This window comes from Oxyura jamaicensis, chromosome 6, assembly GCF_011077185.1.
Source record: "Oxyura jamaicensis isolate SHBP4307 breed ruddy duck chromosome 6, BPBGC_Ojam_1.0, whole genome shotgun sequence".
Lineage (NCBI taxonomy): Eukaryota > Metazoa > Chordata > Aves > Anseriformes > Anatidae > Oxyura > Oxyura jamaicensis.
In genome coordinates, this window is record NC_048898.1 from 25,182,642 (window position 1) to 25,254,730 (window position 72,089).

The 72,089-nt window shown below is 40.6% G+C and overlaps 1 long non-coding RNA gene across 1 annotated transcript; it reads right to left on the minus strand.

The window, feature by feature from the left end:
* Window positions 1-6,916: 6,916 nt before the first annotated feature.
* On the minus strand, window positions 6,917-41,030 carry LOC118169235. The gene is made up of 4 exons (XR_004751969.1): window positions 40,894-41,030; window positions 8,524-8,613; window positions 7,373-7,449; window positions 6,917-7,024 (listed from the first exon to the last, which is right to left on the minus strand). It is a non-coding gene; the product is annotated as an uncharacterized LOC118169235 (long non-coding RNA).
* Window positions 41,031-72,089: the final 31,059 nt, after the last annotated feature.

The window sequence follows — 72,089 nt, forward strand, 5'->3', positions numbered from 1 at the left end:
CACCCACAGCTATTTAAATCCTGAAAGCGTCAGCCTCTACCAGTGCGACTATCTCTGAGAACAACCTCCTGCTGGAACCACACAGCATTCACAGCACTTCGTGCAAAAGCATAACTCTTTCAAAAACATGATTACAGCTGGCTACACAATCTTGGTTCACCACCCACCTCCACACATGGGTGTCTGCTTTTTTACCAGGGTGGAAGGGGTTTTTTTGGGGGGAGCAGGGCACTGGGAAGGATGCTGTGCTTTGTTCAGAAGCTTTTCCAGGACCAATGTGTTCTGATGGTTACTGACTTGGTTCTGAATCTTGCCCCACATTTATTCACACCCATTTGTTCTGAAAATGCAACATTTTCCTTGAGCTAAAATAACACATTTCCTTTGACAGTGAATAAGCAGAAGTTCTGCAGAGATCCTTCAGGATGGAAGGCAGCATTGGGCATTGATTTATTATTCATTGCTTAGTTGGTGTTAAGTGGTTAAAAAAAAATCCTCTCCCCTTGCAAGGATATAATTCAACTCTCTTGAAATAATTAGTCAATAGCTATCTCCAAAAAGGTATAATTCCGACTAGGTTAAGCTATTTTTCTCTTTTTCACTGCCTTCCACTCACAAGCACATACAACAGCCATGGATACCTCAACTGTGCTGTAGCATCAGATCCCAAATAGTGCAATCAGGAAAAACATTCGCAAGTTCATCTGAATTTTTGCCTGCACAGCTGCCTGCTTAGTGGAAACTGTCAAGTCCTTCTTCTCCTCCCACCCAGAGACAAAAAGCTTACAAATTAAAAGCCAGTCCAGGCATCACAGTTTTCTATTACAAGCTATTTTACTAAATTAGAGAATCTAGCTTTGGAAACACTTTTTTCTTTAATAAATTATAAAAGAGTTTTCTTTTTTGCTTGGATTATCAAATTAAAATGGAGATGTATTTTTCTCAGAGATAAAGTACAAGCTGTCCCAAGCCTACCAGATAGGAATTGGAGTCTCAGGATATGGGGGGGAAAGGGTAGGGAGGGTAGTTCTTTCTATAAAGCCCTATGATATTGTGTTTCAAATTTGAATCTGAAGGGATTCAAGGCTAGATTTTTATTCAGGATACTGGTTTTTATTCTTTGTGTTCACAAGATCCTCAAAAAGGTGGAGCTCTGTTATCAGATGCAGCATTGCTGTAAGCCAAAACTGAGATGATCAGAGCCAAAGAGGTGTTTAAGAGTTCTCTCTCAGCCTCTTCTCTCTCCTGCTCTTTGTGCCATGAGATGGCATCAGGTATCTGGGTAATTCCAGTAGCTGGGTAATTCAGCTACCTGGATTTTCCTAAATATCTAACATAAAAAGTGTGTTAACAACTCACTGAAATGAGCTCTCTTAAACTGTGTGAGCTCATAACCATTGTACAGCATCTTTTGTGTAATCAGGGCCATACTTTTTTCTCTGAAAGAGGAAGCAAAGTTTTAACACTACCAGAGGTAGTTCCTGAAGATGATAAAAGGCAGCTTTCATACTACTGAATTCATGCTCCACACCTGTGTTAGTATATTAGATTAATGGGGTTTCTGCTGAATGTCAGTGCTGTACTTGACTGGAGGTTCATAACATCTTATGCTCAGTTTCAGGGTCTGTTCTTCAACTCACTGTAATTATAATTGGCAGGGAAAAATGTTTTACAGATGACCCTCCTCCCCAAGTGACATTCCCACAAATAGACCTGAGCTCAGTGTAGTTTGCCGCACTTAGGCAGAGCTCTGGGCTGTATCACAAAGTCTCCTTTAATAGGTTCTCCTCAGCAGATGTAAAGTCCTATTGAATCTTAAAGGAAAGATCATTTGAACAGCCTATAGACGTTTCACTGATTGCCTGTCACTGAAAGGCAGCAAGTGAAAGATTCAAGTAAAAGGGTCCCCAGGAGTCTGAAATCTGTAAATCTGTCAGGCTACACAGCTCCTGTATATTTAAAATTAGGGTAGTTTAAAGAACTCTCTCTCTTAGAAGGACGTTGTGTATATTATGCATAACATCCTCTGCTCTGCTGCTGGTATCCTGTACTTTTTTCATGACAGTATCTATTCATTTAATCTGCTCCCCTCTGATTTAGAGCTTGATAACATATGGCAAGTCATCAAACAGAAATTATCGCTAATAGATAACTGCCAATCAATTTCCATTATGCCCAACAAGATGTGACTGAGCCTTTTTTTTACAAGACATATTGATTCGTAGAGCTGATTTCCCTGTCATTTCAAACATCTCCATGGGATATTTCTATTGAGCTTGTTGTATGCATTTGCCACAAAGAACCAGATGCTTATTTTCTCTGTAGCCTAAAGATTATTTATTTTGCTTTTTTGAATTAATCTGAAGGCCATATATCAAAGGCCCTTATCTGTTATATAGCAGAAAAGTCAAATCCCAAAGGATAAACAGAAGAGGACAACATAGATTTCGTGCTGAAGTGGTTCAAGATGACATTATTTTATAGCTTTCCATCTAAACTTCAAGCCGTTTCTCTGGGATGTGAGATTATGTGCTTTCTGCAGTATGGTCAGGGCAGAATGTGGCCACAGCTAAGTGAGCACAGGGAGGCTCCAAAGGGGTCAGGGAGTTGCTTCCAACTGCTCATCCCCCATTAGGGAACCAAATCCACACAAAATGTCCCTTGGAGCTGGAAGCTGACATGACGGTGATCATGTGCTGCATATCAAAATGGCTTTTTGACTGGGAATGTTTCTTACCTTGTTTCTTGGGAGCACAGCTGGTGCTATGCTCATGCCAAAATGAAGGTAGGAGAGTCATCATGTCCCTAAGTAGGCACAGGAAGAATATCCTATCCATAGGGATTATTTGGCGCAGAAAGGGGGTGGAATGTCTACCTTCCTTCCTGGGATTCAGAGAGCACTTCAGTATATTGAGGACTATGAAATGAGAAGAAAGAGCTGCCATTATTTCCTGTGCTACCAGGACCCAAATGCATTTTTTACTGCAGAGTGATCTAGGAAAGTAGCCCAGCCCTTATCAAGTGTTGTTTAAACAACCCAGGGGAGTGTTGCTGTGGCACAAAATCTCTGCTCTCCTTGAGGTGGCTGGGTCAGGACATGAGCGAGAATTAGGTTAGCGAGTCTCTGGACTACACAGAGTCAACTGTGCAAGATTTTGCCCACCAAATGCAACATCTTTCCTTCATCAGCATCCAGCATGAGATGATTTTGAACATAAGAAGGAAGGGGAGAAAGAATCCATCAAAGTTGTCAGCAGTGGAGAATTTCACATTTGAAAAGCAAAATGAATTTGATTTTTCCCTACAAGTAAACATTATTTCTATGTTTTTAACATGGCTAACCCTATCTCCAGCTCTTCTGAAATCTACTAACAACATTTGACTCAGTGACTCTCCTAGTGAAGAGAATTTCACAGCCTGACTACTTTTTAATTCTTTGAAACCTTCAAGTCATTAATTTAATCAAATGAACCATTATTCTTCTGTTCTGAGACTTAAAAGAGAGGAGTGATCAGTTTTTCACCCTGTCCATCAATCTTGCTAAGGAAATTACTGTAGAATTTCAATTAGAGGCAGCCACATGTTTGGGACTAGAGTGAAACTAAGGAAAACCATGGTGAATATGTAACATGGGGATATACTGGCTGAGCTGGGGTGGGGATCTTCCAGCACTGAAACCAGTGGAAGCAAAATCATGTCCACAGACGGTGCTGTTTTTTCTTTGATTTCTATCACAGTATTTATTTCTCTCTGCCCATGATTCTTCAGGGAAATCCCCCACACCAATAAATTACTTCAAAAATATAGACATTAATCCAAAGACAGGAAATGCCTCAACAGTCAGACCCAAGAATACAGTGGGAGACAATAAAAGCCAGTTAAAAAGGGAACTCAGGCAGTGGGGAGTAAATGAAAGTACATTGGATGAGCATAATGCAATCTGGCAGAGTGCAGCAGATCTCTGCTCTGAGGGGCATGTGCCAGGAGAAAAGTGTCAGCAAGGATGCACTGAGGATCGAGTACCAGAGCCAAAGAAACTAGTTACAGGAGAGGAACTGCAATAGATAAACTGCATACTGCCCTCTAGTTTATTCTGTTCCTTACCAGCCTAGTCATTACTGGAACAAGGCTTGATTTCTCGAAAAGGAACAGGCATTATCTGGGCACCTCTCATGGAGGTCTTGAATCATGTTCCTGGTGCTCTGAGTACCCACAGAAAATGTAACTGTTTCTGAAGAAAAACCTTCACATTGCGGAGTCCAGCAGAGAGATATATTAGTTTGAGTGGGTGCTCCCAAGGACCCCGATGAGAATGCCAGGTAACAAGTCTGTGGATACACCCATGTAATCCTGTAACCTAAAACCCTCTCCTTTTGTATAACCATATATTCCTGCTGTTCAGTAGCTCTTTACTAAACATCCAGAAGATATGTTCAGCAGGTAATTTACCATGTAGTTTATTTCTTAAGTCAATTTGAAAAACATCTTTTTCTTTTTCTTTCTTTCTTTTCTTTCTTTCTTTCTTTCTTTCTTTCTTTCTTTCTTTCTTTCTTTTTAATAAGTTAATCATAACACGAATGTGCCCTATGGAGAATTAAACAGTTTTCAGGACTTAATGGTGCCAGATGCAAAAGGCATCTCTGATGAAAGTTCAAGACCCCAAAATGTTAAGAACTCACCTGCAGTGCAAGTTCTGAGGGAAATGGAACTGCAAATGTGCAATTATTTGAAAAACTGAAAGGCAATATTCTGTTTCAATTCAGTTAGTGACCTGTTTTATTTATATGGGTATGTATGTATGTATACCTATAGTTCAGCATTGCAAAACCTGGAGGTGCTGCAGGAAGAAAGATTGTGGTGGTAGAAAATTGTAAATAAAGTTACTAGGGAGGACAGTAAAGGATTTAAGTATTAAATGGAAACTTCATAAATGTCCTTGCACAGAGACGCACTGAAAATATTGCATCTAAAATAATGCTAGCTAGGTCTCTGCTAATGTAAATAAATCTAGGATGAGTAAGGCAGGTGCTTAGTTTAGAAAGTAATGCCAAACAGAAAAGTCACTAGGAAGAGAATGGGAATTACTTTAAAGTAATGAATATGTTGCTAGGAAAAAAAGTCCTTGCACTCTAGAGTACTCATCCATAAGGAATGACGGGAAAGCAAACTAAGAGGACAGGTTTATCATAGCACAGGCTGAGACTCCAGGTTTGATATATCTTTCTCTTGGTCCTGGTTTCCCACACATGATATGAAGTGATTTAATTATGTGAAAAACAAATCCAATACTTTCCTCCTTTCCAGGGCCCCAGCTTCATACAAGACAAACTTAAAATCAATTTGTGCAGGAGGTGTAAAAGCCTTTGAGCAAGAATGGGGTGGACATGGGAGATGTTCTTGGAGTGGAAGGCACTTCAGCTGGTTTTTAAGGATTTTTTTTTTCATATGCTTTGAACTGTTAACAACAACAACAACTCTGGATGCTGCATAAATCCACAGCTGAGGGAGCTTGAGTGTACTAAGATGATTTATTCCTAGGGGTACATAAAGACACCTTAATATTTCTATGGCAATTTGCAAGGTTTGGGTAGAGGATTGGGTCTTTCTTTATGTAGGAAAAGATTCTGAATGCCATAAAAATTGACTTTGTTTCTCCATTCAAAAAATAATCAAAAATGCAGCTCCGAGTCTGGAATTGGAGAGCTGCAAGAAGTTTCATCTGATTTAAGCTAATTTTTTTTTTTAAATTATGTCTTCTTACTTCTTCCAAATAAATTGCATTAAAAACAATACTGTCATAATTTCTGTTTTTATATGTACATGTATAGAAAGCTGCTGCTTATGGTGTTCTTTGGCCTGAAGTGATAAATTTTGGTTGGGGAACAATATGTTCTTTGCTTTGTACTGCTTTGGGAACCACTGTGAGGCAAAAGTGCAGGACATATATATATATATAAAAAGGCAGCCCTCTGAGATGACAGAATCTGTCCTCACTCTCCAATCCACCTCCTCAGCTGACAGAATTTGCTGGCGTATCATTGGTGGCTGTTGAAAAGCTGGAAATCTCACTGCCTCACAAACAGGCCCAAGAACAAGCAAGGAATTAGATTTGATTTTGAGATATGATTTGCTAGTTCTGACTTTAAATTGGATGTGGTTTCCAAGAGATAGCATGGTGGCATCAGCTATGACTCCAGAACTGTGGCTAAGCTGTGATTTGTGCATTAAAATAGGACTAGACACACTTAGCTTTATAACATTTAACCAGAGATTGAATGCAGCCCTTAGAGGACAAGGACGTATTGATTCTGGTAAGCTTTTACTGTCTTGTTTTGAAAATTTTCCAAGAATCAGACTTTGGGGAGAAGAGACAAATCCAAAACTCCCAGAAAGCTATTCTCCCACAGATCTCAAACCACACACACAGCTACTTTCTCCTGTCATAATTTACATTAAAAAAAAAAAAAATCATTTTTTTTCACGGCTAACTATGGGGCACTGACTACGTCTTAATCTAACACACACACAGGTAATTCTTCACTTGATTCTGGGCAGCAACAGCTGCTTATATGATTATTCTCTTCACTGCAGTCATTTTATGTTATAGAAAATGACTTGGAGTGCCCATGTAAATGGTATTTTTTGAAGTCATGACTGCAGTGAATCACTTCTCACATCTTTCGCTTTCCAAGGATGAAAACACCAGAATCGTCTTTTTCCTTTAATAAAACAGACTTCATGTTCCTATGGTCACCTGTGCCACCATTATCAGTTTAAATTCCTCACTTCTTAGGATCAGGGATGTTCCAGATTAGGGTCCTAAAATAAATAATTTTGTTTTTAATCCTCTCAAGAAAAAAAAAAAAAAAAAAAAAAAAAAGACTGTGGAAATACCTTGCCTGATAGGATTGCATTTGATTGCATTTGTATTATTCTAGGCACACCTTATTGTTGGCTTATAGTGATCCTGCAATTAAGACAGACAAGCCTTTCCTTTCCCTCTCATTTCCAGCTGATGACCTCCCTGCCAGGTCCATGGAAAGAAGAAATACCTTTTATTATTCCCCACAAATATGACCTTGCAGTCTGAGCAATTATGTTTCATCGCATTGCATTATTCTCTGCCTGGTTGTTCCAAAATAATGGTTCAGGCTTTCACCACACTGGCAAAGCCTCTCATCTATGTTTCACCAGCATGGATCCACTTTTTATGCCAAGGCCATTACAAAAAATATCAGATATGATCAGTCCCCAGAATGATCCTTGAAAGACTTCACTCCAACCCAATTAGCTCTCTTCCAGCACAATTTGTCTTATCAGTTACTTTATCCACCTGCAATTCGTCTCTTAATCCTCCTTTTCTCTGGCTTACCTGCTCTTGTCCTGCACAGCTCTGAGCCCAGCATATTGCTGCAGTCCAGGCAGATTAGTTCTACTGCATTTCCCTGGCTTAAAAAAAAAATAAAATTCAAGTTGCACAGAAATATCCCACTAATCTGCAATACCCAAATGACCTTTCTGTATTATTTTTCCATTTAACTCCATATCTTTTAATTACCCTGCCCTCAGAGTTGCCCTGCTGCTGCCCATACCACTGAGGTCAGGGTAGCACCCCACTGCCCAACACCTTCCTCCACCCTGCCCACACTCTTTTCGTCACACTCTTTAGGTGTGTTTTTAGCTGCCTCTTTGTCACTCTTCCTTTAAATGCTCTCTTCCTTTAAAGGTCCTTGAGTACATTTTCTATGCCAAAAGCTGTCTTTTCTCTGAGAAAGTGGCTGCCAGATGTCCCAGAGCTCAGTTGTACTGAGTTCTGAATTCTCACTTCCACCTCTGAGGCAATGACTTCAATTTCCTATACTCTCACTCTCTGCAGGAACACTAACCTTGCCTCCATATTTTGCATCTCACAAAGAATTAATTCAAAATTACCACTTTACATGAGCCCAAATCCCAGTTACCTCTAATCTTAACAGTGTCCCCTTCGTATCAAAACTTATATCCTCACTCCTTGCCATTTTTATTTACAAGAATCTATTTTACTACAATGTGAGAAAAAGAAGTCATATTCTGAAGAAAATAATTTATATTTTACTGTTTTTAAACAATCTGTAAATATAAAATAATCCCATTCAAATTCATCTGAATTACTAACATTTAATCAAATTGGACTTATGAATTTTGATGCTTAAGAATATTTTGAGATATTAAATATCTTTCTTCTAATTTATTTAAAGATACAAAATTTCTCTTCCAGGGAGGTAGAAGATCTTATTAGTCAGTATTTATCAAAATACTGGATGGGGAAGTAACCCCTCAGAACTGTACTCATCTTGAGATTTAGGGGCTGCAGCATCTTTCAGATGCATCCTGCATGTATCAGTCAGGCTCCACTCTGCAGACTCAGCCTGGCCTATTAATTACCTCAGTCTCAATAGCCAGAACCTCTTATGAGATAATAATGTGTTGCTCCCACAAGCTGATGTACTTTAACCATGTGTCTGCCAGCCCATGCTGCATTACCTTTTCTCAACAGAGCTGTAACAGGTGCACCTTCTCCAGCGCTGATCAGTAATTCTTTCCTCTTAAATCCAGTTATGATTCATTTTGCACCTGACATAAAAAATAAATAAATAAATAAGAGGCTTCTGAGTTTGGAAGGCCCTCATCATGCTTTATTCATAACCAGCACACAGAAAAAGGCCAATTCTGCAAACCCAATTTCAGTTGAATTTGATTTATAAATAAAGAGTAGCCACATGGGAGAACCGAGCTGAGGAGAGGGCTTGGAGGGAGGTGAGGGAGCAACACCTCTCCTGAGGGCTGGGATTCATCTGCTTGTTTTGGCAGATATCTGATGGCTTATAGGAAAATAGAGCTGACAAGAAGAAAGGGTGAACGCAGCTTGTTAAGCAGAAGCCCAAACGACACTGCTGCAATTTGCCAGCACCTATTTAAAGCAGGAGTTACAAGAGGTTTGCGCAGTCATTGACAGGGGACGCTGGCAGACCGCCATCCCCAGGCTTCCCTTCTTTCTAGGAAAGCCATTTCCAAATGCTGAAGGGCAAAGGGGGGTGAAGGGAGGCAAAGCTTAGCGTTGTGAATTAAAGCTAGAAGTACAGGAGAGTTTCTTGAGCTGTGCTGCTGGAGAAAGAGCACTAGGGAGAAGCATGAGAGCCGCTGTTCAGTTTCTGCTGAAGGAGTCAGTGGTACCAAGCGGGACCATGCTGCTCTCCAAGCTGCTCCCACAAAATCTCACACCCCCTTTTACCTACCCTCTCTTTTTTCCAGAGCATCATAATATCCTCAAGGCCTCTGTCCACCATCCCAGAAACTCTTCCTGTCTGATTTGGGGGATTGTCTCCAACCCACTGCATTGCAACCTTCTGTAGATAAAAGGGGTTCCTTCATGCCCCACTTTTCCCAAAAATTAAACTTTTGTGCCCTTTTTTTTCCCGTGAAACCTGGGTCTTGCACCCATAGCAGTAGCCACTTGTATCTACTTTATTCTCAGGATGAATGGACTCAACCCTCATCTATTGGGCCTACTTTCCATTAACTCATGGAATAGCAGAACTTAGTGCATCTCAGCCTACACAAGTTAATATTTTTATTTATGCGGGCTGGTGCCTGGGAACAAGGATCCCAGTTGCTGGGCATTGACATTCAGATCCTGTGAGCACAGCCCGCAATACTTCCTGCTCCACTAACACATCTGTGTTAGCTCGATTTGGTCTTAAAACCAAAGAGAACACCGGAGAGAAGAGGAAGAACAGACAGTGAATTACGTAGGTCCACACATCCCTGCAAATACAGTCCTAAATGGTTGGATTATGTCATGTATTGGTCACATCATAATTTATGCTAATCCTGAAGATATACTAAAAGTACTACATCATACACCCTATATTCAAAAGAGATGGTTTTAATCTTCTATATTAACAAGTCATTTTTCTTCTTCCTTCACTTAGGCTCTGCAGGTGTTTGTTTTACAGCCAAAGAGCTTATAAGAGATAAGAACCAATTTCTTTTCCTTTTCTTTTACTCCCCTACCACTGAGCTACCCCAAGCACAGAATTAACTTGCATCAAATCCAGCCCTCAGCTTTTGGAAATTTTTTTCTTCCCTTTCACTTGCACTTATGACAGCAAGGGTATTTTGATGATGTTCTGCTGCCTCTTCAGCTGCCTCTTTTATATATATAAAAGAGTGAGACATGTATATATGTATATGTATTTACATATATAGAAAAATATTTTTATGCATATAAATGTGTATGTGTATGTATATTATATATATAAAGCACCCATCGCCACATCGATAACCATTCTCTAGAACCACTCTGGCAGCAGGAGTAAGAACAGGAGCTGACCTGTTAATACCTCAGCATTTCTGCTTCTCACCAATTAAGAAAAAAAAAAAAAAAAAAAAAGCCACAAGATTTTTCTGAATGAAGGCCAAGGCAAAGCACCCCAAAACTGCTGGGAATGGACTGTGGGTGTGGAACTGACCCTGGCAGCCTGGGCCACGAGAGCATGGACCTGACAATCCAGACATGTAACTTGAGACAAGAAGTTACCACACCCCAGCTAAACATTCATAATATTTCCTTATGAACTTCACATTGCGTGTAAGGATTTGAAGACTTTCTACCATCAGCCCCTGAAGAAAACAGTTTTTATTTATTTATTTATTTATTTATTTATTTATTTATTATAACAGCAAAAGCTAGGATTTTACTATATAAGTACTGGGAAGCTAAACCCAAAGTTTTTTTACAGAACTTGCTTAAAAGCAGAGACAGTTACAGTTGAAATAAATTTATTTAAAATGAATCAAATGCAGTCCCTCTAAAGGATGTTTAAAGTGCTAGTTATTAATTTTTGCTGTGCCCTCTGAACAAGATAAGCATTGCCTCCCATTTTACAGATTAAAATACTGAGACAGAGATGTGCAATTAGTTTCTCCAAGCCACAGAAGGGGACCTTGCTAAAATGCAATGTGAATGCAACAGTTAGTGGGTTTCTGTGAATAACAGACCAGGAACACATTTTCAAAGTCACTATGGTAAGTGTAATGACTAACTTCATTTTTGCAAGTGCATTCCTTCTCTCTGATTCATTCCTACAGCTGATGAGCTCATGTACTTCACAGTACCCATGGTGGGCTGCTTTCAGACCTTGATCACATCCAGTCCTGATCTGTAAAATGTGACACTTGTCTTCAGAGCCCAGCCTTGGGATAAAACTAGGATAAAACAGTTTGCATTTATTATCTGCAGGTAGCAAATGACAATTTCTAGCTATGTGATATGCAGGGTGAAGGAAGGGCCATTGATTTTTCTACTCAAGTGTCTTACTTTATTCCCAGATGTCTTAATTTTGCCAGATGTCCTTCTCCAAGCAATCCGCCTATATCATGTCCTGTGTCTAGGGCTCGCTGATAAGTCAGCATGGCTCTCCATGGCTAATGATTTGTCTATACCATTTGTTTTCTGTTGTTTTCCACCTTTTAACTTGTTTTATTTTGCAGATAGTGGCTTGTTCATTGTTTCAAGGTAATTAATAGAGCATTGATCAAATAAAAAGACCCTGGGCATAAACATGAAAAGACCAAGAATAATAAAAAAATGTAGTACAGAAAGTTTCTAATATCCAGTGGTCCTGTACAATTTTTGACCTTAAGCAAAGGAAAGTTGATGACTTTAATAGTTTTCCCATAAAAATTTGTCTTTCTTTTCCTCCTGAAAAAAAAAAAAAAAAAGGAAAGAAAAGAAAAGAAAAAATAATAATTCTGCTAATATCTTTTTTAAAACAAGACACTTTCCTGCTCTATCAGAGCAATCAAACCTGTGATTCACAGCTCTGGCTTCAAGCTACTAGCCTGGGCACTAGGCAGCACTTAAAGGAAATTAATCTGAATTTTGCTTCACGGAAAGGGCATATTTTCACTTTATTTTTAAATTAAAGGAGGAAAAGTAGAATGAAGGGGGAGCAGAAGGGAAAGAAGAAGGTGGGGCTCATTATGAAGCCGCGGGGCAAAACTGGTTCACATTAGAAATGCTTCAGAGCTCAGCATTAACTTTGTTCTTTAACAGTAAATAATCTAGTGAGCAATAAGAAATGTATAAGTACTGCCAGGGGGGTTGTAGATTGGGAGACACAGGGGTTTGTTTAATGTCTCCCTCTACGTGCATATTGTAGTTGGTATTAAAAATTGGATATTAGAGTTTGCCTTGGACTATTCTATTTATTATTTGTGCTGTGATGGAGAATGAAATTCTGCATCCTGTGTTTTATGGGTGGTTAAGCTAGATAATCTAATCATCCCTCCTGGCCTTTCACTCGACACAGCTGGAGGTTGCAATAAGGATTCGAAGGCTCCATCTTATTAAATACCAGAGCAAATTCACCATTATTATTTCTTTCTTTGTAAGAATACATCAAGAGGAGGGCCCTGTGGCAGCTAGATGCTCCACAAACAGAGCCAAGGTATGGACTCTGCTGAGAGGTGTTTATATCCTGAGGTAAAAGAAACAGGCCAAAGGGGTGGGAAAGGACAGATTAATAGATACTCTGATGTCAGTCAATATGATAAACCAAATCCTGGCTTCCTTTCCCTGAAGCTCTAACCATTCGCCACACACTTACCTCTTCAACAGACCAAGGAAGGCCACAGTGTCCCCCAAGAACTGCCCATAGATTTGGGGAGAAAGGGACCACACCACTAGCAAGATTGGATGGACATGGGCTGGAGTCTGCAGAGCCACCCAGGAGTCCCTGCCACTCCTCCTTTTCCTTGGCTGTCCAAGGGTGGAAGATACAGCCATCCCACTGACTTGTCCTGCCTCTGTAGAGCCTGCTGGAGAAGGACCATATCAAACAGGGGCTGATCCTTGGTCAGGAGCAATAAAATAGATGACACACACCTAAAAGGTTGGTTCCTGAACTATGATTGAATTGTCTGCAGAATGTCTTTCAGCTCAGGTTGTCCAAACCCAGAGAAAATGGACAAGCTTAAACTTGGACGTAGCAGCAGTTAGAATGAGGGAAAATATTGTGGGAAGAAAAAAATCTCTTTGGAGACAGGCAAAGTTTCCCCAGAACCTGAGTGAATGCTTCACAGAGAGAACAGTAACTTTTACTAGGGTTTTGATGGGTGCTATCTAGTTCTTCATAAGAAATTTGTGGGGCTGCCAGGTGGAGTGTTTTTTCCATGGCTCTATGTATGTCTGTTTAGGACTGTGAAGGACTCAAATACAAGATCCAAACACTGCCAGACTCTTAATTTGGAGATTTCAGACACTCGTTCACAGTTTGTGTACCTTACTACATTCGGGTTCTGTGATGGGCAACCCTGTGGGCACAACTGTGGTGGCCAAGAGAGAGCAAGATAGCTCCCTCTTGTCCTGTAGCCACCCCTGCAGCTTTTCCCCACCTCTGTTTCAGTTCTACTACCAGAGAAAAGCACATTATCTGCTGTGCTCAGTGCTATTCACATCTAAGTGATGACCTTTTAGAGGATGTAACAATTTCACTAAAAGAGGGAGAAAAATAAAAGGAATAATGTTTTTTTTTGTTTTGTTTTTAATCTGAATCTATCATTTTACAAGTTTCATAAATGGAGATCGTATGTGCCATATTATTAACAGTTGGGAAGGTGGGGAAGGGCTGAAAACTGAACAGGTTTTGCTCTTTTCTCTACAATGGCAATGAACTGAAATTCTTGATTCCCATGCTTCTAAAGGTCAGCCCGCTTTAGTACAAAACACAGGAGTGGCCATATTGTCTGACACTAGCTAGCACACAAGCCTTTAGGGAAAAGTAAAAGTGGGCAGTTATATATGATGTTTCCTGTAAACCTCCCATGGTTTGCCTATTTAATAAGTCCAAAAAGAGCTCTCTTCCATGTATTTGTCTAGTCTTCCTCTGAGTCCATGTAAGTCTGCATCCAGAATATCCCCATGAAATGAATTACACAAGTCTACTACAAATCTTGTGAAGAAATCTCTGCTCTTGTTCATTTTAAATCTGGTTCCCACTACTCTGGGGAGCCTGGGTTCCTGCTCTTTGGCCCCTTGCTCTTATTTTAAAGCAGATGGAGAACACTAGATCCATCTCCACTTTTCCTGGATATTTAAACCCATTATATTTGTCTTAATATGCCTCTTAACATTTCAGATTTGGAAACTTCTGCTTTGGCCTCTCCTCCCTAAATGTCTGCTAAGCTGTGTCTTAAAGGCTTTCAGACACTGAGATTCTGTAGCTTCTCTCAGATATTGGATCCCTCCCTCAAGGGTTGATAGTATGTTAATAAACTATTTTCTTCCTTTTTTTCTTATTGTAATTATACATCCCATAGGAGAGCCATTGTGTTTTATATACACAAAAACATCCTGAAAATTTAATGTCAGCATAGCAATAGGGAATTCAAAACCTAAATACAGCCATGCATTCATTTTCCCTCCACTGATAATAAATTCATACAACAAAAGTTGACTACCTTTAAGTCACCTCCTCTCAACTCTTCTTTTATTTTGTTATGAGTCAGGAATCATGTCCTGTTTTGGGGGGTAAGAAATGTCTTTTCTAGAGTGGGAAGGAAGGGGGTTGCTGGCTTGTCTTTCTCTTTCATTTTGTTTTAAATGTCCTTTGTATTTGTAGAACAGATAGCAGTCCTGCTTTATACAGCAGGTCAGGACAAGATGTAGTGCTATTATGCTATGTAGTGCTATTCCTTTCCCTTTTCTCATTTGTGCAAAACCAGGAGGGTGCTACATTATCCAAAAAGCAGAACAGACTTATCTGTCACTCGCAGAGCTTGGCTAATGTATGTTGCAGTTGTCCCAGGAACACTGTCTCAGCGACATAAATGTAATAAACGCAGCACAAATGCATGGCATTAAATCAAATATTAACTCTGACCCTTAGAGGTCAAAGAGTCAAAAGCAGGAAGCTGTAGATGGTCTTTCTGAAGCTCCTGAAGACCCCCTATACAGTCAGAGAAAAGCTGGTGATACATCAAGCACCTGTATGCAGACTGTGGGGTGCTGAGAGCTTATTCTTGCTGGCTCTTGAGGGAGGTTCAGGATCCCCCGCAACCCAGGGCATTGGCACTCCTGCCCCAGAAGACCCTCCCCTTGCTGCCCCTGGAGTAGTGAGAAGTTTGTTCTTGCTGCAGAGAGGGAGGAAGAATGCTCACATTGCTATGCTTCATCTGTGAAGGCATGCAGCTTCTTTTGCTAGACAAGGTGTGTTTATTCAGAAAGCCTTGCAGTATTTTGCAATAAGAAATAGTGCTGCCTTGAAGGAACTGTGCAAGCTGGTGTTTTTCAGATTCTCTGGAAAAATGGACTAACCTGGACATGGCGGGGGGGGTGATTTGCTCAAGTGAATTCCTGGCAGAGGCAAGGGTTGAAAGCCTCATGCTTGCTTTAAACGCCATACCAATCTGTCTCCTGAAACAGCACATACTCTGTGGACAGCAGCAAATCTCAAAGTACATGGATAGAATCATTAAGGTTCGAAAAGATCTTCAAGATCACCTAGTCCAACCATCACCCTACAACCAATGTCACCCACTAAACCATGTCCCTAAGTATCACATCCAGACTCTCCTTGAAGACTTCCAGGGACAGTGACACCACCACCTCCCTGGACAACCCATTTCAATGTCTGACTGCTCTTTCTGAGAAGAAATTTCTCCTAATTTCCAACCAAAGCCTCCCCTGGCACAACTTGAGGCCATTCCCTCTAGTCCTGTCACTAGTTACCTGTGAGAAGAGGCTGATCCCCAACTCCCCATGGCTTCCTTTCAGGCAGTTGCAGAGAGCAATAAGGTCTGCCCTGAGCCTCCTCTTCTCCAAACTAAACAACCCCAGTGCCCTCAGCCGCTCCTCACAGGTCTTGCGTTCCAGGTCCTTTACCAGCTTCATAGCCCTTCTCTGGGCATGCTCCAGGGCCTCGATGTCCTTCCTGTAGTGAGGGGCCCAAAGCTGAATGCAGTACTTGAGGTGTGGCGTCACCAGAGCTGAGTACAGGGAAACAATCACCTCCGTGGCACTGCTGGCTGCACAATTCCTGATACAGGCCAGGATGCCATAGGCCTTCTCGGCCACCTGGGCACACTGCCAGCTCATGGTCAGGCAAGTGTCGACCAACACCCCCAGATTCTTTTCCTCTACACAGCCTTCCAGCCACTCTGCCCCAAGCCTCTAGCATTGCATGGGGTTGTTATGACCAAAGTTGGACCTGGCACTTAGCCATGTTGAACCTCATCCCTTTGGCCTCTGCCCATTGATCCAACGTGTCCAGGTCCCTCTGCAGGGCCTTACTACCCTCCAGCATATTGACTCTACCCCCCAACCCAACCTGGTGTTGTCTGCAAACTTACCAAGGGTGCATTCAATTCAGCAGACTGAAACAATGGAGAGAAATAGAACAAGGTCTTCCAAGAAAGACTCTGCAAACCAGGGGATGTCTTGGGACAGAGTTAAGTCTTGACTGAGCAAATATCAGTCAGCCCACAAGCATAGTTACACACATCCCTACTCTATCTTACAGTGCTGCTGAACATCAAGCTCAGATCCAAATAACAGACATCATCTCCTTCCTGGAGGGTGGTCCAGAGATCAATGGAAGTGGACCCTGTGGCTGACATTGCAGGGGAGAGGGGAGCAGCCCCTGCAGTGCAAATTCACGCCCTCGATGGCCCACCCAGCCTGAGGTGTTGTATTTACTAATTTGTTCCTCTGCTGCTAGGTTTCCATCAGGTCAGTAAGCTGAACTGGTGACACGTGGGACTGCTACAAGGAAAGAGTTGGAAGGTGGCATTAGAGCTTGCCGGTCCTTGCTGGCATTGACCCATGTCATTTTAGCCAGTCAAGAAGTAGGCACCACACAAGTATCAAAATAAACTGAAATGCTGGATTTCCCATGAAGTTTTCTCATCCAAGTGCAATATTAATTAAGCATGACCCTGCTTAACTTGCTGAAATATGAGATTTTGTGCCTGGAATTGTCAGGTCTTTAGGCTAAACAGATTAACAGACAGGTCAGATATAAAATACAACACAGCCCAGAAGGGCTAATACGCAGTTATACGCAGTTTGATATTGACAGTGCCTTTCCAAAGCAGGTTAATTAAAGTAATAGCTTAGCTTTTTTTTTTTTTTTCTTTTTTTATACAGCTTTTTCAAAGAAAATTACTTTGAATATTTCCCTGTTTTTTCTATAATTATGCAACCTGTTACAACAAGAAGCTAATTAGGAAATATATCTGGGTTTGGAAACAAACTGCATCAATGCATTTTCACAAAGGGTTTTCATCTTCTTGAGACAAAGATCACTTTTAGCTATAATTAAGGCTGATAAACCTGGTAAAGAGGAAATTAACAAAAATTGCAGCATGCTGAGCAGCTCAACGGGCTTATGAAAACACACTTTTGAAAGGTAAAAAAAAAAAGAAAAAATCAACACACAAGTGAACAGTCTTCATGACACTCTTAATTATACCCCAAAAAAAAAAAAAAAAAAAAAAAAGTCATGGATTTTTGATCAAATTGAGCATTCCCGCTAACTTTCTACAGTTTGATGTTTCAAGCCACTTAATTGCTGCAGAGTAAGAGTGGAAGTCTTTTCCATATGCATTAAGGGCAGTAGCAATCAGCAATAAATTCCTGGAAAACAGTTTGTACAAATTGTTTCCTTAATCAAGAGAACTCGGAAGCACTGCCTGATTTACTGCTCCCTTTTTAATGCAGGCTTGTCTTTTAGGAATAGGTGTCAGCACCCCAGCATCTTGTCACAAATTCTGCCCTTGATTTATTCTCAAGCTGTGGACAAATCACTCTGAAACTCACTGTATCTTCCTATAAAACGGATGTATGAATTCCTTCAACTAAATGCTGTGTTGACTCTACTTATAGCAAAAGCTGAGAACCTAGCCCAAAAGGTGGGATACGATACAAATGACAAGTATTGAAATATGAGGAAATTTCAGATGCCAGACAGATTCTCATGGGAACCTCTCTATTTAGTGCCCTTATGCCCTTAAATAGTGAAGGATCTTGTGTCACATTCAGCATCATGTATGAACTGTCCATGAAAAGTAATTTCCTAAGTTCCACCTGTAACCCTATGAAGTAGGTTCAGTTGGAAAAGTCTCTTAAACCAGAAAAAAACTTAACCAGAAAGTAACATTAGATCAGATGTAATAAGTCTCAGACTATGCCTTCAGCACACTAGCAAGATGTGTTTTGTTCCAGCTGACAACAAGAGGAGATCCCATCTGCCATTTTCTTCTCTCAGGTGAGCACTTCCCAGAATATATATATATCTTCCCATATATATTCTATATAGCATTGTCAGCCTCCACTCTTCAAAAACATATGGATTGAATTTTAAATGTTGCGGTTGTCATCTTGTCAGTCCTGCCAGAGTACTGGATGTGACACATTGGGGTAAGAAAAGAGGTCTTGGAAAGAAGCAGGACTCTTATTAATGGGATGTTAAAAAGGGCCATAGGCTTAACACGCACCACACCTACCCAGGTGATACTGAGGGTAACAAATGGCACCACTAGAGCGCCTTCTCCCCTAGCTTCAAAAGCCTGGCAAAATGTACAGGCCAAGCTCAAATTTGATTAAAAAAAAAAAAAAAAAAAAAAAAAAAGTAAATGTAAGGATCACCTTACTCTTGATTGAGTTTGAAATCGGTCTTAGCCTGCCCTAGGTCTGGCTGTTGTCTGTTCAGAAAGATAGGAGCAGATGGCTTCTTCTCTGATGCTGTCAAGAAGGTGAATCCTGTGCTGTTTTCCTAAATAGTAACTGTAGCTGTTGAGGGGAAGATGAAGTCACACTGCATTGGAAGCAGTATGTTGAAGTTCAAAATAACATTGGTGTCCCAGATCTACAGATTGCTCTGTGGAAGCTGTAGCTTTAGACAGACAGGCCAACCCAAGGGGACAAGAAACAACCTTAAAATCTCAGGGGGAAGATCTGGTTATGCAAAGCACACTCTCCAGTTCTTCTAGAGCCTGCTTCTCCTACTCCATACTATGGCAGGGGTTAGCATAGCATAGGTCAAGCCCTGAGCCTAGAGAACTCTGTGGTCTGACTATGAATTTGTGAAAAGAGGGGACCAGTACCGTACCTGCGTTTTTTTGTTATAACTTTCCAAAACCACAATAAATCTTGCCTGGAAATATCAACCAATTTAGGAAACAAAGAAATGACAGTGATTTCCATCTTGAAAAGAATTGGCCAAAAAATAGTATGCTTCTTGCTCTTCTAATAATGTGTATCACTCAACAAGAAGGTTATTAATGACCTCACTACAACTCTTTTTCTCTGCCTATGTGTAAAAGCTGCATTTTTTGATCAAAGGATGACATAATTAAATGTTCTTCAAATGCTCAAGCCACATTAGCTAAAAGCCTAATTTTGTTCTTGTTGTTTCTGCCTTGTTTTTCAAACAAATCAGGAGTTGATCAATTATTTAGCAAGTACTAACCTCCCAACCATCACCTGCACACACAGTGAATCTGATTCAAGCAAATGTCTTTTTTGACAAATGGTTTCATCCTGCCTGATTTATCAACATAATGTAAATGGGGTATTTTGACAATGTGGCATTGGTTACAGACTTTTCATAGTGTCAGTAGTCTTATACTGCTGGCTGTTTGCAAGGACATGGTGAGAAAGGGTTTTCTCTGAAAAGAAAAAACGTGATCTATATCAGTTTGGAAATATGTGTCTTGACAGCCCCTATACCCAAAAAAGCAATAAGAAGACATACAATTTTGGCTGTGCTCTCAGCAGTGAAAGTCATCTGCTGACTCTAAGGCAGGAAAATCAAGAATGCTATTGCGGTTAAGTGAGACTATTAAATTACCACTTCTCAAATCATAAATCTTTTCCAGAGAGGCTCACATGAAGCAAGATTTTATATAGACAATTATAACATGAAAGTAGGTTATATTCCACAAGCAAACCCCTTCCTCCTCTTGTGTAAATGGACATAGGCAATCCCTCTGGTACAAAATCACTTTCTAGAGTCAAGAATTTCTTTTCTACTTCTCATTCTTGGGTTTTGCAATTCTATCATATTGGTTGTAATGAGTACTTCTGCACATGGGACACTGTTTTCACTGGTGTGGGTGGGGTGCGGCATGCCCACATCCAATCATTCGACTATAGATTTGTGCTGACTCAAGCGTCGAGTAGGAGACTGTGTAGTGGGTTTTGGTGGCAAGGTTTTGGTAGCAGGGGGCCATAGGGTTGGCTTCTGTGAGAAGGATCTAGAAACTGCCCCCTGTTTGGTAAGGGGCCCACTGCTGACCACAGCTGAGCCAATAAGTGATGTTGTTTTGCACCTCTGTGAGAGCATATTTAAGATAGGGAAAAAGAACGCTGCACCACACAGCAGCTGAGAGGAGTGAGAAACAGCCTTGCAGGCACCAAGGTCAGCGAAGAAGGAGGGGGAGAGGTGCTCCAGGCACCGGAGCAGAAGTCCCCTGCGGCCTGTGGTGAGGACCATGGTGAAGCAGGATGTCCCCCTGCGGCCCACGGAGTACCACAGTGGAGCAGGGTTCCACGCTGCAGCCCATGAAGGAGACCACGGTGGAGCAAGTGGACCTGCACTGATGGAGACTGCAGCCTGTGGAAGACCCCTGCCAGAGCAGATTCCAGGCTGGACCTTCAGCCCATGGAGAGGAGACCACGCAGGAGCAGGTGACCTGGCAGGAGCTGCTGCCCATGGGGGACCCAGGTTGGAGCAGTTTGCTCCCAAGGGATGGAGCCCGTGGTACAGACCCATACCTGGAGCAGTTCTTGAAGAGCTGCTGCCTGTAGGAAGCCCACTCCGGATCAGTTCAGCAAGGACTGCATCCCGTGGGAGGGACCCCACAGCACAGGGGATGAGAGTGACCGAGAAGGAGTGGCGGTGAGAAACGCTATAGACTGACCATAACCCCCATTCCCCCGTGCCACTCAGGGGGAGGAGGTGGAAGAGGATGGATGGGGGGCAAGGTGCTTTTGGTTTCTTTACTTTGTTTCTCGCTTCTCTAGCTCGTTATTAATAGGCAATAAATATTACTGTCTCCCTATGCTGAGTCTGTTTTGCCCATCACAATAATTACTGTGCAATCTCCTCATCCTTATCTCAACCCTTGAGCCCCTTTCATCGTATTTTCTCCCCGTTCCTCTTTGGGGGGAGTGAGAGAGTGGTTGTGGTGGAGCTCAGCCACCCACCCGAGTAAAACCACCACAGACTGTGACAGTCTCCTTCGTGCAAATCTTAGACCATAGCCAGGATATATGGCATTGTGTCTGCAGCAAATGGCAGAGCTTCCTTCCTGCCCTGCAGCCTTCACCAACACCAGTACATCCAGTGAAAACTATTATACCCCCTAACTGGGGGTTTTCCAGCAAGAAAGACATTGGCCTTGTGAAAGGCAAGGACCCTGGCTATGGCAGTACAACCTCCTATCACACAATCTGATGGATTAGAAATACTCCACCTGTTGAGATGTTTCGTGCAAGGTGGCCCTTGACTGGGAGAGAAAACTCTTGAGGTGTCTTTATCTATGAGCTCACATCTTCACTGAATGAGGAGGGGAAAACGTACAACTCAGTTGTGAGTTGTATAAAGTCTGTTGTATCAGCACCGATTTACTTGGCCAGTGGGAGATTAACTACCTGGGGCAACCTGCAGACCATATTACTTCTTCCTTGCTGTGTCCTGTCAGGCTCCCTCAGCAACTGAGAGGTGAATTTGGGATCGTGTGGCCTGAACAAAAACAACAGAGCAAAGCTAAATAAAGAGAAACTTCCCTCGGTGAAGTAGAGACAAGACAGATGAGGAATCTGGGCTTTATCAGCTGAACCACCGCATGTTTAGAGCATGTTTTCTATAGCTTCCAAATACCCCCTGTTTGGACAGGTGTCTGCTTTGAATAGATAATGCAGAAAAACAGCCAGTCCATTGGAGAATTAATAACATGAGTAATTTATCTCATTCCAGTAGCCCCTGGGCATGTGGTACTGGAAAATTTTCCACTCTTTCCTAAGATGAACCTGGGTTTAATTGAGTCCCAGACTCAATTCACGTCAAGGGAAGTTCTGTTTGTTCTTAATCAATTCCAATTCTCTTACTCTTTCTCTTCCTTCTACCTCACTGCTATCTTTGTGTGGATCTCCTCTGATTTCTCAGAAGAGTAACTTGAAAGAGTATGACCATCAATCAGTCCTCACACAGGGAAGTAGTTTATTTTGTCTTTATTGTCACCTAGTGCAGACTTCTTCTTCCGGCTCAACTAGGAGATGTGATTACAAAAATAAAATAAAATAATGTATTCAATTTCCCAGAAAAGAAAACGTTTACAAATTCTGTTTCTTTGACTTAAATATACAACTATGGTGCTCTGAATTTCTGCTTTCCCTGTTTCCATCTGGAGCATCAGATTGTAGAATAAATGTACAAAGAAAATAAAAGTCTCTCTTAACCTTTCAGAAGCCTAATACTTTTTAAATGCAGAAGGCTGGAAAGAGGATGGACTACATTCACTTGTCAAGGTGCTAGTATTTTACAAAAACTATTGTCCATATTCATATTATGGGAACTGGGAATAAAAATATACACTCTCATTCATACTTATAGGTGAAAAGATTTCAAAGTTTAACATGAAGCATCTCAGTAGCATGGAAACAAATTTGCTACCCAACATCTCTCAAAGGATTTTATTATTTTTTATCAGCTACTTTTACCTCAGGATCTCACCATGTGAGGTACTGCACAAACATGGAGCATGTTTCTGTTGGAAAAGATTACTTTAAAGCAGAGTTCAAAAGGCGAAGTTTCAAAGGAGAGAAACAGGAAGCAGCAGGAAGGGTGACTGGCCATCCAAAGAAGAATCTTCCACAGATAAGATGTAGCTTTAATCCAGAGCCCTTAGAACTACCTGAGGACCAAAACCATGAGAGTATCTTTGGGCAGGCAAGGCAAGAATAAGAAACCCTGTGGCAGATCTCCTTTGTCTGAGAGACCAGTTAGGCCATTGTTCTGTTTGTCAGTTCAGAGATAAAGATGTAAAAGGTCAGACAACATGCATTAGCAATCCAGCCCACTTCTATGGAGGCTGGAGGGAGGCCAGACAAGTTCTCCTGGGGACTGCAAGGGAACCAGAGCAGCTTTTCCCCAGGGTTAGAAAGATGCTAAACTGTCCCTCAGCAAAGCAATTTGATAGACCAAGGTTCTCTCCAGCTAGTGGATATGTGCCTATTTTCTGCCTCTGACCTTGGCATCACTTAGGGATGCTCTCTCCAGGCATTATTTTTCCTACATCATTATTCTTCTAGGTTCCTTGTTTAGGTATTTTGATGAGAGCTAGTGAAATTTTTTCTATAAATTGCCGGTAGCCTTATTCTTAAAAACATGCTTTTAAAGAATAGAAAAGAGTTCACAACGGGAGGGTGATCTTATGCAGATGGAGACAAAAGGGATGGGATTTCCTCAAGTACATGCAGTGATATGTTGATAAAATAGGGATAAAACCATTTTCACTGCACAATATAGATTCAGCTAGTATAGACAGAAAAAGACACAGCTCACAGTGCATTTGAATCACAGATTTTCATTCAGGCCTATCTTTATTAATAGAATTGGTTATTCTCTTCCTTAATGGTTTAAACTTAATCAGTGAAGCACCATTTTAGCATGCAAATATCTTCTGAAAAGTAAATGTTCCATAAACAAACCCCATTCCATATCAGTTACATCTGAGAAACACATCCCATTAGGTCAGGACAAAAAAAAAAAGACTGAAAACAAGCTCAAAACGTACTGCTAGTTCTGAGATATATGCTGTTGTTCTTCCTTATTATTCTTCTAGTTGCAAACATAGTTAGTTGCAAATGTTTCTTTCCCTGGAGTACCGAAATAAGAAGTGAGTTTATTTTGAACAAAAGCAGAAAAGAACAACAACTATACATGAATGATGATTTCTTATTTAATTCCATCTGTATGTACTGGCAGCATTTCTATAAGCACTTTTATTTTTTAATTTTCCTAATTTTCCATTGGGAGAACAATACTACAGAATGGGCCTGAATTCATTAGTGGGATTGGAGGCAATTCTGCCTAAGCAGCCACATAGCTCCTTTGAAAGAGATACCGTCAGAGAGAGATGCTGAGGAAGAGATAAGCAAGAACAGTTCTCTTCTACAGGTTGAAACAATAGTAACTTGATTGAATTTATAATATATTTCTTGCTTCTGTATATGCTCAGCTCTAAAGATGTTGTGCTAGGGGCATGGAAACATCCAAGTATCTCTCAATATGGTCTCAATTTTTTTTTTTTTTTTTTTTTTTAACCTTGTCCTCATTCTCTACAGTTCATTGTCTTGCCAGAAGGATATAAAAGATGTTTTACCAAGAAGCAACCTGCAATTCAGGCTATGAATGACAGTTTCGGAAGCTTCTACGTTTACGTTAGAAGAAAAAATAAAAAAATAAAAAAAAAAAAAAGCCTAACAGAGAAAACAAGTGTTCAACCTGGAAACATGTCACTAGATGTTTTGAGGTTTGCTTCTGTTAAAATCATAACATAAAACATATGAGGGCTTCTGTTGGTGGTTCTCCTCTTACAGAAAATTAAGGTGCTGTTCCTTGTTATTTAAAGAAAAGCATCATTAAATTGCTCTAACATCTTGCAGACCATACCACAATTCTTGCACTCCCTGAATTAATGACCAAATGAACAAGGACAAGTTTCAAAAGAAGCTAGGATCATGCAGCATAAGATGCACTTTATTTCTTTGACAAGCATAGTTTATTTTTAATTATTCCTTTTGCTTTACAGTACATTAATAAATGCTCTGGAGTATACTTAGTGTAAGTAATGAAATCTTCATAATACAAGGCTTCACTACAAGCTTCTGATGCTTACTGACAAAGAGGCAGAGACCTTGGGGGAGATTTTGTTCATGAAAAACACTTTCATGGAAATTAGCAACCCATAAATTAATGAGGTTCTCCCAGAAGGGGAGATACTGCTCTGCTAGTATGAACCCTCTGAATTCGGGAACCCTTTCCAAGCTAAAGCACAGGCTTCTTTGAAATTCAGTGGAGAAGGAGACTGACTCATCCTCATCCCATCCTGAAAGTCAGGCTCTGGAGGCAGCAGAAAATACCTCTGCTCTGACTATAAACCTTGCATGCTGTCATGGGCTAAAGCATCAGCCTCCACAGTGCTTAGCAATTAGTGACAATCAGTGCCCATCAAGGACTGATTTTAATGATGGCAGAAAAATACTGCAGAGAGTGCAGCACAGCAAACTTGCTGTAGACAAGGAGAAGCTCCAGAGTTGCCCAGCCCCAGGGTCTAGGGTATCACAACACTGAGTTAGCCTCTGGGACAGAAACCTCTGAGATCAGGATGCCAGATCCCATGGCCCATGCTGCACACCTTCAGTCACTGTTGGTTGGACACAAAGTGTTGCAAAACCACTACAATGCAAAAAAGACACTGTCTGCCCCCTTCAGCCTTTCTGGCCTCTGCCAACAAGGGAGGGAGAAAGGGGAGAGAGGACTATCCAAAGTGGGGAAACACACACTGAAGCACAAATTGGCAGCAATTTGGAGAGCCCATCCATGCAATATCATGTCCACATTTCTTCCAACAGCAAACACAGGGTGTCCTTGCGTGGGAGGGAGACAGTGGTAGTAGAAGGGAAATTATAAGGAGATGGAGAAAAAGTAGAACAACTCTGCAGCTAGATTTCTAGTCAAAAGGGAGGTAAATTATAGTCTTCAGCTTAATGCAAACAATGAGGCACAAAATGGAAGCTGAGGCTGGATAGAGTCAGCAACAGGCAAATTAACCTCTTCATCTTCAGGCTTACCTGATTCAATTTTCACCAGTGTGATGGAGAAGTTTGACACAACACCAAGGGGGTTAGATGCTTCTGCAGCTGAACAGCCCCCTGCAGCTGCACAACTCCCTCTATCAGCCTGCTTTCAGTTTGACTTTTACAAGTTAGTTCCTGTGCTGGGATGAGTCAGGCTTGTATTTCAGGGTGGAAGGGCTCCTTTTAGATCCCTCCATCTTACATTTCATTATCCCTTGGAATATATTTAATTATAATGTCATCCACTGAAGGCTTAAGCCCTTGGTGTTTGTATAGTTCCTAGCATGGCAAGGTTGTCATCCATGAATAAATATGCCAAAAACCACCACATGACAGCAGCAGCAATAACAGTACAAGCTGGTAACTCTGATATTCTGATATGAGTTTCCAAAGCGTTCAAAGAAGAAATGTAGAAAAGACAAACTTCTGCTATAATACCTCCTACTATCCTTCCCTACAAGAAGGGCAGAGACTTTCTGTGACCCCTCTCCATCCCCCTGTTAAGCCTCTGAAGAGAGTAGTATAGTCAATTATCTAGCTGAAGAATAGCCACCCTCCACCTCCCTCACAAACTAATTCCATCTGATTTCTTGAACTACATACGCATGATCCGTCACCAAATGCAGTTAAAATCAGTGGCACAGAGAAGGCAATCACTCAAGACAAACTCAGGGCAAAGACTTTCCTACACTTCATATCTTCCAATGCAGGAAAGTATCTCTGTTTGAAATGAAAAACAAAAAATAAAAAATAAAAAGTGGTCCTCTTAATGGCAGGATAGTTCAGAGTAATCACACTAGAAATCATTTACCATGTCTGGCAGCTGTTACCTTTCTACAAGCCAGAAAATGGAAGATGCTGAATTAGTTCCATAATTTCTGTTGTTAAATTATTTCAGTCCACTATTTCTCAGACCATCTCCCCTACACTCAGTTTGTTTCACTGAGACATGGACCTGACAGATGTCTCCAGCAAGTGTTGTGGCATCAAATAGACTACATTTTGGGGAGGGCTTTGAGGGAGGAGATGTCAGGGATAAGACATACTTCGCTTTTGGAAATAAAACTTATGTGTGAAACACCAAGTTACACATAGTGCTTCGTTGTGCAAGATCCCCTATCCAACTCCAAATTTGAACATGATTTACCTGGCCTGTAACATGTTTATAAGAGGGAGCATGTTTGGTTTTTTTGTTTGTTTTTGTTTTTTGCTTTTTGTTTGTTTACTTTTGATTTTGAGGTAATTATGTTTAAAACTTAAAGGTTTTTACTGTCATTTATAAAATTTTTAGCAATAAATATATTACATATAGCAAAATATCCTCAAGTCCAGATGAGAAAAAGAGCCAAACAAAACAAGAAGCAGGCTAAGGAATGTTTTCATCTCTGTGGGAGGATCTTATATACGAGGACCTGATTCAGACTTTCTGGGGGACCAAAAAGGACAAATTCTGCTCCTTTCCATAAATCCAGTTTACGTTACTCTGTCAGCCCTAAGGAGACTTCTAAATGTTAGTAAGCATGGATTTTATTCACATGGAAGACAACTAGCAAAGCTCCTGTTCTCCTCTATATACACCCCTCTCTTAGCAGCAGCTGGGGAGGAGGAAGCAACACTGCAGTAGAGACAAGGCTGTGAGACACCATGCATTGATTAAAATAGTCCTGAGGGACAGCTATGTCTGACACCCACACAAACACAATGCCATGCTTAACAAATTGTGGAAGTGGGTGACATGGCTGACTCTTTCTCTACCTTACTGCATACTTACTAAAGATAAGCCAAGGATGATGCTGGCTGAATTGTTTGGTGACTCTCTTATTCAATGAAATTTAGCAGCAGAGTGATAAATTTTATTGATTCCCACTGGGCTAGTAATGTGCCCAGTACAAACATAATTTTATTCCCTGCTGTGACTTTTTAGAATAATGATATACTAAATACTTTTTGGTTTTGTCTTTAAAGGCAAATAAGAAAGTGAATAAAATGTAGAAGCTTTTAAATCTCTGATTTAAATTCAATAAAGCAATGAAAAAAAAATGCATAGACAATACAGTTAAGCTTAAAAGCAATAGCACAGCATCATATTATTGTATTACATAGTACTACATAGGTATAGTCCTTGAGACAGGAAACTGGAGAACCTATTTGGTCAGTAGTTTGGACTATCAGTTGCCCCATACACCAGTCTCATAGCTGTGTGATAAAAGAATACCTGTACCTATCTGATAAAAGAAATTGTGTGCATTGTGGGTACATGTGATATGCAGGAAGTAGTTGGTTCCCTCCTGGATCTACTTGCAAGTGGCTCTACCCCATCTGCATCAACTATAATCCGGTTCATAATTTAGAAATAGATTACATGTTCATCATGCACTCAGTAAGAGGATTCCCGTGTAGCCTGATTGCTGTTACCGTCAGTTGAGCAACAGGTCAAGGATTAAGTATCCCAGATCTCAAGACTTTCTGCTTTCTAATTCTGCTACTGATTTACTTTACATCATAATCTTATTTCTCTGCCACAAAAATAAATTATTCCTGATTAAAACCATGCTTCTAAAGCCTTTTGCAGTTTTCTCATTGCAGACTCTAATGCAGATGTGACCATGTATGTGTGTCTGCAGTAAGACAAGTATGTCATTCAAAGATGACTTTTCATCATAGACGTCTGCCATTGCTAGCATCCTTGGTTCAGCTCAGACTACAAAAAAAATGGCCTGTGCAGTCTCTAGAGAAGACCTGCATTTACAGTATTTTAACTCCAGCCACTGGATATCACTGAGCATGAAATTCGTATCAGCCAAGATGTAGCAATAGCAAGTAAGGTGTCTCGTACAACTGATTTTTCTGCCTGGCTTTCACCAAGCTGTCTTTTCCTCTCTCTCTCTCTCTCTTTTTTTCCTTCCTCTATAGCCATATAGTTGCAGGTATCCAGGAGAAATTTGAATTCCCCCAGTTCCTGAGTGCAGTCAGGTGCTTAAACATTTAAATGACTTCCGGCAGAGAAATGATTAAACTCCCTTGAAAGAAAATGTACCTTGCTATGCCAGGTAGAGACAATATGATTGGAAAGTTGACACCCAAATTCTAGGCTCCTTGGTTGCCATGATAACTGACTGATAATGCTGTCATTTTCTCCATTTAAGTCTAAAGCTTGCTGCTCACCTTCATCAGCATTGGTATAATTTTCATTTTCTTCATTTCACTTAGAAAACAACTTCAGCATTTATCACATCTTTCATTGCACATAGTTGTAGACCTTGAAAATCCTGCTGTCTCCAGAGGATCCAAACATGTTTGGAACAGTAGCTCAGTGCCATTCAGCCTAAAATCCAGGTGGAAATTACAGGCACCGAGAACATGTGTAACACTACCATTTTGTGTGGGTATGGCCATCCCCGTTCAGTCAAAGAATGGTCTTTGATTACCATAATCTCACTGCCTGCCCTTCAACAGCCAGGGGTGTAACATGATCTCTGTTTCAAGAAGGAAAATAAACCACAGGAACTGATTTATGGCATATGAAAAATCTTAAGCAATACTGTGACCAAAATCTAAATTGTTAGAATTTATCCCATGCTTATACAAAAAAAAAAAAAAAAAAAAAAAAATCAAATATTTCAAAGAAAATTAAATAACATTGATATACTGAAGCCACTAGAATACAGGTTATAATGTCTTAATTTAAAAATTGATGATGTTCAATTGAAATATTTCTATAAGGACCATTATCAAAAACCACATGTAAAAGAAGAAGGGAGAAAATGAGGGGGTTTGGTGTTTTGATTTTGGTTTTTAATGGTTATAATTCCCTAGTATATTACAAGAGAAAGATGCAAGAAAGAAGTTTCACATGATAGCTGAAAGAAGGAAGATGCTCAAACCCAGAGCAAAGGTTAACCCAGGGAACCCAGAATATCTGAGTCTCTGTGCCATTTAGAGAAACCATCTATCAGTCAAATGCAAGAATCAGTATCTGTGCTCTTTTCTGCAGTGGACAGAGGTAGATAATTTGTAAGGAAGAGCTGTCGGTGACATGACAAGATGAAATGGGACCTGAGCTCCATGTCCATGCACCAGCAAAACAGTCGTGTGGGACAACAAGGTCTCCAGCTGAGTCAAGGGAAATATTCAACTCCTGCACAGGTGAGAATGAGGGAATAGGAGCTGGAGCCAAAAATACGCTGTATGTTTCCACATTTCACAGCTCTTCTGGTTCAGATACACTAGTCTCCCTGCTCATTTCCCTCTCTTTTTTCTTATCCAATTAGCACCTCATTAACCATCTACCTACAGTGCCTCTAGCCTCAGCCATTTTTAGCCCCCTCATTACATGACACACAGCTTGATAATCACCACTGCAGGGGGCTCTGCAGATGCTCCGTAGAAAAATCAAGCTCCCTGAGTCGTGACCCTAAGCTCTCTTGGAGATGATTTCTTTGTTATGATTTTGTACATATGCAAACAGCTGCAGGCAACATAATCTATTTTGGGGTTTTATTCCCCTGATGATGCCACCTCTGCAGCAGGAGGAAGGAGCATATGACTGGGGACACTGGAATAACTTTCCATTGCTCAATAATCATGTTTCCCAATTCATCATTTTTCTTCATCATTTTGTAGACTGCAGCTAGCAGCACAGATTTATGGTCCTTCCATTAGTTTATACTGGAACTTCTTAGTGTTATCTTTTTGAAGCACAATACTGAGCAGTTCTGCAGTCTAAAGACAGTGATGATATGGATTGTGTTCCACCACTGCAGAGGAGCTCAGTGAAGGAAATTGGCCAAGTTCTGCAGAATTACTTGGCCTAAAGTGGGTCAGAAGTGTTCTCCATTTTATTTTTTAAAGGAACAAAATGCATAGTGAAGATCTTGAAATAAACATCCTGAAATCTGTGCCAGTTCTTTGCTTGGAGATCTTCCACAACCCTTGACCATCTGTTCCAGCAATCATACTGTTAGAAAGAGAGGATAAGAAAACCCAAAGCCCCCAGATGGGCAACAGTTGCCAATGTTTCTAAAGATCTTATGTGGCAATATGCTCATTTATCACCCACCATGCATGTGATCACATGTATCTCAACCTGAAAATTAAGCCACGGTCAGGAGATCAGAGAGCTGCCTCAGTTTCGCAGGAAGACTCCAGTCAATGTAAACATTGCTTTGGCATTCAGTATGAAATACTTCTCAGAAAGGAGTTTTATGGAGAAACATCAGGTGTAAAGCTATTGCTTTGTGACATGTGCATTTAAATAGACAATAAAGTACAGAATGACAGAACGATGGCTCTTTACTCAATTGTAGGCTGAGAACAAGGAAACCATCACACCTGCAGAGTCCAACTGAACTTTGGGCCTCCGGAGATTTGTCTCAAGCAAGTTTAGCTCTGTCCAGAGGGTGACTACAGGACCTGTGTGTTTCTATTACTGATGCTTATATGTAGCAGCTGCTTCCTGAGGCAATGTCTCAAGGGGAGAAAGAACACAGATATATGGAGAACAGAGGAAAATTAAGATAATACTTAATAGAACATTATTTAATCAAATGGGAACTGACTATAAGTTACAGCCACAGCGTTGTTGCATTTATCAATTATTTCTTGTGGATCTTAGAAACACAATAAATCAAAATATGATTCCATAGCCACCTGGAAAAAATGCTATTAGGACAGATGTGTAAATAAATGTGAAATAAATTTACAATAGCTAATCTTCTCTATTGTATTCAGAATCACAGGGGTGAGGAAAAATCCCTGAGAAAGCAGTATAGAGATTGCCCCTGGATAGCAAACGTTTCTGTCCTACCCCCACATATAGGGTAGCTAACCTAAGAGTCAATACCACAGCTCCAGAAATTCATGAATAATGTATTATATTATGAAATATTCAGCAGAATATGGGTTAATAATGCCAGTACAATCCAGGATAGACAGCCCTGCATTCATCATTTGCTAATGTTCAGCCTTGAGCCAGACCAGAGTGGGAGACACAAGATAAATGACAAAGAGCCAGACAGGTTCATAGTTAAAAACATGATAACTTACCACAGTCTTCCACTAGTGCTGAGCTGGAAAGGAGAGAAGATGATTTATAGACATTATCTTGGTTTATTTTTGTTTAAAAGCTTGGCAATGGAGAGTAAAGTGATACTGAAAAAGACTGTACAGGGTCCTGGTAGGAGACTTGATATATCCTTCTAAAATAGAGTTAGCAAATGTCTCTGTGAAGCCTTTTGAGCAAAATGGTGAGCCAGGAGGGAAATGATGTTTAAGTGATCAGTCTTTTACTGATGCTTTCACCTCTGTGGGGATACATACAACTGGAGGGAAGAGAGAGCCACTGAAACAGGCTGGTGTGAGGGCACCACAAAATCAGAACTTTCTTCAGTGTGCCACCTGTGTACTGAGTTAGAAATGTTGTATCACAGTGTTCATGGCCTCTATGGTCCCTATCCGTCCTTGGGGTGAAATCTGTGTCACCCAGCAGCCAGACAAAGATGGTATTTAACAAGATATTAAAGGAAAATAAGAGGGAAGTCAAGAGAGCTTGGCACCAGGTAGGCCTACCTAGTGGCAGAAATTCTTACCCTTCTTTTGTGCTTTCCTGAGAGTTAATTCTTTTTCTTTAAAATAGTCCATATAATCTTTTATACTATAGACTCACCTTAGAATAAAACAAAATAAAAATAATTAGAAATAAATAAATAAAATAAAATGCCCAATCCTGGGCAGAAAGGCAATAAACCTCTATGACTAAAAATGCTGAAAATTTGCTAAGCAAAAAGACAGTTTCATTCACACAGGCAAAGCCTGAGGAGACAGTCTGTGGTGGAATAACCTCCCTTAACTCTGCACTTTTTAGTAAGCTATCTGCCAGTGCCTGGTACAGGGGTCAAGCACTGGTGCAAGCCAGCATCAGGAGAGAAGTTAATTGGGAAGAGGATGTCATACATTTAAGTCCCAAGACATCTTGATATAGAGTACCACAAAAAAAAAAAAAAAAAAAAAAAAAAAAAAAAAAAAAAACACTTTCTGAAGTTCATGCCTTCTGGTTATGTTATTGTTTTTTAGAGAAGGAAAAAATATCTGAGTTAAACCTCCTCAATTTACCTTGTTCTGTTCAAATACAGCAAAGGTTTATGTAAATTTGTTATTTTCTTTAGAAGTGTCATCTGGCTTTTCTTTTTATTAAATATTAATACATTTGTCTAGGGAAAAAAAAATAATAATAAATAAATTCCTTCCTTGGCAAATCCTCCGGAAGTGGAAAGTTAAACTGAAGGAATTAGAGCTGGTATTGTCTTCTGGGGAATCTAATCAGAGCAGATCCTTCTTCTGGGCTAACTTTCATTACATAAAAGATTTCCTGTACTTTCCAGAGCCACAGTAGAGAACAGTCAAAGCAATAAAGTGAGCACAGAAAGTGACCACAGAATCAGAGTTTACAGCTAATCCTCTCTCCACGCTGAGAGCAGGGAAGGAAGGGAGGTCAAGGTACGGTTTGTGAAAATTTTGTAGCCACTTGTTCTGTTTCTGTAATTTGAGTGATATCTTGGAACTTTGTGCTTTGAAGAATGTGGAAATATCAGATTACTTCTGCTCTTTCTTTCCCTCCTTCCCCATAACTAAATAGAAAATGGTCGTGGTTCAGTGGACTTCTTTCCCTCCATGTCCCTTGATATCTCCATTTATATAGTCACTGCACTTAATTGCCAGATTTTTGGAGGTGTCAATTGCTCACGCACAAATTGGCCACATGACCTTCAGGTTGTGCCCAGCTGCCCCCAACACGCATTGGTGTCAGACACCTCCATACCACACAGGGGGGAGCCAGACCGGAGTATTCACTCGGCATCACATCCCTCAGGCCTTCACTTGAAACACAGACACCAAAGCATATCTCCAGTTCCTGCCTCCTCTGGGAGATGGTTTCCATCCATGAAAATTCAGCTGCTGTTTACCTTTATTTCACTTGACAACACTACCATATGCCAGGGCTCATTCCCTATCCCAGGCTGAGCTCCACCTCTCTTGGTGGCACTCCTAGCATTTCACCAATACCTTTTCTAAACACCACACTCATCCTCAGGTATCATCCTCTGTGCCCTCCATCTCCTCCCTGGTCTTTGATCTGTTCTAGCACAGAGAAGGCCATGGCAAGGAAACTCAGTGGTCATGTCGAGCTGTCTTGTCACACCTGAGAGCTAGAGCATTTATGGAAAGTCTTTGTACCATATCACTTGTAGCTGGTAACAATGTTATTACTTGAAAAGAAAACAAGGGTTTCCTCAAACTGGATTTTTAGAGTCTGCAAAGATTTTCTGATATTCATTTGAAAACAATGTGTATATATATATATATATATATATATATATATATATATATAAAATAATCATAATTATAAGTTGTTGATTAAGGTGATATTACTTCCTTCAATTACCCTCCAAGAACAAAGAAACCATTTCCCAACCATTCTGAGATTCATGCCCGGATCTCCTAGACCACAAATGTTCAGCTATTCCAGACTCTGTAAGGAATGTGCAACCTGCAGAAGCTCAGCCATCCCTATACTGTTCAGCTTCATGGCTCCACATTGCCATCATCCCTTCAGCTAGCTTAACCACTTCACAGGGTTTTCCCATTTCAGCTCTTGTTGCTTCGTCCTGCTGGTTCTCCTTCCTTTTTTGACTAAGCTGTCTCACTTTCTTTTCCACACACACACATGTACCTCTTTCCACAGACAATTGGACTAATAATTATTTCTGTGAGATTTCCACATGGATGATTTCCATTTTGTCAGTCACATATAATGACAGTAGTGCCTGTATCACCAAAGTAATCTCTACATCTCATGCCTGACCTTTCTCTTTGTTCTGATGAGAGTGGGGAACAAAAAAAAAGGTGTGGGGGGGAGGTAATAAAAGACATATCTCCTTGTGCTTTTCTTGCACACTGGATGCCTTCCTTTCTATTCTTGAATCCTTTCTGCATTTGAAATTCTGTATTGTTGTGATCTACAATAAAAGATCCATTTTGAGTGCCTGTGATGTGACTATTTCAGTCTCTCCCTTTTCAGCTCACACATTTTGTCCCCTTTCTTCTTGCCATTTTTGCAACAAAAGGAACCTTCTGTGTTATATCAAAGCAAGATCTTCCTAGGGAACCATTCAATTGACTTCCTTAGAGCCTCACATTGTGAGTGCTGCATGTAGAGGTTCTTCGAAACATACTGACACTAATATTTTAAAAGAGTTCTTTCTCCCCTTCTCTCCCACTGTCTCTGGTCAGGGGATCTGAACAGCATAAGGACTTAGATATTTTTTTCTCTTCTTTTTGTTTAAAGGGAATATGGCACAGGCATGCACAACTGCTGTAGACAATGAACAGAAGTGTGACAAAATCCTGAATACAAATATCAGCAATATGTGGAGAAGACTGGATCAAAACCCAACCACAGCAAGAAATTGCTCTTGCTTCAATTGTTATGAAACACATTTGTAGGCCCTTTTCAGTCACCTACTAAAGTACCAGACTTTATTCCATTTTGCTTCCCCAACACAGTAGAAGTCCTCTTGCATTTGGTTTTCTGACACTGGAGTAGAAGTCAGACAGTTCACACGGACAAAGAAATGTGACTTGGGGTTAAACTCAAATTGTCATTTGTATAAGTCCTGCTACTGCAGTATAATGAATGATTCCTTCCCACTGGCATGCATTCATTGTGAATATACCCTATTTGTTGAGTGTCTCAATTTCGTAAGTCAATTTTTTTGGATGGATGGATAAAAACTCTCCTAAGCAGGAGAAGGGTCAGCAGTCTTTTCCTTTGCCCACAAAGAGAACCCCAAGGCAGATAACGCAAGACCCCTTCTCGGTCCTAGGGGTCAGTTTTGGCTGTAGTCAGCAAGTAGCACATTAAGGCTTCCTTTCATTCTAAAGAGAGAGATGTCCTATCCAGAACCGTGAGTGTATGCATGTGTGTGTTAATATCAAAAGAAATTAAACTAATGATGCAAAATGAGTATGAAAATTTGCAACAGAACAATTTGATTGTTCTGGGAAAACACATCTCCCATTTTTAATCATGGTAATTAATTTCAAAGATTAAGAGGATTCATAGATGAAAATAAAGCATTAAGATTAGAAAAAGGATATGCATTTTACTGGGCATTTGGGTATTCACAGGATTTTTTTCATATTAATTTTAAAAACCACAGATGATGAAGATATAATACTAAAAATACTTAAAAATAATACTTAATATTTATATAATGTAGTGCTTTTCATCTTCAAAGTGTTCTGCAAATACTACCTCAGTTGCAGAAGACTTGAGAAGAAATGGATTTCACTTTATAAAAGTAAATGATTCAGTTACCCTTGCAACTGCAGACTAAAGAGATCTCTGCCATTCACTTCAAGCTAGAGGTAAGTATTAGACTAGAAGCAGATATACATCAAGGAAAGTTATTGTTGAAGAAGAAAAATCTAGCAATTTGGAACTATGAAAATGTAGTGTTAAGAAAATGGAGATAGGTATTCACATGCCTTCGTGGGTCAGACAAGGTGAAATTCATTCCTGTGCACAAAGGTTTGAGAGGGATGTAATTGGCACATAGATCCTATCTGACCTTCTGATGAATTCCACCTGCAGTCTCCAAATAAATGGATGCACATTACCTACTGCACAGCTCATTGTGAAACAAAACCATCTTTCTCCTTAGCTCATCTCAGCCCAACCATGAACATGTAAAGCCTAAAACATTTTTCCATGTTGTCCCAGTTAAAATGGACATGCAGCCAGCTTCATGAACAACTGAGTTTCTGCTCAGCATGTCCCAGCTGTCATGATCTGGTAACCAGATCCACCAGATGTTCCTCCCCAGATGTTTTCATTCCTGACTATGACACGATGTAAAGATCAGCCTCAAACTGCCTTTTGTGCCATCCACAAAGGAAGCTGCAGACATGCCCCTGCTATACTCCAGCAACACTGCGCTCACCCTCCCTTTTGTAGCCATGATGTAATGTTACTGGTATCAGATGTTTTGTAAACAGAGCTATGGAGATAAGTCATTACCCTCAATGTGCCCCTTTCACTTTTTATGAGCTCCTTAATACCTAAATTCCATCATAACTCAAGGATGATGGCGTTGACTATAATGTCAAAGAAAATGGGTAAAGCAAAACCAAAGTGCCCCTTTCTCCAACCCAGCCTCAAACTCATGTCTGAGGTCTCATTTGGAGCAGCTCCTGTTAGTCTCTCTGGAAAGCTCTTGCTTAGGTTGGAAATAGAAGCCCAGTACACCGAAATAATCTATCTGTACCTTCCAAACAGAAGATGCATGTAAAACATCCTATGATAACTGCAAGTCTCTTGGTGTTCTTTGCCAGGGCGGTGCCCAAGTCCTGACCATGGCAGTCCATCACAGCCACGCAGTTCATAGAGATAAACCTTGTGCTCTTGGGAGTAACACCAGGTTCACAACCACAGAGCTGGAGAACAGCTGTGAAAACAGCATCCAGCAAACCGTACACACATGTAGCTTAAAGAACCAGGAGAAAAGTGCATCCAAACCCTTTAGTTGCTTTAGTCTCAATTTGCTTCTCACACGGAAGCAAACAGGAGAAAGAAGCAGCACGTTGACTTCCTTGCTCACATATATACATTTAGTTTATTGTGTACACTAGTCTTTGCTTTCTAAAATTTCTCCTTATTAAGAACTCAAGAAAATTACAGCTGAAGAGCCCTTATCTATGCTGGGCTATAAGAAGTCAGCAAAAGACTTATTCAGCACTGATGGAGAAGAAGTGCCTCGCAGCTCCGCTTGAGTATGCAAGCGGAAGTCGGGTTCAAACAGGCTGGAATAATTATAATGAGTTGTTTGCGGTTCTGCTTGGCTGGGAGGTGTTTGTTGTCATGCTTTTTTAATTGCTGAGTCCTTCTGTAGCACAATTTACTTTCATTGGCTCGTTACAGTCACCCCTGACATTTAGAAAGAAACAGTTTGTGTGAGAGAGAGTGACTACTGGAACAGTTACTACCTGGTGAGCAGAATAATGTGCTGTGGAGAAAGGAAAATTCAAAAAAGGGTTGCATCTGAGGGATGCAAATGTAAAACCTCACTGGAACAGTTAAAGACAAACTCCTCAGGCACCTGAAAGTCAGCTAACGACACAATGCAGTAACTCTAATTTGATCATGTGTGCCATGTGCAGAGAAAATACACAATCCAAAACAGGACTTGGTCTACCTACTGCTTTAAAAGTATCAGAATAATAAATAGCTCTGAACTGAAAACTATTATGTGCCAACTCAGCCAGAACGGAGCATTTGAATTGGAGGGCTGTGGAAGACAGATATTTGGAACTATTAAAGGACATTTCACTATATAACATAAAAGCCACTCTCTTATTTTCAGTGAATACCAACTAAAAAAATAACTTGTCTTAACTGAAAAGTGGAAGCAGCTAAAGGTATGTGAGTATGCATGTGCTTAAATCATAAATACATATCCACTCAAAGGTAGTTCTATATACAGTGTATTATAGATATATTACATATATACACACACACACTCGCTGTAGTAGAAAAAAAAAAGGAAGAATAATAATAAATACATAGTTTAGATTTATTGAATAAAACCGCTAAGAGAAGGAAAATAACCAACTATACCAGTGGCTTATGATGTTTACTGCTTTCTTCCATGACACAAAGCAGTTTTTTCAGTGTCTTAGTCTAAGATCTCAAAAAGGGGGACCTGCATTGTCATGGGATGCTGACAAGTATTTTTTGGACTGTGCTGGGCTGAAGACGCAATTGAAGGTAATTTGGGTGAATGATTGAGTTGTCCTCTCTAGTCCTATCTAGTACAACAGAAAGAATCCTAGCCACAGAACTAATTTGTTATTACAGGACAGGGCTGTCAAAAAATGATCCTGGAAAAGCAGAACTGTTTGATCCATATATATTATGATGTTCAGGGCAATGAGTCAAGGATATCTTTCTAATCTAATATGAAAGTTCTGAGATGTTAAACAACAGCTATCTAAAGTTCAGCCTTTCCAAATCAATAAGAATAGATCACTTGCAATCAAGAGCTTTTACTCTGAATAAGGAAAGTACCCTAAAACACAGCAGCAAGTACAGAGCATCACCATACAGGATGCTGTCCAGCAGTGGCCACAGCATAGTGCCCAAATTCTGATGCCCAGGAGAGGAATCACAAGTACCACCAGGGTCAGGGCACCCCCCGTTAAGTGAAAGGTGCAGAGGAGCAATGCTTCCTTCTTCACTAAGAAAGCTCAGGCCTGACTCGATTTTGTTGACAAGGTCAGGATTCCTATCTCTGCATGTTATCTGTCCAATATTTGTACATCTAATCCCAGCTAATGCCAGAGTAGCAGAGGGGTAGAGGCCATTTGGTGTAGCCTATTGTAGTGGCTGAAGGCACTCATGATTGAAGGGCAACAGGATTCTCATGATGCTCGTGTAACCTCTCTCTTTTTAGGCCCTTCAACATTTAACCTGGGTGAGCTTTGCAGAATGCCCAGCTACCTGCATTCCGAAAGCTTGATCTACTCTGAAGTCTGGTTGAGATGACCCTAAGCAATCAGGACAGGATTTTTCTTGGAAACCATGCAAAAATGGAGTAGGAGATATAGATAACCAAACCAGAAGGTAATCTTATTTAGACAGGGATTTTATTTTGTTCATGACACTTCTATTCTGGGACAGCAGAAGAGGATATTCAAAGTCTTCCACTACCAGAATGATCTTTGCTATACAGCTTGCAATGTGTTAGGCTAGCATCCAATATCTTACTGAATGGGCTACAAACCATGCCTTGCTTTTGCTTCACAGGTTTCCACTGACTGGCAAGGGAAGAAGATTATCTTTTTTTTTAGACCTACTGATTATGGTGGAAAAAACAAACTTGTTTTTTCTCTTTTTTTCAAATCACAGCAACTAGCTTACTGAAAGTCAAAGCCTGCCTTTTTAGCTCTTGTCATGATTATAGTAGCCCCAAAACTCTAAATTATGAATGTGAATATCTATATCAGCTGTTAATCTGAGAGACAAGCTAAAAGGGAAGGAAGTCACACGCCCAGGGTGGGCCTAAGGTAAAAAATATACCTGCATCTATTTTAAAATATGAAAGAAGCTATCTCTGTTTACAATCCAACTAGTAAATATATATATATATATATAATAAGCCTTGACAGTATTGTGACTACACCATTTCTATTCTTGTAAAAACAGAATAAATACATTTGTGAAATTGCATTGCAAACTGAGTAATTGGAGGGCAAAGGGTTAAGAATCCTCAACATTAATCACTAAGCTTGCTGGATAAAACATCCAGAAAACACAGTTTTCCTCAGAAAACTCAGTTCCATCTTAATTTAAATGTTTTGGAGAAAAATAACTTTGAAAGAATTTTCTATAAAGGAAAGCAAAACGTGTGACTGAACCACATCAGCGTAAAATTCTGAATCTGACTGAGGGATCAGGGTGTGCCCCACCACTTTTTCTTTTGTTACAGGTTATTTCTCCTCACTGTAGTACAAGCCCCACAAGACAACTGAGATCTCTCTCTGTGTAACAGGATTACAGGCTTATTCTGCCAACAGAGACATTGTCAATAACCAAATCCCAGATTTTTAGTACACTCAAATACCTCCAGTAAGAGAAAGTCAAAACGTCATCTTAGAATAAAACATGTTGAAACAATGCAACTTGACATTTATAGAGTAAGGTTTCTGAATTTTTGGTTTCCAAAAGTTTTGATCTTTTAATTCTTATCCCAATTTTCAATGAAAACAAATATCTAAATATCAGACTTTCTCAAGGAAGCTTCATTTCAGCCCTTTCTAACAATAGGACAAAACTTTTATTTTTTTATTTTAAAAAAAAGGGGGGGGGGGCAAGTATGTGAACAAGATCTGACTTTACTTTCTATTGCTCACCTAGAAAACTTTTTACATACCCAGAAGACTTCACAGGTTTACAACCAGTCCCACATTTGTCCTTTCCACCAAAATTTTAACCCAGTTCAGGTTAAAGCTGGTTCTCAGAGGCAGGAGGAGCAGAAGTTTCCAGTCACTTGACTTCTTCCCTTTTGCAAACCCAATCACCCCCACAGAGCAGCTGCTGCAGGAAGAAGAGTTGTCTGCAGACATGGCCCAGCTGCCCAGGTCACCAGCCTCATCTGGGTGGTGCACCACAGCTGAATCTAACCTTGCTTTCTCTGTCTTCAGTTTGTCAGGTTTCCATAGCAAACTTCATGGGATAGAGGAAAGCCTTCTGCTATAAACTAAATTAGTTCTGCTTTACTGAATATCCAAAGCTTATGATATTTAACTTGCTGAAATTTTATTACCTTTAACAATCATATTACAAGAACCTGAAGTTTCAGCAAAATTAAGAGAAAACTGTTTATTCTAAGAAATGCTTGGGTTGGCAATCCAATAAACTCTCTAATAAGTTGCAAATTTAAGTCTTCACTGGACCACAACCAACAGTATAATTAGCCTGGTGCACAACTCAGCTCTTAATCATTGCACAAAGACCCTGTGAAGTGCACCTGGGTCTACCCTTCCAATGAACAGGTCTTCAAGATAAATTCTTTAAAAAATGAAGTTTTGAGCCTCCAGTGATACAACCCTAAACTGCTGTCATCTTCCATTTCTATTCTGCATTATTGTTGTTGTTCATTAATGTTCATTTGTTGTAACATAACTCCAGTGGAGGTGGGGCTACACCAAACCGTGCAGATACACAGCCAAGAACAGCTCCTGTCCCTAAAAAGCAAAAGCAAGCATAACAAAAGGACGAGAGGGGCTATTCTCATGTTAATAGACTGTAAAGTTTAGGAAGTGCTATGGTGTATTTTTGTTTTATTCTCACCACCTCTTAAAGCTAGAACTTTTGTTTCTTGTTAGAAAAAAAAACCTAGTCCACATGGTGTCAGAATAGTATAGTTGCATGGTCTTTTGTACAGCAAACATAAAAGACCTCTCCTGACTTCCTCCAGTTTTACACTAGATAGTATCTGTTGTCTTTAATAACATGTTTTTAGATCCATGCAAGTAAAAAGAGAACAAGACTATCTCCGTGAAAACATCAGGTTTTAATGTTGTTCATTTTTAGTGTAGAAATAGTGAGTAAAAATATCTGGAACAGAATTTCCCTGGCATAAGGAAAAATACATAAGGACAAGATTCATCATGGGCATTTTTCACTCCTCCAAAAGTTAGGTGTCCAAGTGCTTTACTTAGTCAGTAGAGGGGATTCTCTATGAAGGATCCAATCTCTTTTAAGTATCTGTCTTGGGATGAAATAAATCTTCACTGGAAATGTTTCTCCCTCACTCCATTGACTGTAAAGGAAATCTATACCTGTAGCTGAGGCTAGAAAACTAAAGTGATATGAATCCTATCACTGATCTTTGCATTTGTTAGGGGCCTACAAGACTGCAGATGTTTAATTTCACTATGAGACAGTGTTTCAATGAGTAGAGCAATATTCATCATCCACGGTGGGAGTCGAGGAGCCTGCACTGATACACCAGGTGAAAAGAGAAAGATCCCTTGTCTTTCAGAAACATATCCTGAAGACTCAGCACCTACAGCTTTGTGAGCAATTGTTTATTTTTTACATGATAGTTATACTGAAAAATCAAATCAGAATACTCCTTTTTATACAGAATGTTATTTTTCTTGGCAAGCTGCATCTGCTAAAGTGCAATATTTTGTTTAAAAACAACAACAACAAAAGTTTAATTTTATTTGTTTTACTTTTATGTTGTTTATTTAATTTAAGCACAGACAGTGTTGTTCCCCTCAAATTGAAAATCTGGTGCCTTCTGTGCATAATAAAACAAACATTTTCGTTTTTTTTTTCCAAATATGATCCTCAGCCAAATAAGAATAATTTTGGTTAACACAAAGTTTCTGTTTTCAACAAGGAAATTATTCATCCAAAAAGGCTAGAAACATTACAATCGTTAACTAATTATGGCTTGTGATATCCCCAGTGCAGTGGTAAGAGGACATTTTCCATCTTATTAAATTCTGGCTGGACTGGAATCAATGTATTTGCAAAGACTGATGAAGCATCAGATCTTTTGAACATGACCCTGTGCAACATGTTCCAAGGTAGCAATTTGCTGAAAAGAACAGATGTTTTCTTTGTACTTGTATAAAGTCTGGCATGGGTTGGCTGCAGTATGTGTTCCATCAAGCTTCATGCTATAACATTTGATGCTACAAGGGCTCTGAGATCAAGAATATGTGTCAATTTATGTCACTGAGAGCAGCTACCCATTTATCCACAAACAACATTCCTGCAATGTTCTTAAAGGCATCTGGCATGGTCTTGGCTGTGGTTGACAAGAGGCATGCTTGCAGCAGTGTGTAACTGCATCTAGCTTAAAGTGTCTTTATGAAAACTGTCTCACAGTATGCTTTGCAGAGACAAATGCAATTAAAAGATACAACAGAAATCTATCAGGTGAAAGACAAAGTGGTCCAGGAGAGGAGAAAAGGTACTTTCACCTTGAGATCAGTGTGAGATTCTTCATGTCAGAAGCGCCCTATGAGAAGGGTCTTTCACCACAAAGGGCAGAAACCTACCTTTTGGGGAAGGGCACTACCTAATTCATTTCCAATAAAAGAAAAGGAGCTAGGCAGTGCCAGTATACACAACATCAATTTACAGCAGTGTGAAACTTCACAGAGTTTAGTTTAGTTTTGTCTTCTTTTGTTTTGTTGGTTTTTTTTGCTGGTGAGGGTTAGGATAATACACAAGCCAAGTTTCCAGGCAGGTATAAACTGGAAGTCACAAACATGATCTCCTTCACCTTAAACAGGTTCTCAGGTTTCTAAATTCTGAACAAGTCCTTACAGTCTTGGTGTTTGCTCCTCAGATCTTCTCTGTCTGCTCATCTGTCTTCTAATCTGCTAGTTCTTACCACTCTGGAGGGAGTTTTCTTCCAGAATAAGGAAATCAAGACCTTAAATCAAATCTCCCTGAGTGAGCTGAGTTTTTGCGCATTCTCTCTGTTATAGGCTTGAGTAATTCTGAGCAAAACATTTCTTGCTGAGCTCTATACCATGTAACTTGACCACTGAAGTACTGAGGCAGAAGACAGAGGGAAAGATATACCAGGTTAATGAACCATGCCCACATGTATGCTTTCTGTAAAAGACTTTCCAAGCAGAAATTATTGAGGTTTCTTTTGTGTCATTCTGTTTATCAGAATACCTTAATCCTTCCAAATATTTCACCACTAGAGCTTGCTATTATAACCATATCACAAAAATAGTTCTGGAATGCAAGTTTTCAAGAGGTTCTGAGCATTATGAGGTGATGTTCTTTTATCCTTTAAAAAGTACTTCTGTGCCCAAGAACTGCTATCCTTAATTTTGTGCTGAATGAGGATTTGAGCATTAAAAAAAAAACAAAAATACTGAATTACTGTATGCAGAGACCATTCTATCCAAGCTGTCATGATCTTCACAGTTTAAGTCTATCCTAAAAACATTTTTTCCAATTGAGTAATTTGTACTTGAAGAGCTTATGATTGATATACAAAAACAAATTGTTTTGTATATCACATTAGTCAGCTACTTGTATTCCTGATAATGATTGTTTTCTGTTTGTTTTCTTCCATGTACATGATCAAAGGCTACCAGACAAACAACTCAGATGGTAGAATAGGTGTATGTTCATTGGTATTTTTAGCACTAGCAGAAATATGTGACATTGTGTTGAACATTTTCCATTTATTTGATGAGAATTCAGAAGGTGTTGCCAGCTTGCTGTTTTACATTATAACCTGTGTTGTAAATACTTGAAGTTCCCAGTCTGAAAATTAGGCCCTACTACTCTGGGAATCCTAATAAGAAGTACAAAATTTTGCCTTGCCCTGATGAACTTCTTTCAAGAACTGAAAGTTAAAATATGCATTTTGTCAGGAAGAAGCACAGAGCAGTAATCAAGTTGGAGATGGGTAGAAATACTTCTTTGAGATATTTTTCTGAACCTGAGGCTGGCTTGGTTTGGAAGGCTCAAAGGAGGACTAAAAAGGAGAAAAGTATGTGTCACTGGTACCCTACAGTAATTGCTGCATGGGAGGCAGGTAGTGACCCTGGCTGTAGCTGCATCTCATTTTGCTACCAGTTTGGTAGCAGGAAACCAACCTTGTAAAGGTTTCTCTATTTATCTGGCGATGCAGACAATTATCTGGAAGCTGACCTGTCTCTGTGCAAGACTACCCACTCCCTGGCCTCTCCACTGCTCCTGCCAGGGAGGCTGCCAGCAAAGTTGGTGTGTTTGCAACATGTCCATGTTAGTGCCTGGACAATAATCTCAGACTCATTTTTCTGCCAGCAGCTAATGCATTTTTCAGTCATTATCATCCACACAGCCAGTCAGACAACACGGAACCAGGTGCTCTACGTTCTTTGTTGCATTGCCACTCTCTAAGCCATCTATGCTTGACTGTTTGCCAATTTTTCTTTTAATAAAGCATCTCTTTCTTCCTGTTTGTGCAGAAGTCCATCACAGAAAACAAATGTAATTTACAGTATGCTCAGGCTACTGGCAATGCCCAAACATAGTGCTTCACAACAGGAGGTAAAGATCTGCCACTAGTACCTCTGCAGAAAGTGCTACATCCAGTGCCAGCCATGTAATTACTGCTCTTTTCACCTCCAGTAAAATTTATAGGCAGTACTGTCATTTAGAGTTTCATGAGCATAGACTTTCATACTTTATGGCGAGTCCATTAATAGCTCCTAACTACTGAAGTTTCTAATCATCCATATTAAAAAAAAAAAATAAAATTATTACCATCCTATTAGAGCCATTTTAATGTTCTATAAGCATATTATTTGCACATTTGAGTGTAAGTCATCAATAAGTCCTTTCTAAGGAGATTACTTTAATGTAACTAAATAAGATAATGATTCTGCAGACTATGGGTGGATGTCAGCCCCCTGCTAAGAACCAGAAGCATTCCAGGAGGAGAGACAGGTGGTGTTTTTGTGGTGGACAGTGTCTTGGTTAATTCAGCAATGATTGAGCTGGTGGTATCTGGAGCAGAGTCAACAAAGACCTAGAGATTATGGCACAGGTTTATGGGGCAATGAAGGAGGATTATATCTTCTATGGAATGAAAACCAAAAGGTTATATGTGGAGCCTCTCAGCCTCTGTAGAATAGTTTTTGGAATTTCTTAACAAAGGAAATTTGGAAGAGGGAGAAGGGTCTTGTTCCCGTTGTTGGTTGCTACAAAACTTCTCCCGAACTGTGACAGCTTAGGAGCCTAATGTGGTTCCCTGAGATGGTGGTAGAGCTGTGAGATCTCCAGTCCAAAACCCAGCACAGGACAGGCCAGTTCAGAGCTGGATGTTCGGGGCTGTGCCCAGTCAAATTCTGAATCTCTCCAACAAGAGAGACTTCAAAGCCTCCTTGGGACTTGCTCCAGCATACCAGTATCTTTCTCATATCTCAGCAACAAAGGGAGCAGAAAAATCCACATTTTTGAAAAATTTGCCCTAAAACAAGTTAATTCACCAGTGTTATGACTGCAGTGGAGCAGAGGTACAATTGTGTTTCCCTGATGCTTCCAGGAAGCACACAGGAATGCATGAGGGACTGTGGGAGGACCATCCCCTCCAGATGGATTCTTCCTAAAGCACTTCAGGTGCATCAACCCCATTATTGTTCCAAAACTAGGTGGGAGAAACAAGTGACAGCAGCAACACCCTCCTTACTTCAGGCAAATAAACATCAGTAGGCAAAAAACTTTAAGATTTCTTCTGCTGTTGTCCCATTATTTCCTACAAACAAACACAGCCTCTCTGTAAAGATGTGATAACACAGTGTGCATCAACGATAAGAGATTTCCAGGTGAGACATCTGCGTCAGCCACTGCACAGCACCTCGCCGCTGCTGGGTCTAATTATATATCTTGGCGCTCTCATCTGATGCCCCTGCATGCCGCAGCTGGAGACATCTCTGTCACTTCAGGCAGCTCTAAGAGTTTCTGTGACAGAAAACATGGGCTTAGTCCCCATGGTAGTACTGGGACCTAGTGGCTTGAGCAGAGTGCTGCAGAGTGAGTCCCAGAGACAGGCAAGCACCCAGCACTGACAGGTCCCATACACCTTTCCTATCCCCCACACCTCTCCAGGCTCTGCTGTCAGATGGGAGCAGGGATATCGCCTGCTGCCACCAAAGCCAGCACCCCCAGGATCTGTCCCTCCTCCCCTCCGGCGCTTTCCAATTTCGTGTGCCTTCAACCGCAGCAGAGGCACGTTGCACCGCGCTGCCTTTCAGCCCATAGGGTCTCCCTGTAATTGAATATCTCTTCAAGTTCCCTTTTGATTATCTGTCTGAAAACAAAACTCCATAGCTAAGCATTACTTCTTTTTTATGTCACTGCTGTTGTATTGGGGCAGTGGTATTAATTTCGGACACTTCATCAAAAAAAATCTCCTTTTGGGTTTCCTTCTCACAGCCTCAAGTCAAGCAAAGCAAACAATGAAACTATTGGGACTGAAGAAGGGAACAAGGTATTAGGCTTTTTATTAGTTACAGAATTTATTTCACCACTGCTTCAGCTTGCTCCCATCTTTGCCACAAGGCAAATGCCTAAATATATTTTATGGAAGGAAAGGATGCAGGAGCTCTGTGGCCAAGTCACAGAGCTGGGCAGTGAGGGGCCTTAAACGTCTGCAGCACCTTTGCATGAATTTTGAAAGTATAAATAAGGAACAGAAGGATCTGTGCACAGTGCTGATTTCATGTACAAAATAAATATGCTCATAGTACATAGAGCTCTGCACACTAGTGAATTTGTCAAAATCACAAAGGATACCAAGAAAGGGCTGTTTGCAGCCCACCTCCTGTTCAGTGACATCTGAGATAGTTTCACAGCACCAATTCTGTTATGAGATTTTTTATTTTTTTATTTTTTACTTGGGAGGTCTTAAATAACTGTTCCTTTAGAAATGTAATTATCCTGGGGGTTGGGGGAGAAATCTAGAAAAAAAAAAAAAAAAAAAAAAAAGTTGAAAACAAAATTTTCCAGTTGTCTTGAAGTAGTAATTGATTTTGTCAGTTCACTAAAATGCTCAAGATTTTACCTGTTTACCTGAAATTACTCTGGGAAATGGTTTTGGTATCAAAAATTAGTCTGGGAAGGGAAAGCCATGTTGTCTGCAATCTCGGGCACATTTCATGCTCCCCTTCACAGTTGTTAGAAGGAAGATCTCAGTCAACACTTCCTGTCTGTTAGTGGAGTTACTCCAAGTAGACACTGTGCTATTTGAGTAGATATCTGCATTAGCAGACGGCAGTGGTTTAAAACAGGACCATCTTCCAGAGAGGGAATTGCCATGCAAGCACTCATGTGTGCATACACACACCATTTTTTCACATGCCACCTGTATACAGTGTGGTCTAAAAGAATGAAAAACATCAGGTTGAAAAATCTTGCATTGCTCCTCTTGCATGAGGGAAGAGTGGATTTTTATTTTCTAGGAACCGACAATGTGGGAAATGGAATAACCAGGAAAGTGTTCCTTAAAGGGAGGATATAAATGGAAGCTGCAATAAAAAGAAACGCCACATGCACCTACCCACTTCCACACAGTAAGCTTGCTTTTAAGCCAGCAGCATACTGAAAAATATAAACATGTTTCTGAAAGTTTGAATGCAGTGTTTCATTGTGCTGACAACAGTCAAGCCAGTCTGATTGGGCTGATCTTTAGAAAAGACTCACTCTGGCATCAAACAGAAACTTTTCTATCTTGCAGTGGATGTTTAAAGCTAATCCCTTTCCTCTATACAATTTTACCAATTCCTTCTTTCCTTGTGAAAAAATACCCCACATCTTTACAAAATACACATTGAACTTTCTCTTTCAGATGTGTATAAATGTAAATATAAATATAAACATTAACACAAATAAAAAAATTATTTTTATATATGTTTGTATATAAATATATGCATATATGTGTGTATGAGTATATGAGACACCTTAATAAAATTACATACTCCCTAAAGAAGCTGGCTGATACTTTGAGAAATGGTACCTTCATCATCTGTTTTACAAGTGGTGATGATGCCAAGCTGGAGGAAAAAGGAGGAACCCAACAAACAGAAGTAGTTCTGTTCTGCCAGTCCACCCCTCATGGGCAGCTGTCCCTCATTCAGACCCCTTGTGTTTTGACAGTGGGAAAACAAGAAATTATCTAAAATTAAACTAATTTCAGCATTGCTACTATCTCTCTGCTAGTTATGTTTGAGGTTGGTAATTAACATCTCCTTATTCACAAATTCAGGAAGGAGGCCCCCAACGAAATGTAATCTAAAGAATTGGGGGAATGGGAGAGGGTATGTGGTTTTATTGCATTGAAAATCATAAGTTGAAGTAAATTAAAGGCTGGAAAATATGAAAAGATCAAAATGAGATCAAAATGAGGTGTTTGAAACTTTTTATGTGTTTTAAATTTTTTTATGTATTTATTTTCAGATTATTGGTTTGATGGGGAAAAAAAAAAAAAAAAAGAGAGAGAGAGAGAGAGAAAGAGAGAGATCTCAGAAATTCTCCAGGGATGAAAAAAGTATTTCTTACTCAACTTTGGCTCAGCTGGAGTCATTGCTGACTTCCCCTTGCTACTTTCCACGGCTTCTTTTTGTTAATATATCTCACATCCATTTATTGCTATGGAAAGCATTGCAAGCTTTTAAAAGTGCAAGTTGCCTTAGTGCTACATAGAGTGTTGATGCATGCAGTCAGCAAGAAGGGTAAAGTTTTGCAAATCAAGATCTTATATTGACACCGCAGCGTAAGGAATAAATTACTTTATTCTACATCACACTTACAAGCTTTGATCTCACTTTCAGTGGTTGATCAAAGCTAGACGTCAATCCCACCTTTGGTACCCAGCCCAAATCAATGGAATAGGACCAGAGCATGGCAAGTGTCCACCTAAATCCTCAGGTACCAAAACCAAGCCAGATGCTTTGTCACAGGGTGGCTACGCTGTGGGCACCAGGTGGCTCCTTCTTTCCTTCTCAGCTTCCCCTTCTCGTGCACGCTCCAACAGGCTTAAGGTTCCTCATCCAAAAGCCTGGAAACTGTAAATGACATTCTGCCATGCAAACAGCAGGATAAATCAGAGACATTTTTCGTGTCCAGAGAGTTCCTGTAGTGGGGAAGTAGGGACTTTTTCCAGTCACTCAGTTTTTAGAAATATACAGAACAAATAATTTTCCAGTTCTATTAATATTTTCTTCATAAGTACGTAATTTTTTAGAAGTTGGTGGCTCCAAAGCTGCTTTTCATCACATATTCAGCTATTTTCTCAGGTGCAACAAGGCTACCAGCAACCTCTCTTCAAGGAACACCCCCTCATGGCACCGAACAGATTCTGTGTAATTGGAAAAACAGTCAAGTGCAAACAGGTGTCGGTGGGCGATGGTACAGGGAGATACCATTCTCTTATCTCAGTGTTTGCAAACCTTTTCCAGCTCTCCACAAAAGATTTACTAGTCTCAACGGTAAAGAAAAAATAATAATAATAGTTTTGAAAAATCTCTGAACAACAACATTGTTACAGATATCCTACAGGGCTCTGGCAGTATCCCGGGCTGAATCTACCATGTGTACACAGCGTGTAACTCTCCGAGCTAATACAGTGCAAAGCTCTCTTATGTCTTTGGCCTCCAGAAACAACTGCCCAATAAGAGATTTGATGAGAAAAAAATTATGTTGCCACTAACCATTACACTAATCAATAATCTATTAACTCTAACCTTGCTAGCAATGGACATTACTAGGATTTATGGTCAGTCATTTGAACTTTCATTCCTCCAGAGTTATAGCCAAGATATAAATAAATAAATAAATAAATAAATAAATAAATAAATAAAGGTATATCCTATCACTGGGCAGAAATTAAACATTTAACCTTTACACCAAAGCTCAATATTAAACTTCATCCAACATGTTTATCCTTTCCTTTCCATGTCACAGCCCGGTAGCATTTGTTGTTCAAGTTTTAAAAATTATTGGCTCATGTTTCATTTTGTTCAGTATTGACTTGGGGGGAGATGGCAGGAAATGGCAAAGAAACAAGAGGTCATTTACAGAAAACAACTCCTAGGAAACAACTCCTTCTTTCTGTTGTAAAAATCATTCCTCCTTAAGGTCCATTCCTGCCATGCTTAGACACTGTCTGAACACTCAGTGCCACATTCAAGGAGGACAATGTCAGGTCAGTGAGAAGAGTCTTACATCATTACAATTTAATGTCATGTTTTTTATTCCAAAATAGGAGCCGCATCACTATAAGGCACCTCCAACCTGGGACAGTGACTCCATGCTGGGAGGAGGTGTGCTGGGAGGATTGCATGGCAGGAAGCAGGACGTGCACTGGTGCTACACATCAACCAGACTGGTGTCCTGCTGAGCACCCTCCTGTGGGATTCACTATATCATTGTGTAGTGCACAACTGCCAGCTCTGCAGTCTTCCCACTGATGTTGAAGAAGAGGTGAGTGTTTGTTGTGAGGGTGGCCAGCACAACTGTCCCTGTGGCAATTAGAAAGGAAGCCTCTGCCCTGACTCTGATAGTTCTCCTTTCATCCCATCTCCTTTCCTTTGCCATGGAAAAAAGCCAGAGAAGCACATCTTTTGCAAGCACTTAAAGGGTGCAATACCTTCTGTTAGCTGAGCAAATGGCAAGGGAAAATAAAATGGGGACTTTTTTTTTTTTACTAGTGAAGCACTAGTAAAACTTTTTTTAATGCAAGATTAGATGGGGCTTATCTGACCTGCCAGAGAGACTAAGAGGGAGGCAGCTTATAAAGCAACGTCAATGCATCCTCTCTTCCCCAGACCTGTGATAGCCTGTGATGATATGAGATTCTCCGGGTGAGAAAGGAACATACCCATTCCCACAGGGCATGGTGTCCTTGAAAAAAAAAAAAAAAAGAAAAAAAAAAGAAAAAAGAAAAAAAAAAAAGGAGTGTGCTCAGGTATATGACTCATTCCTCCTATTATGTGTAGACTGAAGAACACTTTCACTCTACAAAGCAGCCCACTCCACAGAGAGACATCTGGTAAATCCTACATGAGTTAACCTCATGCCACAATCTCACAAAAACAGACAAATGAAAACAGGTTCCTCCTGCCAGCAGCTTCTCTGCATGAGAGGAAATGATGAGCCTTGTCCTTGAAATGTGATTGCTGTGTGGGACATGAGAAGGAGCTCCCCTTAGTACAGGGACTCTTCCACACTTAGACATTGTGGTGGCTGAGAATGGGATTTGCTCCTCATGGAAATCACAGAGACCTGGGACAAAGAAGGAACCTTTGCTGGAGAACATGGTCAAAAAAACTGCTGTCCTTTTACTCCATCCTCTGTGACAGACCTGTGGAGGGGTCCCTCTGCTTTGGAGGGGCTGGAGCTCGGCACCACACAACCTGGTGGCTCTCAGCTGCTCTCCGGAGGAGGCACTTCCACCAGGGGCTGCAAGACCCTCTGTGACCAGTCTGAGTACTGCTTACTGCTCTGGGTCTCAGCTCCATAATGAAAAATGCAAAGAATAAAATCATAGCACATCCTGAGCTATGCACAAATATCATAAAGATAAATGCATTTAGGACTGTGAATTGTTAAGCTATGGAGTGAGCCATGGTCACATAGCATCTTATAGCGAGGTCTGAGACTCCAGTTTGACAAGAAATTCATTTGCTGCCCATGGAGTTCTCACAAAGCTCCAGACCCATATCAGAGCCAGCAGGACAGAGATCCACGGCCCCACACCTTGCTGCAGCCAGCTCTGCCTGCAGGCTCGTGGCTCCAGGAACACCAGTGCAAGCACTCTGCACAGCTCACAGTCAGCAAAACTCTCTCACATCAGAGAAATCTAACACCCGTGGGCAGGTGCTGAACATCATTCTCCTGAGCATGTCCAAACTCAACTCTGCAAAGCCTTAAAACCCTGGCTGTGAAGTACCTGCATGCGGGAAGGGAGAATCCAACTGACAGAGCTCAGCATGGTCCTGGGATCTCTACATTAGTGCCCAGCCTATGGTTTCCTTTCTATTGCCGTCCAGCATATGTGGTTCTTTAACACATACCTGTAAGGAAGCATTTTGCAGTACAACATCAACAGATCCAGGCTTGTCACCACAGCAGTGACAGAATAGCCTCAAAGGCAGCTAAGTTTCTACAGTCTAGATGCCAACTTCTGGCATTACCCATCAAAACATCTTTGAGAATCTAAGTCTATGGACCTCAGCTTTCTCTGGAAGCTTCTTGCTCGTGACATAACAGGATCCACAGCTTGTCCAATGGGCAAATTCCCACAGACTCGGTGTTTGAACAGACTGAGCAAAACACTGAGTTTAAGACACTTTTCCACCACCCACATCTCAAACTTGTCACATTTTTCTAGTAGGAGGCTGAAAGTTGGACATGCAGAAGGGCTTGGGCTTTATGCTCTGATACAAACCATCAGTTATAGATGCAGCCTGTGGGGCCAGTAAGCAGCTTGTTCCGCAAAGTGTCTGAACTCGACTACTTCGTGCAGCCCAGCAAGAAGATTGGGTCTTGTGGGTTGCCTTCATGCAGGTCAGGGTTAAACTGATGGCACTGATGAAATGCAAATGGAAAATATTATGTAAAAAGAATTGCATAATGTTCCCAGATGTTTTCAATTTTCTGAGTACTTCTAAAAATAAAATGAACTTTTAATACTTAATCAACATAGTTATTCATTCTCTTTTACCCAAGATGAAATTTCCCATGAATTTTTTATGGATACACATTAGTTATTATTGCCTTTGGCTTCCTGGTTCAGACACGGTTCTGCCCTCTGTTCCACTGATTTTACAAATTACCCCCACTACATAGGCTGGGAGTGCTCTTAGATCCTTGAGAAAGCTCTTCAATTGATTTTATAAGTCTGTTCAGGTTTGGCTGGAGTGAATTTAGAAGAGGAATATTTGCAAGGAGTGCATTAGCTAACTAATGGGGAGACTGCTCGCCCGTAAGCAGCTGGTCGCAGGCTCAGGTAGCACCTCTGCCCCACAGTGGCCCCATCTCACAGAGCCCCCGGGCACCATGGGTAGGGTGTGATGTGGCTTATGGTGGGTGCTGCTGTTCGTTTCCTTTCATATCACCCTGCACTCGTATATGCTGGTGGCAGAGCTGCCTTTAGGATGGTGAAAAGAAAACCTAATTGGATGGTGCCAGGCTGGAGTCTCTTTGCATTCAGTGCTAAAAAGAAAACCTGCTGCAGAGAGGGGAGGCCTTTAAGCCCATTAAATCAGTGGGAGCTGTTTTTATTCCAGACTGAAATGTCTCTGTGATTTTTATCCCTATGTTTATTACATAGCACTCAACAACACAAGTCCTTAAAGATGAGAATGTGTTTTCTCGATAAACCCCAGCCTGCCTCAGATTCTTGTGCAAATGCGCTGGACTTATCTTGCTAAAGAAATGATGTAAAAGGAAAGGAAGCACAGAGAGAGCCTGAGTGACCATGAAGTGGCTGATTTGATTGTCTGAAGAAATGAGAATGCTTGCATGGCCACCTCCTAAAAGCAAAGTTCTGCAAACAACAGCAGAAGAAAATGACCAGGGCGATACTGAACTGTCAGCCGGAGAAAACGGAGAAGACACTCAAGCAGTATGTCTGCTCCGTGTAAAAATAAAAGCCTGCAGCTTCCAAATGCTTCCATGAGTGCTTTAGCTTGTTATGCCATCTCACATCTCTGAGGAAATTATGAGCCATGAGCAGAGAGGACATCACGTCGGGGACAGGTGAAAGAGAGGAAAATGGGGAACTGGTATCCATCCAAGCACGGCTACTGCTCTGTTAGGTATCGGCACCAGCCCCTGCCCGGCACATCCCACTCATAAAGCAGGAAATTTCCCAACAATGCTGTGTACCCACAGTTACAAAGCTGAAAGGCAGTAGCCCATTATGCTGTTTTCAGCACCATTGGTATACAGTCATACAGAATTTAGCAAAGGCATGTTTAGTGCCTTGTATGTCTTTTTCTGCCAACACTGGGAATCCATTTAGAACAAGCTGTTGAGCTTTATTTTTATTTTACATATTTTTTTTTCTAAATGCATTAAGATAAATACATGTATTAACAGCCACCAGGGCAAACAGAAAATATTCATTTGCATTTATCGCAGACAGCTAGAGTCCTACCACACTTTACCTCTCATAAAGGAAATTTCTCCTGTGATGAATTAGTCTTTATGACTGAGTTCTTGTTTCCTTCATTTCTTCATAGCCACCATGGTTTTTTAAAGGGGAAGTGAGTGTTTGTTGATTTTTCTTGTTATACAAATTGCATTTTCTGCTAACAGCAATTCATAACAGGGGTGCTTGGGGTGCTGATCCTGAAGAACCCTAAATCTGAAGTATAGGAACACCTGAATATGTACTTCTAATGTGTACTCAGCCCTAAATATTTCCAGTGGAGTTTCAGAAGCCCTTGAAGGGTAAACACTTTTGTAATGGCCCCGTGCAGCCACCAAGAGCTATTTTGTTCTGAAATTAGCAACACGCTTTCTCCAGATTGCTCCATTTGTTCTTGGTCCATGGAAACCCTGAGCAATTGATCTGGTCTGCCATCACAGCTGTTATAAAGGGTCATGGGAAGAACAAGAGAGTGAGCAGAGGCCCCAAGAGGCTTTGGTGGTGTTTGCAGCTGTATTCATGTGCACTGCCTGTGTGTGTACATTGCAGTCACCAAGCAGCTGTTCCAAATGTGTGCTGAACCCCAACACCTCCATCCTTCCTCTCATCCTCCACCCGTTACAGCACAGAGAGCATTTTCATTTCCAAACATTTTGTGGTTTTGTTTGTTTGGTTGGTTTGGTTTGGTTTGGTTTCCTGTGCTTTTGAGGCTCTGCCTGGTCCCCAGATAGCCATTCTGGGGGTGCCAAAGCTAGCAGGGTTAAGCTGCAGAGACCACTGGGGACAGCACAAAGCACCAGAAGTCAGCCCTGGATGTCTCTTAGGACCACACCAGGACACTGAGGGTTGACCCTTTAAGGGACACTGAGTCAGTAACATAAGATCTATGACTTCTACGCCTCTACAGTACACCAGTTGAAATTCCCATAGAAAGAGTGGTCTAAAAAGCCAATTAATTGACATTATTTAAAGGCAGTTTTTCAAGGGAGTCCTTTGTTGGAGGAACTGAGTCTCAGCTCTGTGCTAAATTATGCACAGGAGTTAAGGGAGGTGAGAGCATGAAATCCACTGGGTAATCATAATCACTGTGCAATTAGGTTTGATATCATAATAGAAGGTTACTCTCCTAGGGGTAATGCAGTGAGGGTGAACTTTAAAAGGCCAGATTTTAAAACTATGAGAAAAATGATTAACAGCAGGCTCAAGGGCAAAGTGAAACACTTTAACAACATACAGCAAATTTGTTCCTGGAGTAACTCCTCCAACAGCCCCAGGAGTTGTTCCAAGGGTCAGTTTGCCTAATGTTATCAGTCTAGAGGATATTTAAGAACCTGTGCTGGAGAAGCAGATCGTGGTTGGACCTTTGTGATGAAAAAAAGAGAAGGAATGAAAAAATCTGCATGGCTGAATGAAGTTTATTGAAAATAAACATCCCTTTCAAAATAAAAAAGGGTATCTGAATAAAGAGTGGAACATAGGCTAGAATATAGGGCAGACAAGATAGAAAGGAAATGGACTTAGAGACATAGGATTATAAGGAAAAAAAAATAGAAAAAAAAAGATATTTCTGATACAGAAGAGAAAATAAAAAATAAACCTTCATGTAATGAAGGGAACTTTAAATCACTGTTGTTACAAGACAGCTTTATTGTACCTAATTAACTCAAATCTATGTATGTGCTACTCTGTGATAACTCACTATCAGATGTACAAAATCAGACATTACTTCAGCAGAACCCTGTAACTTTGTGGGTAAAGGGAGAGACTGAAAACCAAAGGATGCTAAAGCAGTAAAGAAGCTGTGGCCTGAGTTATTTGTACAGATGTAACCAAAGAGATCCCTCATCTGTGTCAGTTTCTGTGGGAAATCAGAGAGTGACTTCCTAGTGATTAGCTTCTGAGGAAGGTGAACAGGACTGGAGGAAGGAGTTATGTGGCTGCCAGTTCCCCAGGGCACTAAATCACCCAGACTAGTTAGTACCTGGCCCAGACTGTGGAGAAAACAAACTACACAGTAGTGAACCTGGCAAACAAGGTGCCCTGCTTGACTTACAGTGTGAAATGCCCCTTGAAAGCCAAGCAATGAATCTACCACCCAGCATGGACAAAACCAGCAAGTTTATTTAAATTTCAAGTTTTTTTTCAAAATATCAAGTTTCCTCTCTCATGTTCATGCAGCCTCAAGCACAACAAGACCTCAACCTCATCTGTATCCTGCAATGTCACAATAATATAAGAAATAAATGACAACAGAGTAACACCGCTTCAGTCTCTGTAAGGAAATATAATTCTTCCAAAGCAATTCCTCATCTGAAAAGTTAATAAAATAGTACATAAAGGTGACCTGGTGGATATAATTTACTTGAGTTTTCAAAATGCTTTTGATAAGGTCCCTCATAAAAGAATATTAATGATAATGAGAATGATCTTACATTTATGGTACTGCCTTTCATTCAGATAAATCCCAAAGTGCTTTACAAAGTTTTTACTAACTGATTGTACAAATTGTGTCATATATATCCCCAAAGTGCTTCTAGGTCTGGGAGAAGGCATGACAGCTATTTAATTGCCTAACATGCTGCTGTTCAATATTTTAGAGCAGGGAGTAAATGCAAATACTCCAGCCCTGTGCAATTAGAGTGGATTTAGGCAGGTAAAACTACTTTCCAGAGCTGAGATTTGGGTGACATCTTCTCCCTCTGCCCTCACCCAACTGTTGAAGGATGCCTTGGGCTGAACAGGTGAATGGTTTAGCTGGAAAAAAAAAAAAAAAAAAAAAAAAAAAAAAAAAAAAGCATATTTTTCTGGTTGCTCCCAAACATACAATGGCAACTAGAAAGAAATCTCCATTTTGTAGCAAATAAAGGTAAGAGTCATAATGGTTCAATACGAGATGGTGGTGGTGCCCATCCTGCCAATGAGCTATGGTCATGTTCCAGCCCACACCTGGCTGGTGAGCACCTCCAGCACTGCCTGGGACTGCAGGACACTGCATCTCTGTTCACACAAAAAGCTATAAAAAGCTGGGAATCCCCCAGTAAGTTTCAACCCCTTTCTGCTGTAGGAAGATCAAGAATTATCTGGCTCAACAAAAGAATTTCCTACACCCTGCTTTAATAAAAGTACCTCAAGGCAACTAGACAAGCTTGCGACCCTATATTAATTTGAAATTTTCAAATGCATGTCTTTCTTCTGTGACCTTGCCTGCTTTTCAGACATTCTTTCATGTTTTGCTATTTTCTGCCAATAATAGCTGGCCTGCCTCCCCATTAAAGTATTTACATGTAATAATTAATTAATACCTCAAAGCCCAAAAGTCAGCTAAAGGGACTGAACTCAGCAAGCATCATCTCTGGTGTGCAAATCCTCTTTTATGTTTTTTTCTTTATTTGTTGTATTTTTTTCCAGCTTCCTTTTTCAATAAACAACACAAGCAGAGTGCTTTGATGAGCAAGAAAATGGCAGGCACAGAAGAGTTTCTCAGCTAACAAACAACTCAAAGCATTCCTGACTCACTTGGGGCTTCCTAAAGCTTTTTCCATGGAGGCTGGTTAGTGGATGGGGGATCAGCCTGAAAGCCACAGAGACGTTTTTATCTGAAAAAGTACACAACAGCTACAGTTTGTGGCCATCTGTGCTTGGCCATCAGACTCTAGAGAAACACCATCATTTTAATCTTCTTCTCCAGACTTTCCATGTTTTTTTGACCCTTGTCCTTCAGCTTCATAAGCAGCAGCCAATGCTGACAGTCACCAGCAGGACATCTTCAGTTCTCATTAGTGTTTGAGAAGCAAGCTCTGCCTTTCCTTTGCTGTAAGCTTTGCTTTGAGATGTATATTTGAGACTCTACTAATCCAGACTATTATAATTTTGAAGATAGATCCAGCAATAAGCATATTCTGTTTAGAGAGTATCAGAACACTTAATTTAAAGGCAGAAAATGTCTTGTTTAATTGCCTGAAATCAAAGGTTTCATATTTTAATTAAGCTTTTAAGAGGAGCTATTTCATTGCTCTTTTTCATTTTGTTTTTCTTCTCAGATATGAAGGTCATTAAAAGATATCTTTACTGATTATGCAATATTAAAATAATTTCACCAAGTGTCATGCCAAATGTCTTATAGTCTTAATAGAGATACTAGCTCACACCTGAGTGTCACACATTATCAGTGATTAGGAGATGAACAGCACTCACTTACTGTGCCTGGATCAGAGCAAAGGACCACCTGAAATTCCATGTCCTCTATTTCTCATTGCTTGCAAAGAATGAAGATGCAAGAAAGCTGAATCTCCCTAGATACAAATTGTTCCATGGTTAGACAGATTGGGCAGCTTTTCTACTGTTTCTTAAATAAATAGCCTAAAGCTAGATACTTGACCAGTGTAAAACCAAAGCAATCAGCTTACAGATAGGGGTCGGAGAGAACCCTGGAGGTACCAAGGTGGTAAACAGTGAATATCTGTGTTCTGTTTTTTTTTGTTGTTGTTGTTGTTATTGTTTGCTTGCTTTTGCAATGATAAACACTGAAGTTTCCTTAGTGTCCAGTCAGGCACATAGTGTATCAGAGTTAAATCATTGTTCCTGCAACCAGCAGAAATCACAAAGGAGCTCTTTCCTACAGATTTGTTGATGTCTAATAAAAGAGAAGCTTATAAAACTTTTTGTCTTTGGAGGAAATAATAAGCTTCCTCTTCTCTACCTTACCATGTGAAAACCAAAATGCCTTTGAGATCACTGTCAGAACCTGCCTTCCAGTGCCAGGAGAGGTGGACCAGCCAGAGGACCTCCCTATGCACCATTATTAGTCCTTCAGCCTCAGACACAGCCGTGGAGGATTTCTTCATTTATGAGCTTTCCTGTTTGGGAGAGCGAAACAAGCTGGATGAAATTAAAAAGCTGAGGACTTTTGCCCAAACCTCAGCTTAGAAGGCGGGATAAATATTCAATCACTAAGCACAGGACAATTCAGTGATACTCCAGCTGTTACTCACACACACCCATACCTGAAGTTCCCTCTGTTATTTTCTATTGGCTTTGATGTTTTGGTATTATTTGCCTGAAGCAGAAATGCCAAAATACTCTTTATAAAAAGGCAAGTAGGTTTAACTTGGAGGCAAAAAGTAGTAGAAAGGTTGCTTTCTGTCCTAGTTGTGTAGGTAGAAAGATTTCTACTCAGTTCTAATACCCTTGGGCACATCTTTGAAATGCTCCATCTAGCCCTCTACCAGCATTCATCTTGTGTTTATCACCATCCCACCTGAGTGCTGTATTATTATATTTTTGCAGAGCTAAACAAAGGACAAGCTCCCTCCCTTTGCCATGACAGCTTGTCAGACTTTGCAGTACATTCCATATTTCATATCAAAAGAGTCCCCCTCAAATTCAAGTTATATAAATTATACATAGCTAGGTAAACTCAACCTTCCTCTGCCAATTCTTTTAGGCCAGACCCAGAAGCCAAAACAACAAAAATCTTGTGAGAACAGCCATCTAGGGCCAGGCTGTCAAAAATCTCCAACAAGGATCTGATTTGTCAACAGAAGTCATCATTTCGCAGAGAGCTCAATTCCTGCTTCAGCGCTGCCCTGGCCAAATCACCGACAGGTTTTTTTCTGAGCGATCCCATGCCCTCACGTTATAGCTTTTTATTTCCCACATACTCTTCTTGGAAGGTAGAAAGGTCTCATTTTTAGGATAATCCTTTGAGAACAATAGGGAAGCAAAATTATCTTGTGAAAGCACTGCCCCACAGCCTGTCCCCCCTTCCCAGGTGCAGCAGGAGCCTCCTTGGGCCCCAGCAGTGAAACTACATTCCCTTGGGAAATCTCTGCCTCACCTTTTACTGCCCACAGGCTCTGGAAAACATTACCTTAACTGTTAGACAGTTTAATTTCAGCTACAAATATGCACTCATGCACTGGTGGCCTATTCAAGAAGGTTTTTTAGGCATAATAATGGTTTTAAGGCAAAATAACAGTTTTAAATATTTTTTGCTGCCAAGGTGACATAAAGAGACTACAGTGCAATATAAGGCTGTTCTATATGCAATTTATTGGTTTAAACTTTGGTCTCCAGTAAGTTTTTTTGTGTGTGTGGTGTGCACCTGGCCATTCAAACCTGATCAACATTTATTGCTTTGTTTTTTACAACAGGTTTTTGTCCCCTCAATAAAGACATTCCTAAGGCAACAAGCCTGTGAGAGGCAAGCCACAGCAATAGGGACTGGGAGGTTTTCCAAACACAATGCTAGCCTCTTTCCCATACCCTCTGGGTACTCACGTGCTGGGGAGACACAGGTGCAGGCTGATGGAAAAGGGGAATGAGAAGGTGAGAGAAGGCAGATTGGTCCCATATCCCCCTTACACTGATGCAAGGCTCACTTATACCTCATGAGTCAAGGTACAGATTTCATCCAAGAAACTCTCTTGTTTTTGGAAGTCAGTGGCACTGCAGGCAACAAGGGAACCTTTTTCCTGGGTAAACAGTTACTTGAAATATTGCTAGCCAGGCGCTGATTGCCACTGGCATTTGTCTTTCAGCAGCTGTCACAGCAGGCTCCTTGGGAGGTGTGGGAAATGTCTTGCAATTATGTGCTTTATCATGCACTCTAGAGAAACATTTGGCCATATGTATTTGCACAAGTATGCACATATCCAGCATGCAAGAGCACCCGTGCTATGTGCCATCAACATAAAATAACTCTCCCTTTCACCTCTCTGCCTGTCTTGCACCTGGCTGTTTTCTTAAACAGATTAAGAGGGTGGAAATGCCAGTTTTAAGCAAGATGAGCGGATGCAATACTACTTCTTCCTCTCTCACCACTCTTTTCCTTCTTCTCATCAGATTTCAGAAATATGGCTTATATCAAAACCCAAAACTTCTCATGTCTTCCGTATAGGTTCCATTTCAAGACATTGAGGAGTTCTTGACCATCTTCTCCAGAGGTCTCTTAACTGTGTCTGATTTTCCCTTATTTTGGATCTTGCTTCTTCCTATCCTGTGTCATCCCTGCAACCATCCAAATCTCCCCCTCCTACACACTGTATCTCAGCCCTTCAGAGATATTCACAGTGATGGGAAATGGGCTTCCTGCCCACTTCCTGTACCTGTGACCGGCTCCTAGACATTCAGTGCAAATGTGTTAGTTGTAATGTTAAATCAGTGGCTATCCTAGGTGTTTACTGAGCTCTCTAGATTGTGTGGGATGGTCTTAAGGGCAGATTTTGCCTGGTTTGTCCCCATGTCTTCCTTTTCAGAGCATCATTAAAATGGCTGTGGGGATAGCAGTTTCCAAGGTTCCTTGGAAAAAACTTTTATAATTAAATAAGTACTTTAGTAATGGTGTATGCTGGACACATGGAAACCTGGCTCTGCGCTATTACCTGTTGAGCTATTGCCCAGCAGAGCTGACAGAAAGACTAGCAGGGCAGCAGCTAACACCTTCACCTCCCCACACATGCTTGTACCATGTCTGCTTAATCATTTGGCTTGTTCTTTCACAAGCCTATTTGTATGAGCAAGCCTCATTCTGCAGCAATAAAAGTTCCCAGCTGTGCTTGCTGTTAGTTGGTACAAAAGCAGGCCAAGCAAACCAACCAGAATTGCTTAGTCTTGATCCCTTAAACATGTAATTGTACAGCAAAACATTCCTTTATTATTGTTCACCTCTGAGGGGAAAGCAGAGGAAGGACTGATTGTGGAGAAGGAACTATTAAATTCCTGGACTTGTCAAACAGGCATAACTCTGTTATGGGCCACTGGTACACCCTAACAGAGTCCTGAAGGAAGGCCTGAAGGATGACAATGGACAGTTTATAGAGTTAGGTCCTCTCATGGAAGCCAAACAAGTAACCTGTCCACCTCCAGTACACCACAGTACTCTCTCTATATTAATCTGACAATTTAATTTCTTGTTCAGATGGTTTTTTTGTTGTTGTTGTTGTTGTTGTTTTTTCTCCATTTGAAGGTCCTAGAAGGACCTCCTGTGGCTTCCACAAAGCAACCCAGAGAGGAACAGTATGGGGCCTTGGTGGTTTCTGTGAGTCCCCCAATAAAGATGGTAAGTGGCTCTGCAGTATTGTTACAAAGTTAAACAAATCTGGCTCAGTGATACCAGACTTATCATTTTGAGAACAAAAAAGGCAGGAGTTTAAGCTTTATATCCTTCCTAATTTTACACTGCCCTCCCAACCAGCTGGTGTTAAGTGGTATATGCTTTGTTTTACAAGAAAACTAGGGAAATTGTTTCACATCAAAAATCTCCTTTCAGACTTACTTAGGTAACCATTGTTATTCATTTTAGAAGAGTTTTATAGCAGTCCAAGTCCTGGAGAATAAGTGCATTTAACTGATCCTGGAGATACAACATTATTGGTATCACTAATTCCACAGCCATCTTTTTTTTTCTTCAGGACAAGGGAGGTAATTTTCCTAAAATTACATTGTTTTCTAAAATACCTCTTTTCGGTGCTATACATCTACCTTCTGGCAGCACAGTTTAATTTGCATTTAAATCATTTCCCAATATTGTAGGAAAAGTAATTATACATAACACTAACAAATTTTCAAGCCTTGGTTTTTAATCGGTCCACAATAAAATTACTCTTCTTGGTTCTAAAACCACCTCCCCAAAACATAAAAATCACAAATACCAGACCTGGCTCTTTCTTAAGGCCCTTCTGTTTGCTAGTGCATCTCATGCATGGTATTCAGATCAGTAGAAAAACATGGGTATTTCTATTCCTGGTTTCTCTGCTGGGTTTTGTCACTTCGGTTTGCTAACTTCTCCCTGGTAGAAAGGTTCAACTCTGCTAGCTGAGCAGATCATATGGGGATCCCAGACTCATGATACTAAAAGCATCACATTCCACCAATCTTTTATAAAAGTTACAGATGTTGGATCATGGCCAGATTCTAGCACAGATGATGCAGGGAATTTATGAAACTAGAGCCAATATGGTCACAGGACATTCAGCTTTGGTTGGAAATGCCCTGGGCCTTGGCTTTCTGATATGTTCTAGAGGCCATTTGTCACACTTAGATCCAGATATAATTGCACAATTCTTGAATTTTTCAAACTTTTGATTCCTATTAATTATTTAAAAAAAACAAAAAAACAAAAACAAAAAAAAACTCCTCTACTGGAGATGTAGATCATTCTTAACAAGACTCCAAATCACATTAAAAGAGAACATCCTTAAAAGCTGCTTAGCATGTCACAGTCTTTTCCCTCAGAAAGATAATGATTTACAGAAGATGAGCTGTATTTTTCAGTGCTCTGCTTATCTGCTCATGAGCCACGTGAATAGAAATACAACCCCCTGTACTAAAAGTGCCAACTCAGAATCATTAAGCCATTAACTGTAGAGCAAGTCAGATGCAAAAGAGGGAATGATGCATCATAGAGGCCATCATATGGCCCATAAAGTCAATATTGAAGCCATGAAATTCAGACGTGAGTGCAGTTTTCCTCAAGGTTTAGGATCTGCCTTGATCTAATCCATTAGCCAAGCTCCCTCTCTACCATTAAGTGATTCAACCCTTACAATAATTCAAGACTGAAATTGCTAATGACATGCTGTGGATCTCCCTTTTAATTAACTCTTACCTGGTGCTTGAAGAACCCTCTGTGCAAGTGGTCCTATGGATTTTAGCGTAGGAAATATCTGTCCAAAAAAAGGTAGCATACTATGCAATAAATTCTTGCAAACCCAATGTTTTGCAAGGCTGTACTCTGAGCCTAGAACAGTATTGAAAAGGATCACTTGGCACCCATCCTTTAATATCATACACCAGATTTCATCAATGAGGTGTTACTGAGCCAACAGGAGATTCTTCAGATTAAATTTCCAAAGCTTGTCAGACTTGAAGGTGAATGACAGTGATGACCTCTGCTATTTCCACCACCCAAAGTGTTTTTAATTTGTTCTTTAGCTTGCAACCTTTCCACAGATGTCTATGGCAGTTCACTCCAGGATGATTCCTCATCTGGATGATGGTAGCAAGTGAAAGGTCTCCACCGCAAGTACATGAAAATGCTAAGGAATCAATTTTCACTAAGATTTGAACTAGAGCACGGATACAAACGAATAGATCAGAGTGTGTCAGCCCAGTTGACATGGATGAAAGATTTGTGAGAAGACTGTCAATAAAACAACTCAGAAGAGCTATTTAAAGGCAATGGCTCTAGACTGTGATGAGGGCTAGGAAGCATGAGATCCACAGTACAAAAAGCTAAATGAGCCGAACTACACCCTGAACTTATAAAAGTCATTGATGCAACTGGGTCTTGGTTTGATGTCCAACTATGGCTTTTAGAATTACTTTTTGTCCCCTTTTACTAACTTTAAAAAAGTAAAAACAGTGGAAAACGTCAACAAGAACGATCTTATGAGAAAAAAAGGCACAGCCTGGTACTAGAGATAGGCCTATTTATAAGAATAGATGAATCACAACAGATGTCAGCTCTGTAACAGTGCTGCACAAAGCATCCGAGCGGCAGCCAGAGAATTATGATAATAAAAACAGAGGAAGAGAGTTGTTTTGAGATAAGAATTGCATTAAATGGGGAGTGTTGTGTAACTGTGATTTAATTGAATATATTTGTGAATATATGTATGAAAATAAAACCTTTTTCATTTACCACACAATGTAATAAGTTAACAGTAACCTGAAGTCTTAGTAAACTCATCACTGTAGAACATCATTTAAACTCTCTATTATTCCAACAGTTTATCTTCATTTATCTCCAAAACTGAGCTTGTGTATTTAGTACTTTTCTCTGGGCAGGACTGTGTTCCAGTCCTCTTTTAGCTTTTCCATCAGCTGCAGAAGAATTATACTGGTGTGAACCTGACCTGATGTTTTATGGAGTTTTAATTTTTTTACTATACCCTCTGTAAAAGCAGTGAATACACACATTCCTCCAAACAGTTGTGGCCCTCGCAAGCTTGATGGAAAGGAGGTTAATAACATATCTGGATAAAACAAATAGTTCAATGGATAGCACACATTGATTAATATCTGCTGCAGTGCCAGCAAAACTGGGGGAGCGGCACATCGTAATTCTGTTATAACTGAAGATGTGTTGCTGGTGGAAGGGGAAAAGAGATTATCACACTGCTTTGTTTTCTAGCTGTGCCTGGCAGCTAGCTCAGAGTAATGCACAGATATAGGGTCAATCTCTCCCCTCCCCTCTTAATTTCAGGACCCTGACGCTGCAGAGCACTTGAAGCTCAAGACGTGCATTACATTTCGATGTGAATTGCCAGTAAATCCCCTCTAGTATGTGCCTGAAGAAGGAATGGGGGGAGATTAAAGGCAGGGCAATAAGTTTGAAGAATATGAAGCCGACATCTTACATACAAACAAGAGGATCCCAGTGCTGCAGGGTGCTGAGGGGTTGCACAGGACTGTCCACGGTGCCCAGCCCCAGGGTGGCCAGCACAGACCAGACCAGCAGGAGGGGGAGAAGCTGCACACGAGAGGCTGAATTTTCTCACTTCCACTCACACTGCCAGGGTGTCATTGCTAAACACCCTCGCTTTTTGTTTGGCAGTAAATAATTCATGTCTCCAAGCTGTAGGCGGGATACGTTTCAGGCAGAAAGGAAGGACTTCAATGAGCAGCTCTTTAAATATGCATCGCCTCCTGTTTGCAGGCACAATGTGTGGGTGCAGCCGTAAACTCAAATTATCTTGTGTTTGCTGGCACCTCTAAATACACCAGCAAAATAGCAAAATTACCGCCTCGGCTATTTATGGGGTGGAGGGGGAGGGAGGCTTAAAAAAAAAAAAAAAAAAAAAAAAAAAAAAAACAGTCTGTTTTAATCTGGTCACCTTTTTTTTTTTAACTGAAACAATTGGCATTACTGTGACTGCGTTGTATCCCCAGTGGGGGGAAGACTTACAGGTATTTTAATTATATATTAGTACAGCATTAAGCTAGTTTTATTTGCTGAACGTTCTGTCAATTACTGTTGTTACTTGAGAAGCATGACTGCTCCCAGGTTGATCATGTATTTAACTAGCCAGTCAATGCTATTAATCACCAACTATTTTCAGCCAAGGATATTAACACTGAAACCTATCCAGGGGGGCTTATAAATGGGTACTGGTGCTCTTCAGAGGGAAACACTGTCTTTGAATGCAAGAGAGGTTCTCTGAAGTCTTTTTTTTTTCCTTTTTTTAACTGCAATCTGTATCCTAAAAGGGAATGAATAATTGCCCTTAATGAAATAACTGCTATTCCAGAAAATTAGTGAATATGTGATCATCACATCACCATATGAACAAGGGCAGGAGGTCTGTTGCTGTGATGCAGCTTCTGTAAAAACCAGCGAAGTATAAGAAAATAAACGTGAAAACCAATGAGGGACATTCTCCTCTCTGGGCATTGGAGATAAAGTACCCAGGTGAGGTTGAAAGGCATGCATAGCTGTTAGGGACTGGAAACAGGACTCCGCAGTCTTATTCTTGATCATGGTAGATGCTGGTCTTTCCTTGCCTGTTGCCCATAGAAGCAGGGGACTATCTGTATGATCTGAAGCCAGAGGCTTTGGCTGGGGGGCAGGCCCCCTCTGCAGAAGTTAGCCATGATCTCCAAACATTACCTATTCCCTCTGCAGAATTTATCTAAGAAAATCAAGCTTTAATTATACTTCAAACCCCTCCTTCCCTTCCCTTATGCTCTGAAAGCCCCAGCAAACTTCTCCATGCTGCTTCAGTGGTTTTGCAACTGGGCCACATGGGAAAGGGATGAGGAGAGCCCACCTCAATGTCTGCAGATCTCTGGTAAACACAGGAGGGTTGTCATGCCCAACACACACTATTTGGTATCAAATGTTCCAGATACATGCTTTGCATTCTGGCTTGTGCTTAGTTGACATACACCATATATTTATCTCCACATAGTGGAATAATCAACTGAAAACTCACTTTCATTAGCTTCATCTCCCCATTGTTGGCTCACATCCTGAAGTTTTCATACAACATCTGCAAAAGTAATAAACTAATTATAGAAGCCATCTGGAACAAGAACAGAGTAGAATAATTTTATTTTTTTTAAAAAGCCCCTGCTAAATAAATGGTACCATAATAGATGGGGTGTCAGAAGAACAATGATCATAACAAACTCAGCATCATTAAGGAGGAATGCAAGGAGATTCACATCAAGAATCTCATGATTGCTCATTAGTAGAGACACAGCAGAAGCATTACAATCCATCGACAATACAGTCCCCATACTGAGATGGAATTCCTACCTGAGACTGAATGTTACTACATGGGTAGCCCAAGTGGAAAAGGAGAGGAGGAGCAATTGTTGATTTGTCCTGTGCTCTGCAGTCAGGACCAGGAGACAACCCCTGAAGAGGGAAGGGTTAAACAATCACAGGCAGTCATTCCTCTGTCACCTTCCATTCAGGATGGCCCTCCTGTTTAACGGTACTGTACAACAGAGATGTGTGACACTGATAGGCCAGTAGAGTGAGCTGTGCTTCATGTACTGGGCTTTCCATCTACCAGGAAAGTACAAAGCACAGTGAAATTCATAACAAAACACATAAAATCATAACTCTTATACTGCTGCAAAGTCCTTTCTTTTTCAAGACATATCCCTGGCTCTTGGACATTTATGGATGAACAGCGAAGATCTGTCCACCAGGAAAACACACTCATCATTTTCATTGTCTGTCCTCTCTCCCCTGACATCCTTTGCCTCCAGGAAACTCATGGTGACACAGAGGAAGCCAGATGCTTCAGCAGTGACTGCTTTTGAACTGCAAACCTCTCCTTCATCTGCTTCAGTTCTGTGCATCCCAGTGAGCATTATCTCCTACAATGTGGCCCACAACTAGTCTCTAGCATTGAGAGTCTCCAGGTTCAGGAAACAGAGAGCCCTTGGCTGCTCATCTGTGCGTGAGCAAAGGTGTGAGTGCAGCCACCACCACAGGGACAAAGGACATGCACCACAAAAGCGGAGAAGTGACCACCTCCTGATCAGACCCTGCAGCGAAGCGCTTAGCAATAGAATCCTAAATCAGCCCCAGGGACTATCACATTGGCATCTGTGCACAACTAGGTATCCACAGGGAGGAAGAGACAGAACTGCTTCTGACAGTGCTGGTGCCCCCAGCCGCCACCAGCTCTGCAAGGAGCAGTTTTTCTAACACAGGTGAAGATGGAGCTCTGCTCCCATTGATGTAAGGAAAGGAGTTGATAAGCCGTTCTCCTCAGAAAGGAGCTTGAATGTACAATCTCAGTAAATACTGTAGATGTGAGGACAAATGAAAAGCTTCTTTTATCTCCCTAGCCTTGTACTTAGCAACAAGCTGGAGTTCAGCTTGTGGTAGAATGGGGTTTTGTATTTGTTGGTAGTATTGTTTGCTAATTAGAGGTGACTGCTTTGACATAGAAGATCCTGACTGCTTAGTGCATGGCTTCTGCTAGCACTGCTTTGAGGGCAGCTTGTGTTCAGTGCTTTCAGAGGAGGATGAGAGTGTGACAGCATGCCTGAGCATTTTGTACTTGATGCATGTGCACAAATGTGGAAATGCGGCACATATATTAACATCTTCCAATGGCCATAATGGCAAATAATGCATTCATGTGTTCATTCCAACTTAAGTAATAAATAGCTCTATTATAATCAAAAAGCAGTTCCTCTGAGGGGAAGTGCAGCTTTAAAGAATTTCCTTATCTGTATTCTAGCTAATTACCTTTGGCCTGAACTTATTTAGAGAAAGGTCTGGGATTCTGTTAGTTACCCAGCTGCTGAATCAATGCCATCCTGCTATAAAGTATTTCAACACACATCATTAATTCTGATTAAAAAGCATCACCCAGTTGTGATTCTTATTAGAACTCTATTAGTGTCTCTGCTAATAGATGCCATCTCTGTTATTATCATAATTATTATTATTTATCACTTATGTTACTACAGCAGTGCCTTCAGGGCTCATTCATAAGCTAGGCCCTTACTGAATCTTTTGCAAACACAGATTCAAAAAAAAAAAAAAAAAAAAAAAAATATAGACCTGCTGTCCTCAGCACCTTTATTGGGTAAAACAACAGATAAAAGATGGAGGAGTATAAGAATACAAAGGGAGCATTTAGGTCAGCAGTGAGACATTGCTCTCAGCAGCTCTGTAGTATAGGTATAATCACGGTCAAAGTATAGCCATAATTCCACCAAACAAAACCAAAGAATGGTACTCAGGGTCCAGCATTTACCTCTGGATTTTGGCAGTGTCTGTGTCTTAAGAAGTTGTGGGTGCCCCCACCCGTTGCTCTCAGTTCAGAGACACATGTTCCAGCAGACATGAGCATGGGGATCCAGAAGACATGAATTAAGCTGCTACCCACCAGATGACTGTCCATCCAAGTAATCCATAGCTCCTACTTATCTGGGGTGTGCAGGATACACTCAAGCATGGCCTACAATGATGAAACTCATTTACAGTAGTTTTATTATATGCAACATGCCTCTGTAGTTAGTCTTCTATGTAAACAATCCAATTTTCAAAGTACCGCATCCTCAGGACCCAAGACTCATAGTAGCAAACCATATTTTATGCCCTAGCTGCAGGGGCCATGTTTTTCCACTTATCCTGTGGAAAGCAAAATGAATAGCTGGCCACAAAGTCCTACTTGTGGAAGGGAAAAAGAACCGGGTAGGATGAACTGAGGGAGTAGGTATATTTCCAAGTAATAAATAGAGCTGGGAGTTCAAGGAAAGTCAGTTTGATGAAGAAGGAGACCAGACTATACACTCTGTAGCTCCTCTGAATCCCAACCATCTGGAATCAATCATTTGGCTCTATGTGGCCTTGTAACATTAAGGAGAACATAAGCACTAGTTTGAGACTTGTGAGATGCTTTGTAATCCCGGGACAGAAGGTATCAAAGAACTGTAGCATGCTTACTGTTAAAAATGTTTTCATAGCACAATTATAGCACAATTGCAAAGAGATCTTGCATTCCTGCATCCCTGTAGCTCTGGGCTGTCTTCTTTCTACAAACTCTTTTGCAACTTAGCTTGGAAGATTAATATTTTAAGAGCAGCTAATGCTGCTAATTGAACAGGGAAACAGACATGTCAACCTTTGTTTTCCACAGGACTCACTTCAGAAGCATGAATGATAAATGTACCCCAAGAGACATTATCATAATCATCACTCCAAATAAATTCTTCAGACAATGAAGTTCACGGCCATTAACTTTCAGTGAGATGCAGAAAACACACTTGGTGCTAAGCTACTTCCTAAACACATGAATATGTATTTTGCCCCATTGCAATGAACTGATACAGCTTAGATGAAAAAGACCATGACCAGGTGAAGGCAACAGGGAGGAAGCTCAAAGCAAGGAGATATATTGAATTAGCAATCACATTTGGCCTGTGCACTTACCATGGAGCTCCACAATAAATGTCTTGATAAGACATAAGACAGCCAACAGTTCCCACAGCAGCTTTTGGCATTGAAACAGGAGAGTGGCCCTGCTATCAATGTACAGCAGGTGTTTGCTGGTATGAGATGGAAAGCTTTAATTCCCAGCTTAAAATAAACCACTGGAGCTGTGAAGAGCAGCAAAAATGAGCTGGGTCTTTTGTGTCGTTAAGCATCAACGATATAAGGTGACTTCTGTTCAAGCATACTCCACCTCAGCCTTGTAATTAATTTAGTATTTTGGGAGGTGAATCTCAGGGTTGTGTTTTACCAGGGAGAAGTGGTATTCTGAGCCATATGTCACATCCTCACTGTATTTGCATGAGGACCTGGATGTGGGGTTGGCAGGTTGTTGGCTGTGCAGCAGAGATCCCAGACCCCTTCTTTGGTGCAAGAGATCCTTGATCCAAGCTTTGAAAATGAACTGTTTTGAAAAAGATGCTTCCCACTCCCTGATGCTTTTGTCCAAAATAAATAGAAAGAGAAATAAATA